Raw genomic sequence first — 71,398 nt, 5'->3', positions numbered from 1 at the left:
TTCCTCATGCATTTCTGCCTATACATATCAAGGAAGTGTCATTCGAAGTGTGATGACTGGATCGTGAGATCAACTTTGAAAGACTGAGTGATGCATGCCAGTCTCGCAAATCCAGTCTAGCTAAAAATTGTACTGTCAGTCAGAACTTTATACTTTAAAATTAAATAATCCCAATTTTTATTTTTAACTGAGTCTTCCATGGATTTATTTTTATTTATTTATTGTGGCAGTTTGAGGCTTCCATAGAGAATGCTTCATCTCTGTCCACGCTTTTCAAAATCTTAGCAGGGTTTAAGAGTATACAGCAGACAGAGTATTAGCCAGTGAATGTGTGCAACTTTAAATACAAGCCTCATAAGGGAAAACCTAACTGCAAAATTCCACTAATAGCCATTACCGGCAGCACCTAAGAGACAGAAGTTTACGCTAAGTAGGAGCTGGATGTCAAATACACTGCTGTTAATGTTAAGCTAAAAATAAAACACTCTACAGCAACATGAACGACATTTCCCCACAAGTGCAAATGCTCAGAATGTAAAAATACTGCAGTCCAGTCAATATTATATTTAAAACATCTTTAATTTTGCCATTATAAAATTCAAACTGGATAGAAAAAAATATCTTTTTTTTTTTAAATATCTAGCACATTAAGAAGAGAATGAGCGTCATACAAATCTGAAAAACAATCTTGTGGTTTTTTTTAAAGTGATATTTCTTTTTATTACTTCTGCTGCACATATTCTCATGTGTTCTGACCCAATACTGGCTGTTCCAGGTGCTGGTGTTCAAGTATTTTCTCCTCCCTTATCTTCCCACTGCAAACTCTCCCAACATACAAAACAAACTTAACTAGGGCAGTGGAGTGTTTCCAAGTTTCAGATTTGTGTTTACGCTTGTCGAGATGCAATTTTTGCTGCTTCAAAGTGCAAATGGACGCAGCAGACAGCGGAGTCAGAAAAGCTGGAACACCGACCGTGCTGGCTCACACCTCGGGGCCACCTGAAAGGTGGCAAGTTTGCCTCGAGAAAAATATCACTTTAAAAACAGATACACAGTGTAACCAGCAGAATGCATAAAAAAAAATAGTAGCCCTGTAGACCTTTAAATGTTCATGTTTCTAAACAGTAAATAAAGAGTTCTTTTATAAACATGCATCCAATTACAGATTTTTAAAATTAGTGTTTTCCTTTTCATGGAGTTTTACACTGCTTACATTAAAAGTCAACACAATCCTTACAAAAACCGACTGAGCAACAATTATGCTGTAGTGTGACACTTTCCCACTGTCACCACAGTGTATTTTCCCTTGTTTAACCTCCCCCGATCTCCACTTGCAAGCTGTGATGTAAAAAAGAGAAATGTTTCCGACTTTAAAAAGGTCAAATTTAAAGCACTCAGCTATAATAAAGCCACTTAAGACCTTTGCCTTTCTTATGAATACTCAGGTACATAACTACATGATGTTTACGCTAAAAACCTCAAGGTGCAAAAATAAATGATATTGTCATTTTAATGGCAGCGTGTATACAAATACACTATTCAGATACATTTAAAAGGCTATAATTACATTTGCTGTCAATTAAAAGCATCTCAGTTGGACACACGGAGTCCAAACTATCTAACACTGATTAACAGTATGATATAACGTCTACAGTAGGAGAGAGTTCAGCACCAAATGTGCTTTTTTGTTTTGAGTGAAGACAGAACCTGACATAGAGCTCAGGCAGGTTTTGCAATGAATTTGTCGAGTCAAATTACGGCTTCTGAGCAGGACTTCCTGTCACCACTCTGTTTAGTGTCCATCGCACTTTCAGAGATCCCCAGCTCCAGCGTTTCGCAATCGTCAGTTTTTGCTTGGTTGTCTACACGGCGCTCGCTTTAGACAAAAAGCACAGGAGAAGAGAGTTGTGATTGGTCAACCTCAATTGCTAAAGGAGATTTAAGAAATGACGTCATGAGCATCACCGTTAGGCCTCAGCCTATTCGCAAGTGGCGGGAGAGGCTTCTTGTAAAATTCTGTGGAGGGGAAGAGAAAAGGTTTCGCTGTGTTAGTGTGCTACATCCATGGAGACCTGAAACACAAATTTAAAAAGAAAAGAAAATGGAAGCAACCGTGAAAGATGCTGCACAGACTGGAGGAAAATGAATACAGATGAGTACACAGACAAGCCTTTGAGTTGATTTAGATGTCTGCACCCGTGAAGGATCCACACACACACACACACTCATGCAAACACATGCCTGGAGAGATGCAGGAGGGAGAGAAAAATAACGACAGTAACGTGGGGCTGTGATACTAATTAACAGTCAACACACGTCTCAAGGCAGAGTTCAGGGTTTCCACTGCAACTTAGTAATCTACCGCTGACACTCTGAAACAAACACCAGGCTTTCTCCTTAGAAAAAAAAAAAAAACACATGCAGGGCTACCATTTACAAGTAGCTTTAATCGCTACTGCATAGAGGAAACAGTGATCAGGTGCAACAGCAATTAGTGAATGAGTAAGACCAAGTTAGTGACAAAGTGCAGGGGGTGATTAATGATTAATGCATGAGCATAAACACCGGCTAACAGTGAAGGCACAAACAGCTTTACCAGAATGTCCTGTGTCCCCGAGTGGCTCTAGCTTTGGCAGCCTAGAGACTTTGGGCGTGGCCCATCCCACTGAATAAACAAAATAAAGAAACAGTGATGAGGAAAAAAGTAGAAGATCCTAGAAAAGAAAGCCATAACTGGTGGTTGAACTGGCTCCTTTAGAAGATCAAATGTTGCACAACACACAATAACACAATGACCATAATGTATTTGTGGGATCTACAGCTATAAAGCAGCCTCTAGCAGCTTTATACCTGCTAGTCAGTAAGATGGCATCATTTTATCAAAACTGTTCATAATCCTTCCTTCCCTTCTTCATTTAAGCTCTGTGCTGACACATTTACTATCCAATTATTCATTCTTTCCATCATCTTTATTAACCTCTATCTCCAAGTCTGGTTCATCCCTATAGTGCTACTCGTCGGCTAAGGAAGCTCGCCTGCATGCATATAAAGCAACAGGCTTTATATGCATGCAGCTGCTTTCTGCAGTTTTGTTTATTAATAATGACTTGAGCTGGGAGTTACTGGCAGTCCCGTTTTCAGTTTTGTTTTAGTTTATTCACATCACTTAAAGGCCGAAGCCTGAATCCTGTGGGCCTTTGCATGATTGGTTCAAGGCTTTCGTTATCTTTTTCGTTGTTTTCGACGGTGCTCCTATCTCCTTTTTTTATGTCTGTCTTTGTCAGTAACTATTTATGTATTATTAAAAATTTCTTGAACCACATTAACACTGTGACATCTTATATCCCAGGTTTAGGCACTGTTGCACACTTGGGGGCTCATCCGGGATGCCAAGATGAGTTCACGTCTACCATGTTCCCATCACTCTGTGCAAGTCTTTTCAACTGGACTGCAGAGTAAAATAAAATGTGTTGACAGAGGTGGGTTTTTTTATCGTTTGTTTTGTTTTTAATGGCATAGCAGAGCCTTTTCTAACAGCTTACTGGGATTATATCTACCTTTTCTTTTCTTCCCAAGCATATTTTCAAACAATCTGGTGACCAAGCAGTGTTATATGCGTCCATATTTTGTCCATATTTTGTTGTGCAGAATATATTGCCACAAATATATTGCAATAACAGGCACTGAGGAAGATGATACGAGACAAACACTTCTAACAAATATATTGTATTTCCTGTGGCTTCTTCACAATAAAAGCTTTGAACAGGAAGTGAAATGTGACAGGGTTTAAAAAAAAAGAAAAAACAAGAAACAGATCTGTCTCCTCACTGAGTCATCATTTAGCACAATGGGCCACATTTGCACAATGTAGCAGTGCAGGGCTGCAGTAATGGAAAATCTGTATGTAAGTGCAGCTCATGGTGATGAAGTACAGACTAACCTGGAGGTGGAGGAGGGGTGGGGCTCTCCACCGGTCTGTCCTCTGTCCTCAGCGGGTCTACCCTGTGCTTCCTCTTCAGGTGCAGCTTGCTCGTCTTCTTTTTGCTCTGCTCACCTGTCGTGGCTGAATGAACAGAGCCATGTTGCACTTAAAAGTGGAGGATCCAGATGTTCAATACGAGCTTAACTACAACAGCCTCCTCCCTTCAGCTTTCATCACTGGACTTAAGCAAGTTCAAATTAATACCCAAAAACATCTTTTCATCCTCTAATTTATCTCTTTAAATAGTAATCGCTTTTTATCTATCAGCGCTCTGAGCTTAGATCATAATAAGAGGATGCATATCAGAAAGCTGGCTTAATTTGCCTGCATCTCGCTTAAATTTTATAACATCTTGTTCAATCATTCACTTTCAAAGTGAAAACAAGCTTATATGTTGCAAAGCCAAGCAACACACTGCCAGCAAAGGCTCTTCAAAGATCCCCTCTGCCCCTCACATCAAGGCGGATCATTTTTGTCTACATAAAACTGTTTGGCACTCGGCTTTGCTTTTAGAAGACTTTCGTACTCTTTGCCAGAAGACTTAACTAAAGGCGTTTCATCTAATCAACTTTTCCCTCAGTTGCAACTTTTGGCTGAAATTGTTTAACAACTTTCACTTTCCAAACTTGAAGATCCAGATGTCCTGAAACTCACCTGAAGTGTTGTTTTCTGGCGTTTGTCTCGTATCATCCTGCTCCTCCTCCTCCTCTTCCTCAGCGCCTGCCTTGGGGCTGTTACTCCTGCCCTCCTGTGGCTCTCTTTGCCTCTTCCTTTCCTTTTGTTTATCCTCATTCTAAAAAGAACATGAAAGCCAGGGGCTCTTTGAAACACTGTAACTTTAGAGTCTCAACAATTTCAACCAGAGTAATAAACCATCACCCCTTAAGTGTACACAGTGGCAGCTCACTTCAGAAATCACATTTTCTATTGGCTGGAAGGGGCTCTGAATGTTCTCATCATCGGGCTCCTCTTCTTGGATCGGCCTTCCCTCTCGCTCTGCCTCCTCCCGCTCTCTGCAGACAGATAAGATGTTAACCTTTCTGCATAATGATACACCCCGCCTTGGTAGCAATGTCACATTTATAAAAAATTGATCTGAGGTCACATTTGATTAAAATGTGCATTTGTTCAAACTGGTATTTCAGCCACTGACAGGAAGGTTGCCCTTTCCTAACAGAGGCAATAATTTATTTAGGGATAAATATCTTTTTGCAGACACTTTGAAACCTCTGGCCTTTTAACATTTCCACTGCTCGCAGAGCTTTATTTAATATTTTCTGACCATCTTCTCCCTTCTTTATCTTTCCAAATATTTCCACTTTTAGACTTTCCCACTTTATAGTTTAACCTTTTCCATGTTTTGTTTGCTTTACTGATTTCTGTTATGTTCTCACCTCTCCTCTCGCATCCGTCGTACTCTTTCTGCCCTCTCCTTCTTGTCCTGCTCCTCCAGAGCGCGCTGCTCGGCCGTGTCCTTTTGCACTCGCTCGGTGATGGCTTCGTAGTCTTTGGCAATGTTGCTGAGGAGCCAGTTCAGGCCCTTCTTTATGGATTTGTCAACCTTTTTCCCATAGCCTAAAACAGCAGAGCATGGCTCCTGCAGAAGAAATGCACATTGAGGGTAAAACTTACAGCACCTCCAAAAAGCACAAACTTTAAAACTGATGTAGACTACAGGTCATCTTTATTGTTTTCAGAACCAAAGCCATGCTTTCTGTCTATCCATGGTGAGCTAAAACCAAATGTCCTTGAAGTCATTCAGCTGCTGTTCAGAGACAGGTGCACAAACACTTACGATCTGACAGAGACACTTGTTCTCATTAACAAGCTTCTCTAATGACAGGTTCTCAATGATGTCTGCTTCAGCCAGCGCTCCCTCCTGGTCTTGTTTGTTTGCAAGTCTGAAAGCAGAAAGGAAAAACAGTACCTGTTGGTTACTGCTATCACAAAAATCTCTTTTCATTCCACCGTCCATCTGTTTTCACCTAGCTCCTTAACTGTTCATCAGCTCTAGTATCCAGTATTGCTGGGGGCCTAAGAAGATTCGCAGTGCCAAGTTTGAGGTCTTTGATTTCTTTCTCATATTTTGCCTAAAAGTTGGTTTCTGTTATTAGTGTTACCCCAAGAGGTACTGCTGCCTGCTCCACTCCATGTGTAGGAAAAGTTTAACCAACAAGCCTTAGGGGCTCGACACACGGAGAGCGACAAACGACAGCGAGAAATGGCCCGTATCACCAATGAGGTGAAACTAAACACACGGGACGCGATAGGGACGGCAGCTTTGCAACTCGCACTCTCATATCACTTGTCTCCAAGGAATTTGATTGGTTATGAAATTGGAGGGATTTTGACATTTTCAGACACGGCAATAAAGATGAGGAGTCAGAAGATTTTACTGGAACTGACAGAAATCTTGCTTTTAAGTCTCCTCTACAAAAGAAAAAGACAACCTTGGGTTCATCCTATATTATCACAAAAGTCCTCTCTATCCTTCTGTTTAAGGTCATCCTGGCTCCAACAAGTTTCCATACGGCTGCCTTTTATATGTAACTCAATAATCACTGCGTGAAGTGTCATGTAATATAGGAAAGTCAAACACAGCTAAAATGTTGCTTTCCTTCATGCTGAAAGTGGTTGCAGACTGCAGCGTGTAGCATACCCTCCGCTCACTGGCCAGTCAATGAAACCCTCACTGACTGGTTTAGTGCCATGCGACAGCGACAAAAGTAGAACATTTTGCAACTTTGTTGTGTCACGTCGCCCGGTCGTGTGTGCACGTCTACGTGTACGAACTCAAAATTTCACATGCACGAATGTCGCCGGTCGCTTAGCTGGAGGAGGGCAAGCGATTGTTGCCTCATTGCACAAGCTCCATAGGAGCGACGTCTCTCCCCGTGTGTTGAGCCCCTTAGAAGGGGATTGAAGAAAACTTGTACAAAATGTATTCACTCTGATGGTTTAAAAAGCTAGGTGGATTAGCTGGATGAACAGTTCTCCCAAAATGTACACACACACACACACACACACACACACACACACACACACACACACACACACACACACACACACACACACACAGTGTATCCTTACAGTGGTCCTCTTTTAAACACATGCTGTAAATTGCAGCTATGGACAGACTCCCTCCAAATGGACTCTGGGCCAGTGAATAAACATCCTAATGTTTTCACTACATTTCCTGAGGCTATCCAACTCACCCATCATTAAAGAGAAAGGTAAAATAGTTCCAAGGACTCTTATCAGACTCAATTTTTGCAAGGTGTGTAATTACAATGTCTGGAAATCTGCCCTGATTGTGGCTTCCTGATTAAAACACTCTGCATACCTGAAAACATACTTTAAACTCTTGTCTCTGCAGCCTGCACGTTGTGTCCTGATTACTGATTAAACAGATGTCTCCAGGAATGAACCTGCAGTGCACCCCGCATTCAACAAATTGGAGCAAGGACTCAGACTTTAAATCTGGGCAATTTCTCCATTATCTCCATCTATTTCAGCTTACCCTCTGCACTTCACAGGTCATTCTGTTTTCCCCATGTGCAAAGGCAATCTCAAAGTAAACTCTACTCAACAAAAGCTAAAAAATGTTTTCTATTCAGAGAACTCACACTAGCACAGGCTTGCCAGCGATGCGTGGGTGCTGGAGGACCTCGGCCATGGTCTCCCGTGTCTCCTGGATCCGCTGGACATCACTAGAGTCGACCACAAACACCACGCCATGCGACTCCGAGTAGTAGTTTTTCCAGATGCCCCGGATTCTCTTCCCACCACCCAGGTCAAAGATGGTCACTTCAAACTTGCCCTGCTTCAGGTCAACCTTGGAAAAGCCCACTGTAGGAGCAACGTCCTGTGGATTGTCTGAAAACATTAGCAGACACAGATCATGCGTGTGCATCAAGGTCAATAAAACAGTTGAAGATGATAACTTCTGCTAACAGAAGTTCTGCTCACCTCCCTGGATTCCTCGCACTGTGGCTGTCTTCCCTGCATTATCCAGGCCCACCATCACCAGAGTCACTTTCCTGTAAGATAAGAAACAGGAAAACATGAATACATATGTACACAAACATGACTACCAAATGATACAGAGTCTACATGGAGTCTGTGAGCAAAAGAGGCTACCCGGCATTAGCTCTCATGACTCATTTGGGGCCCCAGATAAGCCAGTTTATAATCTGAACGCAATCAGACAGTGAGTCAGACAGTCACATTGTGAACTGACACAAATAACACATGACAATAATGCTGCAGATTGGCTCCAGGTAATACTGATAGTTATTTTATTAGCATTCAGCCGACTGTAGACCTTGTAAAGTCACATCAAATACGGAGCAGAATAAAATGATCACGATCTTGTTTTTTAATCCTTTTTAAGTGCCATAAGAGAGCTGTAGGCAGTAGCAGCAGCCAAAATGAATGTTTTAAAAAATGCCTGTCTGAAATGAACACTGGCAAACAAAGAAACAGATGCACACTCAGTCATCTGTGCAGCTGTCCGGCTACGCAGTGTGCGCACACCTGGGCAGCCAGCTGGGAGGCTAATCTGGAGATCTCGCAGTCTTGGTGGAAATTTTTAATTTGCAAGCATAGGAAACTTTTCTGAAAGCAACGCAAGATTTGCACCATAATTAGCTACACTTGCCTAAATCAGGTCATAATCACAGTTTGACGACAGCTTCTACCGAAGAAAGTAAAACAGCGAGAGATGCAGCACCTCCCTTTCATTGGACACTCAGGCTGTAATCGTAACCCAAATCTTGTGGCTTACATTAAAGCACCTGACATTAAATAACTGGGACGAAATAGACCAAAACATTAAACTGAGTAAACATACACTGAAAAGGAATGAGCTGAGATGATAATAAAACTCAACTATAGGCATAAACAGGACCTGTCTTTTGTCTCCTAGCTGCATACTTAACTTTGACACTTTCGCCGAAAATGCATCAACCGCACAATCCATCTAACCGTCTTCTGGAGCCAGCCAGCCTTCATTGGGGTAGGCTCTTTGTGTAAACCTCCAAAAAGTGACACTCTCTACCCACTGTCCCCTAACTCATAGCCATCTCTCCTGGCTGCTGCAAACCCCTCACGGCGTCAGGTCAAACTGAAGAGTCCCGCTGAACCACCTGGCTGTGGGATTAGGTGAGGATTTCTGATTAAGTCCAAAGGATCAGATGCCTCACACGTACCACGTGACTTAAGCACTGTCAGTTACATTTTGCTGGTCTTGCTGCTTTGCATTGTGAGTTTTAAGACATCCATAGGACACCACAAAAAGCCTCTTGGCTAAAAAAAAAAAAAAAATTAAAAAAATCTCTGACTAATGCAAACAGCATGGAACAAATTTCTTCCACTAGCCATCAGATCATTGTACAATGCATTTTTGCCTTTTCTTGATTATAGTGGCACTGTTTAGACTCAATCTCAATAAGGCCAAAGATTTAATAGGAATATCTAATTAGATGAAATGGAATAAAATTAAAAGATTGAAAGATGATGCTTCTACTAATCAGTGAAATGTCAATCACAGTTTCAAAAACCCTAAAAGGGGGTCTCAAACGGGCTTCTTTTGTTCAGCCAACTGTCCAAAACTCAGGGGCGATCGGTGCACAACAAAGTACAACAACAATGCAACAAATTTATAGATTTAAATATTAAATCATTGTGATCCATGGATACAAAGGGCAACTCAAGAAAGAGTGATCACGAAGAGTGGAGCACTGACTGACTTATGGGCATCACACTGTGACCTAACTTACCTTGCAGGCTCCTGCTCCATGTCACAACACAACACAACTGACATACATGAAAAGCAACAATAAAAACTTTAAAAATAAGACAGCAAAGAACATATGTGTATTTGAAATAATAAAAGGTAAGTCCCAAAAGACAAACTTATACAAGCAAAAATAACTTTTTAAAATATAAAAACACTTTAAATAACCATAATATCAGAAATATTACACGTTAATAAAAGAGTGTAATAATCTAATGATAAAGAGTAACATGTTGCTATAATCAAAACAAATAAAATAAGTAATATTAATTAAAAAATAAACAAAAATACTGAAAGTATAACACAATTAAAAAACTACCTGAAACCCAGTTCTCTGGTTCATTTTAAGTTTTAAAATAAGTGTTTTTTTGTTTTGTTGAAAAAGGACATCTTCTTATCACAAGATAAAAGGTCTGATGTCTTTAAAAATAACCCTATCTAGAAAAATAAACAAAGGGAATTTTTAATGCTACCTTAATGGATCATAAACTAATAACGCTGAAAATACAGCACTCGTGTCTGCTGCATTAAGAAGCTTATGGTGTGTGATCTGTGAGTGATTGCAGCCCTTTTTAATATTAAATTGAAAAATAACCTGAATGAATAATGACGAGCAGCTCCGAGTGCAGCTCGAGGTCCACTTTCAAACCACTTGCGTGATCACGAAGAGTGGAGCACTGACTGACTTTTGGGCATCACATTGTGACCTAACTTACCTTGCAGGCTCCTGCCAGCGTTTCAGCCAGTTGCAGCAATTCGCCATCAGGCTGAACATCGCAGTCCGGATGACTGCAGTGAAGTGGTGGTCCAGGTGGGCAGCGACGCTTCGCTATCCAGCCCTGTTCAGCCAGCTCATCGATTTTTAACCTAAATAAACTACATGGCGAGCTAACTCATCAAAGTCTAAACGTTTCGCAGCTTTAAAATCCCTCACCTAACCTAGGCAGGTGAATCAGGTAGTCGTTAACATGTGGTATCGATAAATATTAGCCTGGAGCATTATTTTCCAGATATTAAAATCCCGTTAACCGAGGCTAGCTAAGGCTAATGTAGCTAGCAATAACGGTGCGTGTAGTATCGTAGATTTGTAGCGTCGCTTACCATTTATATTAGAGCTCTGCTCGCCAATAAAATGTCTTCATTTATAGCCAAGCGCAGAAATATTAAATATTTTACTGACGAAATATTAGCTACTTTGTGTTAGCTGATGTCTAGCTGTCTGCTTTGTTTACGCCGTCTTTTCTGCTGCTAGGCTGCGGACGTGCTTACGTCATCTTCCACAATCAACAAATCAGCGTCAGCGCAGTAAGAAAGGGAGAGGAAGCGGACTGGTACTGATTTTCAAGAGCAAGGGACGTGCAGAAATGTTATAACTACGGAGAGATGAAGCTATGGGAAAGAGTTTTTGAAGTAGGTTAAGGAGAGAGGTGATGATCAGTGAGCAGCAGTGATAATGTGATATGTGATATTTGCTTTGAGAGTGCTGATGGAAAAGTACAGAGAAGGTTAGAAGGAGCTGCACTGTGTCTCTGTGGATCTAGAGAAACCATGTGATAGGGTGCCAGGAGAGTAACTGTGGTACTACATGAGGAAGTTAGGTGTGGCAGAGAAGAATGTGAAGGTGGTGCACGACACAGGCACAGCGAGACAGTGGTGAGGTGTGCGGTAGGAGCGACAGATGGATTCAAGGTGGGGGTGGGATTACATCAGGGGGTCAGCTCTGAGCCCCTTCTTGTTTGCAGTAGAGAAGTGGAGGTATGCGCTGGAGAGAAGAGGAATGAAAATCAGCAGAAGACAGAATATGATGTGAATGAGAGGAAGAGTGTAACAGTGAAGATACAAAGGAGTAGAGACAGTGAAGGTGGATGAGTTTAAATACCTGGAGTCATCCATCCTAAGCAAGAGACAGCACACAAAAGAGGTGAAGAAAAAGTGCAGGCAGGGTGGAGTGGGTGGAGATGAGTGTCAGGGGTGATTTGTGACAGAAGGAAAGCAGCGCGAGTGAAAGGGAAGATTTATAAAATAGTAATGAGACCTGCTCTGATGTATGGTTTGGAGATAGTGGCACTGACAGAAATATGGGAGGCCGAGCTGAAGATGTTTGGATTTTCATTGGGATTGTCCAAGATGGACAGGATTAGAAATGAGTACATCAGAGGGACAGCTTAGGTTGAGTGGTTTGGAGACAAAGTTAGAGAGGCGAGGCTGAGATGGTTTGGACATGTGCAGAGGAGGAATAGTGGATATATTGGACAAAGAACGTTGAAGATGGAGCTGCCAGGCAGGTTGAAAACAGGAAGACACATACAGGAGGATGCAAGAGAGAGGGTGAGATGGAGGTAGATGATCTACTGTGGCGACTACACCGGGTTCCAAATTATTATAGAAATGAAATCGTTAGGGTATAAATCAAATTTTATTGAACAAACTTCCCAATGATACCAGTAATTTTTTCAAAAAAATTTTTTAAAATGCACTGTTCCAAATTATTATTCACAGCAGAGTTTCACAGCATCTTATAGGTTGTAAAGAACTGAAAATGAGCATTTGTTGAATTTGCAGCATTAGGAGGTCACATTTACTGAAATCAAAAGCCTCTGTATTTCAATCAAAAACATCTCAACAGGCCAAATTACATGTTAACATAGGACCCCTTCTTTGAGATTACTTTCACAATTCTTGCATCCACTGATTTTTGCTATGGAAGGCATGGTTTGTTTTTTGTACCATGGAAGAATGTGGTCAGTCAGAAACTCTATAGGCTTTGCCGAGGTCATTTTCACACCTTCAAGGACACTAAAGGGACCTACTAGCTCTCCCCAAACATGGCTCCACCACCTCCTTGCTGACATCTGCTACTTGATCTACTACCATCTGGACCATCCAGGGTTGCACAGCACTCACCAACAAGAAGGTTTGAACATTAGTCTCCATGTAGGTATATACACCACTGCAGGCCTCTAGAGAATCCTATACCTTGAGGTTCACAGGACTCCAGAGGGACCAGCAGCTTTAAATACCTTTTTGCTGCTTTGTAATGGCATTTTAGCAGCTGCTCTCTTAATCCGACAAATTTGTCTGGCAGAAACGTTCCTCATTATGCCTTTACCTGCACAAATCCATCTGTGCTCTGAATCAGCCACAAATCTCTTCACAGTACGATGATCGCGCTTAAGTTTTTGTGAAATATCTAAAGTTTTCATACCCTGTCCAAGGCATTGCACTATTTGATGCTTTTCAGCAGCAAAGAGATCCTTTTTCTTTCCCAGACTGCTTGAAACTTGTGGCCTGCTTAATAACGTGGAATATCCTTCCAATAGTTCTCATTTAATTGGGCCCACCTGGCAAACTAATTATTGCAGGTGTCTGAGCTTGATTTCAGTGATCCAAAGAGCCCTGAGACACAATATCATCCATGAGTTTAATTGAAAACACAAAATTAAATCTTTATGACACTTACATCCAATTTGCATAATAATGTGGAGCACAGTGTAAAGGGAGCAGCTGAAAGAAGAAATAGTCATAGTCTTTGCTTTGTCCCCATACAGAGGTGATGTATCTTGATTTTAAATGTAAATTTGAGGTAGCGGCTTCAATTTTAAAGTGCACACTTATAGTTGCAGTGTGTAAAATTTTCACCACTAGATGTCAGTAGATTGCAGATTGCAGTCAACTGAGGGCTGTTTTCTTACCCCTCGCAATTCAAGCTAAGGTGGCCACTATAGGACAAACATTTTTTAGTCAGCCAAGAGAGATCAAAAATGTTAAATCTGGACTGTATCTCAAAACAACCGCGGCCAGCCAGTACCGTATTTTTCGGACTATAAGGCGCACTTAAAATCCTCAAATTTTCTCAAAAATCGGCAGTGCGCCTTATAATCCGGTGCGCCTTATGTATGAATTTTTGTGGTGCTTACTGACCTTGAACCAATTTTATGTAGTACACTGCACTCAAAAATCTTTCAAAATGTTTTAGTGCGACTTTGGTAAGGGACGCTTCACAAATATCGACATTTTCCAGAGCGTACAAAGCATACGACGGGGGAGGGGGTAACACCCAGCGTATGCTTTTCAAATAGTTCGAAAATTTCGGTCCGTTTGTGTAATTTGAGCACTGCCTTCTGACCGCCGATGCCCGAGGCATCCACACCACTGCACCATTGCGTGGTCTGCAGCGATATGGTCTCAGGTCTGGGAGATCAGTTCAAAGGCTGCATTGAATTCTCTAAAATAGTCCATCATTGATTCACAAAATGACTCTACTGACGATATTAGACAGGAACAAGCTGTGAGTGCAGCGCAGCAGGTGTGGAAAGCAGCCAAAGCCGCCGGAGATAAATTCAACAAGAAGTGGAAGCATTGTTCCAAAAATGTAAACCGTACGCAGTAAACTGCAGAAAACGATGATGGATTTGGCCTATTTTCGTCTATGCTGGCCCGTATATTTGTGCGTAATCTGGCGATCAGCGGCCGGCACTGTTGCCAACTTTTGTGCAACAAAACTCGCTGTTGGCTGTCTCAAAAATCGCTAGAAGTAGCTAAAGGATGAATCGAGGTCCGGGTGTGTGTGTGCTGTACAAAAGGACGCAGTACGAGCGCTGTATGTACACAAAGCACGGTGACAGCGCAGTTTTCAGGTTTCCAGTGTTGTGTCAAAAAGGGATTTCCTTTTTTTTTTTTTTTTTAATGTTTTTTCTTTGCTTATATCGGTAAATATACTGGTGCACAGGTTTTGTGAAGGGTTTATATATAAAATGAAGAAATGACTTGTTCTTACTCTCATTAATAAAGAATATATTGTAGCGTCCATTAAGACGTTGAAGAAGATGGCGAGAGATTGCCAGCAAAAGTTGCCCTTTTATTAACAATTAAATGGTTGTGTGCCGCAACCAAAATAGTAACAACGAGACTGACTCGGATAATGCCGAGAGGGAACCCAGCATGTTCGATGCCGAAATCACTCACCTGTTCAACTCAGACACTGAAGATGAGGAATTTGATGGATTTGTGGAAGATGAATGATTTAAAATGTGAGTGTATTTTTCTGTATTTTTTACAACTGAACAATATTCTGAGTTATTGTGAATGAGTTGAATAAAGTTCAGCTTACCTGATGCTTTTGTTTCGTTCTACATGTTTTATCATGCGCCTTATAACCCGGTGCGCCTTATGTATGAAAATAGACCCATTCATTGATAGTGCACCTTATAATGCAGTGCGCCTTATGGTCTTACAGTATGTTTCTATTACTGTTTGGGCCAGATCTGGATCCACGCTGGAGTTTTTCCCTGTGGAGGGCTGTCAGTCCACTGTTTACCTCAGAGAAGCATCCTAGGAGGCTGTTAAACTTTGTTAAAGGAGTCCAATATGATTTCATGAGTCAGAGAAGCTCACTTCTGACCGATGACAGCAATACTGAGTTGAGTTGTTGAGGATATCTTGAAGTTCTTGGTAAGTGATGCTGTTAGCTGCTGTTAGCCTCTGTTAGCTGCTCTGTTAGCTGCTGTTAGTGAAACTGTCTTTGAAGTGGATGTAACTTTGTTGGATTCAGATATTGGGAATAAATAAACATGTTTTTGCACATTTTTGTTAGAGCCCTGACTTCAGTCCAGGAGCTCTAACAAAGAAGGCTTGGATGGCATTTTATTAAGATGCTGGTGGTGTCTTTTCTTCACATTTTTGCTTCTGGTGAAGGTGACGCCTTTTCTGATGATAAAACACAGGTATGATCCTGCATATCTTGAGTCTGAAGGTGCAGGCACAAATTTAAGTGTCCCCCCAGAGCACGCAAACACCCACGACTCCTCTTCGCCTCTCCTGTTGGCGTACTACATATGTGGCCGGTATTTGGTCACATACGTAAAACGCGATTAGTTAGAATGAAGATGTCTTTCCCGGCCTCTGTATTCAAATATGGTGGAGAAACATGGTGGCCTGTGTTTTTTTTTTCATTTTTATAAGTTTATGAGAATGCATCAGTTTGATGGAAGATGTAATTACACACTAATCTATGTATATTTATGAGGACATTATCATTTTTTTCTGTTAAATAACCTCAAAAAATTACTGACAGCACATTTAACTTTAGCAGAAAACATACAATATAAAAAGGTTGTTGTAGCATTTATTGTATCTTCATTCACACTGTTAAGAGTGTAGCTTTAGACAGAAATTACCTGAAAAAAAAGTCTTTGCAAATCAGCACCAAACTGTAATTTACCATCTCCCCATGATCAATGCAAAAATGAGTCATGATCTGTCCTTAAAATACACATCTTAATTATTAAACATTCATTATTTCAAATAAAAATCACAAATGTGCTCATATAATGTGTCTTTGAACTTGGTCTGAAGGGTAATAACCATTATCAGTGTTGACCTGTCCTAATATCTACTAAATTAACTAAGTTATTTTATCACTATCCAATATTTTTTAAATAAAACAGTGATGATAACACTAGATGGAAAGACAGAGAACTGTGAAAGTCATCCTAAGGGGTATGTGAATCTCTGGACTGCGTTCATCACAGTGCCTCCAATAAATGAGATTCTACATTTCTACATCAGCATACTCACCGTTCAGATACGTAGTACAAATGATTTTTTTTTTTTTATCATAACTTCAAAAGATGAGGGTATGAAGATTAAAATGAATAAAACAGTGTGGAACAACAGAAAGTTAATTAATCAGTCGGTTACTGTCATAAAATCTCAGATGTTTTCCTAATACTTCTCATAATTTTGTCCTATCACCGTCTATTGGCTCCCTTTATTAGTTTTTTGATATCAGCCACTGTACCTGAGCTTTTCCCCACAATTTCCCTTTCATAACAGTAAAATGGCCTATCTTGAGCTGAGAGAGAAAAGGAGACAAAGACAAACTGAGACACAGCGAGACGTATTTTTAAAGACAAATTATTTCTTATTGCTCCATCAGTTACTGATTCCCTTCATTCTGCCAAAGCACAAAGTTTATTAGATTTTTCCAGCTTGCCCGGGCTGAGTCGGCGGGCTGTTTTGCTGTTAGACTGAATGTCAAGTGTCTGTTAAGGCAAAGATGGATTGCACTTTATTTATTCCAGGGCTGAGTTATTTGCCCCAGTTCATCTCGGCAAGTACTCGCTGGTGACTCTGCAGTCGGAGGAGTGAGATGCAAAGAAGAAAGTGTGTCTTTTAGAGAGTCTGTCTGAGGAAACATCACCTCCTCCCCCTCGAGACAACTTCAGCTTAATTTTTATGAGATGTGCCTGCTGTTCTCATAAAGCCACAGTAATCATTTTTATTTGTTTACTGGGATCCAGTGCAATTACACTGCAGAGAAAGAGCTTTGAAATGGAAAAACAAGTAGCAGTGCTTTCCTGACTGGTGAAAAATTCAGTTAAAGATGTGTCTAAGTGTATTTTCAGTATATATAGTGTATATCTTTCTAAAGAATTCTTGAAGCAATGCTTGGTCAGCGACAATAACTTAAAAAAAAAACAGACCATATACTTGGTATTTATTTAGTTTTTTTTTTTGGCTGGCTAAAAGTCCCATCCTCTAATAGTGTTTCAAGGAAGAATATTACATTGTTATTCTTGCAAGTGTACAAAAGATAATACAGACTTCTGTTTGGCCAGATTTTATACTCATTGTTACTGATTGTTAATGATACTGTGTGTGTGTGTGTGTGTGTGTGTGTGTGTGTGTGTGTGTGTGTGTGTGTGTGTGTGTGTGTGTGTGTGTGTGTGTGTGTGTGTGTGTGTGTGTTGGAGGGATTAAAAAGCTTTGCATAACATAAAATTAACTCATTCCTCAAGTGACAGCCGTGTGCAATAATCTATCTCATGTGAAATAACCTTGTCCATTATTGCGAAATACAGTTAGTTTATTATTATTATTATTATTTATTTTTGTACTTTCCCCTTGTATTTATATATCTTATCTTTATATTTATAGGTGTATGAGTGTATTAAAATTGTTTATAGCTGTATAGTTATTTATTTCTATATAGTGTACTTTTATACAGGTGTCTGTACTGCTTTATCCCAGAGTGCACCAAAATTTCATTGTGTATATGACATGTGACAATAAAGAAATCTTGAACCTTAAAATACTGACATTTTTTTTTTGTATAAATTCTTTGACTGCTTGTTTTTAAATGTGAAAATTGTTTAATATATAAGCTTTTTTGTTAAATGTAAAATAGAATTGTAGCTTTTCCATTCATTTCATTTTATGAATGCAAGATTTGGCTGGAAAAAAAAAAAACTGGTTTTAAACAATATGCTGTTTGTTGCTGTAGGGTGACCAGATGTCTGGGACTGCAAAGCATTTTTATCCACCCTTCCCTCGTCCCACACACTGAAGCAGTGTCCTGCAATTTGATTGGCTGCGGTTTACAATAGTGAACACCACCCAAGAAAAGTGTTGCTGGAAGAGATGTGCTGATCTGTGCATGCATCTTTTCTGAAACCCAAAGACAGGCCTACAGCAGTTGCTGTGACAGATACTAAAGCAGAAAAGATAATATGTATACAGAATATGCCGTAACACCAGCACCATAAAAATGGACTTTACCTTCCATTTATTCTTATAGTAGTTTGGGAAAAGTGCATTCAAACAAAACAGACAGGACTGATGCTAAACCTTTAACCTGCATTGTGTGTAACCTGCATTGTTTGTGTATCTTATGTTTTAAAATGCCCCTGACAATAGTATTCATGTTTTATATGGACATGTGGGATGGAGTGTACATATAGCCTAAAAACAAAAAAACAAGAACAAAAAGACAAAACTACCTTTGGCTCACTGCTCTTCAAATATCTGGTCAACTTTTCAAGATGGAGCCCGTTTGCAAAAATGCTCAAACGTTTTCAGAGATGTCAGCTCACCGGGCGGTCGGAGCTCATGATACCATACCTGTCAAGTTTTGTATTTAAAAATACGGGAAATTTTCCACTGCTGAAAATAGAGGTCACTATATGGCGTCATCACCTAATTTGCATAATTGTTCATTTGGATGTACTGTAGTTGCAATCGAGGCTGCAGGAGAGAGGAAAAACATCTTTGGAGAGACAAAAAGTGAAGAAAAAACATAAATATGTTTAGAACTACAAATAAACTTTATGAAATAACTTAATAACTTTAATGCTTTGCCTAGACCCACATTACATAGATCAGTTTTGTCCCGTATTGTTTAATGTTAGAATATCAAATTTAACAAAAACACTGTGGGGTGAGACTGCTAGCTGCATTCAACCCTCCTCCTTTATCTGGGCCACATTGCCAACTTGTGTAAGAAAGCTCGCTGTCACCTGTCTCAAAGGTTGATAAAGGCCGAAGCGAGGACCGGGGATGGGAGCGGAGGGAGCGGGTGGGCAGTTGTTTAAGTGAGGTTTGGAGGTTGGAGACAAAGTGAGGTCTGGATGATGCCAAAGCGTATGAAGGGGCACAGTAAGAAGGCTTTATGTAGACAAAACATGGTAACAGCGGAGGATTTCGCTGTCGCTAGTCGCTTTATGAGAAAACAAGAAAACGCTAAGTTGGCAACCCTGAGCCCAACTGAGGTCCAGGTGTTTTTACAGGGTTGTTCCGGCTGTCTGTACTAACCTAGTGATAACCTAGTGACAATTCAGTTTGGAGCTGCACAGGAATGCTTTTAAAAAATTTTGAAAATTGAAAACTGAAAATATGGGTAAAATACGGGAAAATAAAAATATGGGATGACAGTGGGACAGAGGGGTAAAATACAGGAATTTCCCGGCCAAAACAGGAGACTTGACAGGTATGTGATATCCACCAAGAACAGCTGTTTTCAAACCCCTGCTGACCCCCTCACCTTTCAGTGAAGGGGAAACAGGATATAATTCACTTAGGTGATATCTAACGGGTGATGTTTGGGCTAGTTCAGGTTTTCCTGAGCAAATCCGTTTGGCTGAGAATAATGTTCAGCTTCATAACTCCAGTGAGACATTAACTGAATCATTTGAATGTCTTTATTTCCTCATGTTCACGTGTTATATTTGTTTATAACAGCTTATTGTCAATTAAAACTAACAAATATTTTAATACAGGGAAGAAAGTGAGAGTGGATGACATCCATCCATCCACTTTCTTCTGTTTATCCAATTCAAGGTTGTGGAGGGGGTCTTGAGCAGGGACATAGGAATGAGTTTCCTATTGGGGGGGGACACATATTGGAAACCTGACAGATCAATAAATACTCTGAGAAAAGCATTAAAAAAAATGCTATTTGATCTTTTACTTTATTATTTTTCAAATGTTTCTTGGAAAAATAGTGTTGTGTACACTTATATGATTGCATGTATAATTTACATATGTATATAATCGTAGGACGTGGGCAAACTGGCTTGATCACAGATAAATGTTACCAGTGCACAGTGCACAGACAAATGTTACCAATGCACAGATAAATGTTACCAGTGCATACTTACCAATGCACAAATGTTACCGGTGCACAGATAAATGTTACCAGTGCACAGTGCACAGATAAATGTTAACAATGCACAGATAAATGTTACCAATACACAGATAAATCGTCCCCTTAGAATTATAAGGTTCTGACATTTTTGACGAAACTGAGTTATTGTCATATATTTTTTTCAAATATATATATTTTGGGGCATTTTATTCACAAAATAATAAGGTTCTATCTGCAAAATCAAGCTTTAACTTGGTACTATAAGGTTCTATCTGTGAGCCAACAGGCACTTGAAATGTTCACAAGAGAGCCAATCAGGCTGCTTCTTTTTTGTAATGTTGGTGCCCAATGTCAAGCAAAGGAGCAGAGGAGATGCTAGAGAAAATGTTTCATGGTAAGCTGGGGCTGTTTACAAGACATCTAAAGCTTGAGGATTTCAAAAATGAGTTGACAACAGACAGAAGTACTAATGGCAGGAAAATTCTTAACTTTTGATTTCTTTTTTTTTTAGATTGCACTGAGCTTTTTATTGCACTGTTAGCTATGAAGCTAGTGAGCTAACACTAGTTTCCTATTGTTTGTCTGTGGTCAGTGCTAACATAAAAAAACCAACAATGTAGTTGGTAATATTGAGAATAGTCAAAGGTCATAATATAAGTTACCTCACGTATAAAATATTATTGATTGAAGAATGACTTCAGATTTTAATATATTCTATGACCTAGCAGTGGTACCATGCTAATGAGCTCTGTCTATTTTTATTTCTGTCATCAAACTCCAGAAGAGCAAGTAAAAGAAAAAAACACCAGAAAAGGGACGGCAAAGAAATTGTTACATTTTTCCTGAATAAATACAACCGAAAGAAAACAGTTCATTGTCAGTGACATTTTTATAGCAGAATGATTTTAATTAAAGATCCAAGTTTTAAAAAATCTACCTTTTAAGTGGGATGAGTTTTTATTTGGATTTTTGTACTCAGTAGACATGGACTCAGAATCTAAATGTTTATTCAAAATTTTAAAGAATGCTTTTTCAGGTCGATTGCAGCTTGTAAAATTTAAAAAGATCTAGGCACACTTAATAGGATTTTGATATTACTGATTTAGAATACATATAGGGTGTGTTTCATAATCATGTGTGAACAAGACTTATTCCATGTGTAATTTTTGCTATACAGAGTGCAAAAACTTTAAAGCTCAATATCTCAAAACTGGTCAGAATGTAGATAGAACCTTATAATTCTAAGGGGACAAAATGTTACCAGTGCACAGATAAATGTTACCAATTCACAGATAAATGTTACCAGTGCACATATAAATGTTACCAGTGCACAAATAAATGTTACCAATGCACAGATAAATGTTACCAGTGCACAAATAAATGTTACCAGTGCACAGATAATAGTTACCAATGCACAGATAATTGTTACCAGTGCACTAGCATAAAGTTTCATTACAAATATATGTGAGCTTGGGGGCCCCCTGGTGGTGGTAGCCGCATATGTCGCCTATGCCTCAGTCCGGCTCTGTTCATGGCAACGATCCCGACAGACTGTTTTACCTCATTCAAGAGTTTCTGACTCCTGCCGCTGTCTCCCACCTCCCAAACACTCTGAGCAGTTCAGAGGAAGGGGGGAAGCGCATGTTGTGCCTTCAAAATAAAAGCACGTGAGTTAAAGATTTCAAAATCAAGTATTTTTCTCCTCTGGTGTGTAATTTTTGGTTGGGACAAATGCGCCTGTCTCCAATATTGGGGGGGACACATCCCCTCCATCCCCCCCGGTTCCTACGCCTATGGTCTTGAGCCTATCCCAGCTGCCATGGGACAAGAGGCAGGGTACGCCCTGGACAGGTCACCAATCCGTCAGAGGGCTATTTAATAATATATTTAAACAATTGTTGATAGATCCATTTCATTATTTATTCATTCATATCGTTCATTATATCATTTATTGTTCATTTATTTGTTTCATTTTGGCACTCTTGGCACTCCATATATAGACTTCAGCTCCCAGTTCCAGTTTAATAATCTAAGAGCACTTTGGCGCCATCTGCTGTTTCCCACCAACAGATGGCACGCATGCGCCATAGCCACCAGTGGCTACGGAAGACTATAATCCATGCGCATTCGGCTTGACCACTTCCTCATGCAGGTAAAGGCTGCTTTCTACTTATTCAAGGTAAGACTGCTGTTCTTTAAGGCGGTGTTCTGGTTGAGAAGGGGGTGTAATTTCACCGCGTGCCGTTTAAACTGTTCTTCCGGTACAGGTAGTGTGGCAACAGCTCGAGCAGGTTTGAGGAGCTCTGAGGTTGCAGCAAACGGCGATGTGTCGGGTTTCTGTAACTGACTGCTGACACATGTTTGACGTGTAGCAACAATAATTTGGTCCTAAATTGCTTCTAAATTCTAAATTTATGTACAGCACTTTGGTCGACTGTTGTTGTGTTAAATGTGCTATATAAATAAACTTCACTTTACTTGACTTATGCATAAACATGATATAATACAGCCCGTGCTGTTAGTGAATGACCTCTCCCGAGAACCTGTCAGGTTATTATCTCTCAATCAGTGAGCGCCTGTACCGTACTTAATTAACCATGACAACCAGTCCAAAGAGCTTCCGTTATGGCCGCTGGCTCAGAGCTGCTGATTGGTCAAGCGCACTGCAACTTCAGAAAACGCTGCAAAAACACAACGGAATTTTTTATTTTTTTTATGCCGCAAAAGCTATCTCTCTCACACTCACTCACTCAGACACACACACAAACCTTCATAAAACACAACGGAAGTGTTTTGGGGAAACAATAAAGTGACTAAACGGCTATTACCAAACATGTACCTACATTAAACGTGTGATTAAGACACACATTGCTTTGCATCTTTTTCTGCCTCACAACACTGATGAATCCTCCGGTTTTTATTAGTGCCTCAGTGCAGTCCTTCAAATGTTTCGGTTTCTGACACTTCCGTTGTGTTTTCCATTGTCTTCTTCCGTTATGTTTTAGTCGACTTCGGTTGTCTTTTTTTTTTTACTATTTTCATTGTGTTTTGTGTGTTTTTGCAGCCCTTTTCTATTTGCAGGCGATTTCCTAAATGTATTCACATAACTAAAGGCTGATTAATTTTTAACAAATGACGTTGGTACCAGTCGTACACAATTAAAATCTGCCATTTGTTATGAAAAAACATAGTGTTGTTATGGAATACATTTATTTGTTTTCTGGTACATCTGGCATTTTTGTCTAATTTATTGCTCACGGTAACACTGTGTGTATCGAATTGTATACATCAGGTTTTTCAGGAAAATCACACTGATGACGTAGAGGTCTCAAAACCTCATGTATCACATCTGCTGTTGTGAGTTTTAGACATCCATGATCTGTCTGTCTGATTAATCATTTAATGTTAATATGGTGAATATTTTATTAATTAATGCCTGTTATAATTTAACAGGAGTTCAAATTCTAAACGTGGAACAGCATCTGAGTCACAAACCTGAAGTTTGGAGGAGTTTCATTTTCATTTTGTTTTGAAGTTGTGATTATTTTGTTGATTCTGATGGATTAGATAAAAATGTGCCCCTCTGCACAAGTTTTGACTGAAAAATATGTGATAATTAAACTGGTTAAAGATATTTTGCCAGTAAAACATGGTGGAAATGTGCTCTTAGAGATGTCTCTCCCTTCTTTCTGCTGCAGGTGCATCTTCATTCTTCTGTCCTCATGAGTTGTGTCTTCGTTTATGGCACCCTGAAGAAGGGGCAGCCCAACTACCACCGTATGTTTGACAGCAACAATGGAAAGGCAGAGTACCTCGGCTCAGCATTCACCACCGAGAAATACCCGCTAGTGATCGCCACCGAGTACAACATCCCTTTCCTCCTCCACATCCCTGGCCAGGGTCTCCGAGTATACGGGGAGATCTACAAAGTGGATGAACAAATGCTGAAATTCCTGGATGACTTTGAAAGCATTCCCGAAATGTACCAGCGTACGGTGGTCCAACTGGAGGTGAAGGAGTGGGCAGGGAAGTCAGAAGGAGAGGAGATATTGTCACCGGGGAGCATCACGGAGGCGTTTGTGTACAGCACGACGACGTACCGGCCAGACTGGCCCTCGCTGCCGTGCCACGAGAGCTACGACACAAAGGGAGATCATGGGCTCAAGTATACATGCAGAGAAGCACGAGAGTGATCTCACCGTAATGATATAACTGACAAATCGACCTCTGTATACTGTTAGCAGAACAGGTGGAGAAGATCTCAGGAAAATAACACCTGGACACACGCCTGGTTCAGTGTATTGTTTCCTGTTGTGTTGAATTGAAAGAAATCACAAGAAAAATCTATTGTTGCTTGATAGACATACAGTGAAAGTAGAGATTAAAAGTGGAAAAGGCCACAGATCACCACTGAATGTTCCACATTAATGATGTTGTTTACAAAATTGCCTTTATTTTTATGATTTAAATTTATAATCATTATGATCAAACTGGAAAGCTTTTATTTCGGCATAATGCTGCAACATGAACTTTATCTTAAATGCTGAATATTTTATTATATTCTGCTATTACACTACCTGTGAAACTGCTAAATACATGTACTTAGTAAGGGTGATAAATTCTGCATGTACTGTAATGTCGATAAGCAAATCCTTGCAGCCGTCACGTTGTGAAATTGCTGCACTGTAAACAAGGGAAAGCACGGCAAACTTTTCTCATGTACTGTCAGATTTTTTTTTAGAACATGACAACAGTGCCCATTTACTCTTTATTACTTTAGCTGTTGTTAACATTCCCTGCATAGCTGTCAGAAATGGCAATCTGTGCACGTTTTCCATTGGGTATTTTGTGGCATTTTCCTTTCCATTTTGTGTGTTTTCAGACACACCTCTTTTAAAGAAAAATATGTAAACACTGCATGTGTAGTCAGTGCAGACTGCTTGCAGGATCAGGTCCTGAGCTAATAGGATTTGACTGTGTATAAAAAATAAGCATGTAGGTTCCAAGTGAAGCCAGTGCACTAGTGCCTTAAATCTGCATTCTTTTGAATGGCCAGCAGGAGCGATCCCTGTTATTGCCAAAACAAGTCTGGTTGTGTAGAAGCTGCTCACTTGATTTATGACCTCACTAAGCACTTTCCTGATGAGTGTATGACCTCAGTTGCTGGTTTAAAGTCTTATTTAATGGTATATAGAATAAAATAAGAGGATGAAGCAGGGTATGCTTTTGAGCACTATACCACAGATATGCACTATGACTTTACACTAATCTGCACAGTGTTTAATCACTTATATTCTGCTTCTTTTTTTTTTTTGATTACCTGGAAAGTAAAACTTGCTCATTTCTGATTTATTTTGTATGATCTTCCATACATGCTGTGTCTATCCCCTCCAGGGTTCTCCAACTATGACAATTCAATAAAAATGAAAGAAAAATTCACATTCATCTCTTTTTGTTCCCATAAGAACACAATCTATTCTCATCTTTATTTTTAAAATAGTAAGATCCAGAAAACTTGAGGAATACTGAAGAGAAGGTAATTGGCAATCAACCAGTGAAATCTCTGTTGGCTTTGGAAGAAGGTTCCAGGTGATTTGAAACAAGACAAAAAAAAAAAAGGAATGAACGAACAGAATATTTCACAGTGTATCAAAGTACTGTACAAAAGTTGTCCTAAAAAAAAGAAATAATACGGGATTCTAATTGTGTCCAAACTGGAATCAAGTTTAACTCATCAAAGTACATACAGACAGATTGTCGTACAATTAAAAACACAATTGTGTTCACATGCACACAGCTTTCTACATAAAGTTTATTTCAGATCCTAGAGAGACACACTTTATCCATTTTCAGAAATATAAAATACTATGACGCACCGGTGAAATCTAAGTGAGCCAGAGCAGCACTCAGAGAGCGAGGCCAACGCAATATTTAGCAATTCTGAAGAAAGTGATTCAGATCAGCCACCAAATTGTGGTGGTTTCTTCTTTTGCTTGTGCTCGAGTTGCAAGAAATTTGGCTTTGCTTTTCCCTCTCGCTTCAGAGGAAGAAAAAATAATACAATATGGTGCTGCCAGGCAAGACAAAAAGGAAAATTACACTAAGAATTCCATCATGGATGACTGCAGACAGTTTATGCTAATCAGACACTAAATGGTGTGGAAAGTGAGTAATGATAAGGTGAAGAGGGAAGACCTCTGAGTGGAATCTGTGTAAGGAACCAGAGGTAATAATTAGTGTCTGCTTGAGCAGCTGCTGTGCGGTGCCGGCAGTAAGAGTCTTTTCTGGTGTTTGTGCAGTCTAGATCTTCACCCAGGAGAGTGTGTGGAGGAGGAGGAGCGGGAGGAGGGAGTCATCAGTAAAGGTCTTTCCTGGTGCTCGGCAGTGAACGGCTGGCAGAGCAGGTGGCGCTCCGGATCACCTCCATCCACCTGGGAAAAAAGAATGTATAATCAGTATATTCAAAGATCTTTACAGCCAGCCAACCACATTTGATTTGAGTGAATGTCATCAAACATTATAAAAGTTCAGTTTGAAAAGTCCATCAATCTATTTTATTCTGCTTATCCAGTTCAGGGTCGTGGGAGGGGCTGGAGCCTATCCCACAGAGGGAGAGGCAGGGCACACCCTGGACAGGTCGCAGGGCTGACGGGGCCACTTGAATAGTGTTAGTGTTAATATTCACTTTTAGACCACTTTTCTTAAAAGATTCAACATTTTCCTTCCTCCAGGTCCCACCAGCTCAGCCTTCTCTCATTTATCTTAACACCCATACTGTTTCAATGGAGAAACGTGTAAAACACTCGAGTACACTCGTTTTCGAACGGCTAATCTGATCTGCTCTTAGTTCATTTTAACAATTATCTACAGACTGCATCTTTGTATATAAATTAGCGCACTATTAGCAGATCATCGAAAGAACTTTCTACTCTCCTGGGTACACTCCTGTGAGTGAATCACTCTCTTCTCTTTCCCCTCACCACACCAACCAGTGGCAGCTCATGGCTGCTCCTCCCCTCAGTCTGGTTCTGTCGGAGGTTTCTTCCTGTTAAAACTGAGATTTTCCGTCCTACTGTCACCAAGTGCTTGCTCATATGGGATCGTGTGATTGTTGAGGTTTTTCTAATATCGCAGGGGGTCACCTGACAATGTAAAGCATCTTGAGGTGACTGTTGTTGTGAATTGGTGCTATATAAGTAGAATTGAACTGGCTACGCAGGTAAACTTCAGCAGTAGCTTTATGACAAAAAAAGAGGGTTTTACACAATAGATATCATGATCACAGCGATGACCAGTTATTTTGTCTTTACTGACTTTCTTACATGAAATAAACTTGAAGTGCCAAATTAATTTCAAACAATTAAGCTAACTGAATATTTTCTTTGGGCATCTGCCAAGCACGGGAGCCGCCACAGATCTTCAGTGAGGCCTTCCCCAAAACTAACTTTTTGCTTCATTATCAACAAATGTTTGTCATTTGCAGTTGAGGTTCTTGCTAGGGAATGAGCAAACATTTTACGCAAGCTACACTATATTGCCAAAAGTATTCACTCACCCATCCAGATCATTGAATTAATGTGTTCCAATCACTTTCATGGCCATAGGTGTATAAAACCAAGCACCTAGGCACGCAGACTGCTTCTACAAACATTTGTGAATGAACGGGTCGCTCTTCCAGTGTGACTGCACACCAGTGCACAAAGCAGGTCCATAAAGACATGGATGAGTGAGTTTAGTGTGGACAAGATTGACTGGCCTACACAGAGGCCTGACCTCAACCTGATAGAACACCTTTGGGATAAAGTACAGCAGAGACTGGGAGCTCACAAATGCGCTTCTGGAAGAATGGTCTAAAATTCCCACAAACACTCCTAAACCTTGTGGAAAACCTTCCCAGAAGAGTTGAAGCTGTTATCGGTGCAAGAGAATGAGTTGTCAATCACAGCTTAGCCATACCCTAAACCATATTCTGTTTTATTCTTTACTCTAAATTTTCTCAAAGACCTGTGTACAATCTGACCCCTCTTTGAAACCAGTAGAGTCACTCTCTGCTGGGCATTAAAAACAATGCAGATTTAAGCCCCTTTTCAGACTTGGAAGCCTCAGCCATCTTTTAAAAGAATGGGAGAAGCTATTAAAAAGATAAAAAGCATGGATGACTAATAAATGGTGTGCACCCACCTTTCAAAGGTGTACTCGCTCTCTGATCTGAAGTAGTAGACGTGGGACTTAAAGTGGAGTTTGAAGACGTAATCCTTGTGGATGTTTTCTGACTCTGACGGGATGGTGACAGAGTAGCCCAGCAGAGGGAGGCTTGCCAGAGGGTAGTCATCCTGCATCCAGATGAGTCATAAGAGGGAAACATCAGTAATCATCATTCATTTTGATGCACTTCGTTCTACTTAATGCCTATTTAAACTATAACTGCCAGTTTTTTCCTACATATCTTACCTGGTGTGACTTGTAGAAAAAGAGGCTGAAGTTGGTGAAAACCACCCAGAGTTTCTGCCAGCCATTGCTATTCTTAAACTTCCTAAGCAGGTTACCTGAGAGCTGGTTCTGCAAAGGAAACAGAAGAAAGGAGAGAGCAAAGAAACTGGATAAAATATGCAAGGAAAGCTCAATGGCATAATCCAGAATCAGTGTAATTGGATGTTAAAATGGGGGAGATTATGTTCATGTTGAAACTTAGCATTTGTCATGAGTATAATATTGCAGACTATTATATATCTTCTGACATATGCATTTAGCTTATTTATTAGAAGATGCATCATTTATTTCTTGTGATTTGTAAGGATCAACACAATTTCAGTTGTTGCAGTACCTCTCTAATCCAGCAGGTGTGGCTAAAAGACAGTCTGTTTTTTCTGTAACAGCAAAGCAAAAGATGGGGGCCCCTGAAGTCTGCTGAGGGGCCTCATCAACTCACTGGCCGCACTACTGGCCTCTACAAACGTCAGTGTACACAGATGAAGAAATCGAGACACACATGGAGACAGGAGAGAAGACAGGTGGAGAAAAGAGAACAAGACACAAACAGAGATATGAGCAGAAAAAAAAGACACAAAGGACACTGGGGCAATGGTCCTTTGTGCGTGGAGAAGAAGACGACGACGACAACAACACAGAGCTGAACAAGTCGGACGAAAACAGGCAACTGGACTCCTCAGTCAGAGGTGGAAAGGAAAAACAGGATGTGTGGTAGGAAGAAACACAAGCGCAAACATGGCAGCGGTACCTCCACAGCTATGCTAAAGTCCACCATGGACACGCTGGTGTTGCGATGCCAGCAGACGTGCACGGTGGTGTTACCACGGTGACCCTGACGCTCCAGGGACGAGCGCGAACCACCGAGCTCGTCCTCCGACTCCTGCTCGGCTCCACCGTCCTCTGAGAGCCCTGGGGAGCAACGGGGAGGTCAAACGTGGTGGTTAGTGGAAAGAAGAGCGCTATGGGTTCTTCATTCATGCTCCATAACACAGGCTAACGCAGAGCCAGACAATCATTCACACTCACATTCACACCTATGGATAATTTAGAATAACCATTTAACCTAACGTGCATGTCTTTGGGCTGTGGTGGGGGCAGTCCAGGCTGGGCCTTCTTGCTGTGAGGCCACAGTGCTAACCACCTGTGCAGCCCCACTTTGAGCACATTTAAAACAGGCTCAAAAATGAAAACAAAAGTTTTTCATCGTGAGAATCTTTAGAGATCAAAGTAATTTCAATAACATTTTGGTAAAAAAAAAAAAAAAAGAAAAAAGAACAAAATGCCCTCTTGTTGTCACTTGTAAGGTGATACTCTTTAATTGTTTGAGTTAAAAATGCTCATAGCAGGTGACTGTGCTGAGAGACAATGCAGGACGTCAAAGCAAAAGGTCAACAGGAGGAGGCCTTATTGAACACTCTGACAGATGTGACAGGGTGAGAAAAGCTGGCTAGCTCGGCACTACACCTACATGTATCAGGTGACATAAAAATATGATGAAAAGACCACCTGGAACTGAAATGATTCATGTGGTGCTGACAGCTGGAGAGAGGGACTCGGAAACATCTCCCTGTCTGCGCAGCTGGGTCTACAGGTAAGGGTCGATCTATTTCCATTAGAAAAAGGCCTCGTAAAGAAAGGTCTCATCCAAAGTGTAGACACATGGTTTATGACTAATCTTATCGATTTTCCGGTTCCCAGAGTCCCGAGAGATGTGAGGATGATGATGTGATGTTTGGGTAGGGAGAAGAATCAATCTAACAGTCAGGGTTAAACCAACAGTAGATGACTTACTGTTGTCAGCGAGGCTGGTGGAGAGCAGGTCAGTGTTTAAGCTGCTACTCTGCTCTGCCAGGTCGATGGCCATCCTGATGTCCTCCACCCAGCGCTCCATCTCTGACGCACAGCTGGACATAGACAGGAAGGAGATTCGTTAAAATAAACAAGTGAGAGATTCTTTAACTTCAGCAGCTGAGCCGATTGAAGAGCAGAAACTGAGCAGCAGCCTTAGTAAAGAGAAATGCATATCACTGTGCCTCAGACCATAAAGTCTACATTACATAATAAAATCACCATTTTACAGCCAGATAAAACTTTTTAATCTGTGACTGAGTAAGTGAATGGAAACTAGGTCACACAGTCCAACTTAATTAGAGGATAACCAAACTGTGGTAGAGGTCCTTTTAATGAGGCCGCCCTCTGTTAATTTAATACAGGCCAGCTGTTTTTCCCTTCCATTCATAATGCATGGTTTGTATTTGTATTCCTGTTCTATTCCTGTCTGCATTTTTGATTTGGTTTAATTTTTAGATACTGTATCTACACGCGTGTTTGCAGGTGTGATAATGAATACCTGGCTGCCACCACCACAGACTGCCGCTGCCCAAACAAGGTGAATGAATGAGGGACTCCCCACTCCTCCTCGCTTTCTCTGATCTGCAGGAAACACACACGTCATCGGCAAACTTCAACACACAATTTGCTCCTTTTTTGGGTAAAACTTCAAAAATCCTGCTTGAAAATAACCCAGGACAATATGAAAGTACTACAGCGAGAAGCACCAGCCAATCATGGGGACAATTTAGGAGTAGATGGGTCATTCTACAGAACTGTCCAGTTTTGGGATGGCAAGATGGCACTCTATTTAGACATACCTGACAAAAGGAAGATTATTAATGATTAAGAAAAGTTACAATTTGCATAAAATGTTTTTGCGCAAAAGAACTTGATGAATGGCTTTTGATTAGTTTTTCTACACAAAAGAATCACTGGTGTTACCAAGAGCCACTGATTAAGTAACAACTCAGTTATTACACATAAAGAAGGAAACACAATTTTTATTAAAAAAATTTTTTTTTTACAAAATGTCAAACCGCAGTCATATTGTACTCATATAATTAAACCCATTTTGTATTTTTTAATACAAAATTAATAATTAAAAAAAAAGCCAAGTGAGGTGATCACTGTAGTGTTTTGCTTCTTACACATTACTTTCTTCATGTATATCATAATATTCATTTTACATAATGTTTTGCTATGTCATGTTTCTGGTATATTTGATAGTTATATACACATTACTGCATTTTAAATAGGTGGAAGCCCACCGTGCGGAGCACTTCTATGGTGCTTGGACATCTATACAGTTCATTAAAAAAAAAAAAAACCAAATTGTCAAATGATGGCTCAAGAAGGTATAACTGCTCAAATAACATGTTTTAACGTGTGAATTAACTGTAAACCTAAAGTGCTTTTCACATGTAATGTTCCCATAAAACGACCCAGATGCATTTCAAAAGAAAAAAAAAAGAAAAAACTTTTGTAAAGAAATAAAAAGAAAGAAAGAAGAAGGACCGAAGTTTGACTATTTCTGTTGGATTTGTTTGAGGGAATGTGATTATGTACCGTCATGCTATAGAGAGGCAGCTGGCCATGAACCTTAAACTGGTTGGATGGGGTCATGCCTCGACTGGTGTAGACCAAGCAATCACTAAACTGGAGGGGAAAGAAAAATAAAACAGTGAAGAGCATTGTTTGACTTTATTATAAATATACTTCTTTCTACTAGGAAAACAAAGTCTCACCAGGAAGAACATTCTCTGCTGAAGGCCTTTTCCAGAGAGCTTGCTGAGGCAACCGAGCCTGATGAACTCCTGTGAGTGAAACAGAAACACACTCCAAATGATGACAGGACAGCAGATCGAGGAAGCAAAATTCTATAAATGTCCAGGATGAGTCTGGACTAGCTGAATAAATAAAGAGCCGAACCCTCCCGGGGCCGATGAGGTCTTCGATGCCAGTCAGATCTTTCTTCAGCTCTAGAAGCTTCTGGATATTCTCCATCTTCATCATGATTCCCTGAAGCTGCAGCACCATCTCTGAGATGTCTGCCAGGGCCGCTGGAGGAGAAAAGTTTATTTTCATATTTAGGGGAAGGGGAAAAAATGAACATAAGGGTGGAAAGGGGGAGAAAAGCTATTAAAAAAAAAAAAAGGCTAAATGTGTACCTCTGCAGTCCCTGAAGTCTTCATGGGTGGGTGGATAGTGCTTGCAGAGCCTCTCCAGGATGAGTTTATAGTGCAGCAAGCGGTGGAGAGGTCTGAGGAGGAAGATGTTGAGGGGCAGGTAGCAAACCCTCTGCTGCTCGAAGTCTCGACACAGAGTCTCCACCTTCCGACTGGACCTGAGGACAAGAAGTTTCTCTTTAGGATGTTCTGCTATGATTTGGACAACTTGTCTGCACGCTAACCATTTGCCACCCACCTACAGGCCCGTTCCAGTTCCACGAGGCACTCTGAATGCTTCTGGAGATGAATCGTCAACTGCTGCAGATGCAGAAAGAGTTGAAACCAAGATAAGAGAAAGAGCTTAAAAGATAAATATTAAAGCGCACATTTTATTTTCAGTTTAAGAATTTCATAAAGAGCTTTGATGCAAATATGGAGATTTACCCTGAGACCCTGGATATTCTTCAGTAAAACATCACCAATTCGCTGATAGTCTCCTTTAATGTGGGCGTTAGAACGGCCCTCCCTAAAGAGAGAGGACATGTATTTATGTGCGGTAACACAGATTCGCCAGTAGGTGTCAGGTCAAACCCTCTTACACATGACTCTTCATTCAACTTTCACAGATCCATTCATCTAACCAGTGTGTGTGTGTCCTCCTGCCTGTCATTATAGAAATAACACAAAGCAGATTCCAACTGGAGGGAAAGTGAGGAATTTCAGGTATTTTCACATGCACATTAGATTTGGAAAATTTTTCATGTCACATTATGTTAGGCGAAGGTGGTCCACGTTTGAGTCCGATTTGTCCCCCCAAAAAAGTGAGAAAAAAAAATGATCAACAAAATTTATCTCATTTAGCTCAGATTAAATAAACCTGAATGAGTACAAAATGTAACCAGGTCATCAATCCTTGGGTTACCCCCAAATCTAATGTGAAACATGATGCTTCTGATTAGAAGTGCTTGGAAATAAAGCAGCACACAGAAGAACTACAGCCGAAGGGATTCTTTTTTTTTGATCCTGCAATAGCAGCAAGAATAATCTGGTGTTAAAATGCCTCCCATTTTTGTTTATATTCAGTAATTCTACTTAATTGCACTGTAGAAAATGTTCCACACATTTGGATTAACCATAAATAGAAAGGCTGTCATTTGTGTAGTTTATAGTATTTTTCTATTTTCTTCCCTCTGTTAAAAATTTGGTTATTCTTTTACTTATTTTCTGTCATATACATACTGTTACAATGGTGGATACACATATTAAACACTGAAAAGTTTCACATAATGAAGTCAGGGTATGTACAAGTAACCCCTACAAGCTCAATCCTTAAAAGCTCAGACTTCAGACTGCTCCAAATGCTCTGTTTTAGGCTCTTGGATCTGAATGATGTGTACAGAGCCAAGAGTAAAGCTGCATCCACACTGGAAGCGGTTCACTCGTCGCACATCACTTGTGGACATTCCAGGCTCTGGTTGCATAGGTAATCTTCTAATGTATTCATTACCAGGTCATATGTTAATCAGCAGGATTCTTCACTCTCATTGGTGGTCAGTTCAGTCGCTCGCCTGGATTTGAGAAAAATTTATCTCCGGTCCCAGGCAGCAGGTATTTCACCCGTAGTCATTAAGTAACAGAATGTCATTCTCTTTCTAAGGTCTCTGGTAGCCACATCGTTGTGAATCACTTCCAGTGTGGACGTAGCTTAAATATAACCTGTCTGTGAGCAGAGGCCCCACCCACCTTCTCTGTTCTGTTTATGGGGGGCAGCCAATATTATGAAAGTAGGAAAGTTGCCCTTAAAACAGGGGAGGAGCTAAAATGGATTGTTTCAGTCAGAGGATGAACTGAGGGGTTGAACCCAGGTCAAGTTTAAGATAAATATGGATTATTTTGAACTGTGGATCATGCAAAGCTACCCTGCTGGAGGGCAAGAATGAAAATATGAATCTGGAAATGGACACAACAATCCCCCCTTTAATTCAAGCCTCTTGTTTTAAAACCATGATAAACATACAGCAGAAATAAATGATTTATGCCCACATCTGTGACGATTTTCCATGAAAATATATATTTTTTTAAATTTCTGAATGGAAACAGATGGATACTGACCACTGCGCCAGCCGCTGCTCTGTCTCTTTGAGGAATCCCTGATGAAACTTGTAGACCGGATCGTAGTTGGCAGAGATCAGGTTCCTGACTGAGTCTGGGAACGCCTCATCTTTCCCTACGGCACTCTGGAAGGACTATTAAATTGACAAACAGTGTGGACGTGCGGAAAAAGAAGAAAACATGCATCACATTTTATCTTTTAGTATCATTTTTTTTAACTGTATTTCCATATCAGTTACTTCAACACGCAACTAATTCCTTTTCTGTTCCTCACACAGAGCGATCAAAACATTCAGAAGGAATAAAATCATCAGAATGTGACTTCTACACATCCAGAAATCCCCAGATTACTGACAGTGATTGGAAGGGACACATCCAATATGAGGTCCCACATACAGGCACACACATTAGTGGTATGATCCAGAATGAGGAATTGGGAATGAAAGCACATGACAACAGAAATCCATCAGACACACACAAACGCGCTCTGAGCCTCGTGGCCCCATGCTAGCACACTTCGACCCCTGACACAGAGGTGTTAGACTCCCCGCCGTAGTAAATCTCACAGGATCAGAGCTCGAGCAGACAGGAGGCCGTCCAGCTGTTTCACAGACGGACTCGCCTGGAGAGAGCACGAGTGACAGCGAGAAAAAAACAAAAATACTAAAAAGATGGGTGGGTGTGGGATCTCAGGCGTTAGCTGTGCCAGCCAAGGAAAATGTTTAAGAGGGTTTTAAAAAAAGCACCCACGCACGCCTTCTTTCCACATCAAAGAGGGCGGAAACTACTAATGTGAAGAAAAACAGCTGAGAAAGGAAAAAGTAAGAAGGCAGGCATTTTCAACTCCACAGTGAGGTCAGAGGTCGCTGTCAGTATTACGGTGATGGGTCTTTAGGAAGCAGGTGCCTGAACCTGTGTGGTGGTCTTGACTCATTACACTCCTGCCTTTAATTTTTTTTTTTTTTTTTTTTTAAAGCAACAGACCGACAGTAAAACAGACAGACAGTAAAGTTGAGTCATATAAAAGCAAAGTCTGACCCACATTAAGCTGCACTTTCATCCCAGACATTGTTTTGTTAAATCCAGAGTGGGTTTTTCCTCCATGTTGACTTCAGCGGTTTTACTTGTAAACTGAAAGAGCCCGAACCTAATTAGTCTGTGCATGCTGTGAAAAAGCAAAAAGATACAAGTTTGCTCCCTTAAAAGGAGGCGGGTCGTAGCACACGCACTGCACTGAATGTATTTTCAGCTCTCATCTGTCCAGCATGAGAAAAGTGCTCATAAACCACAGACACTGAACCTCAGCCTTCTGTCGGAGGCCAAAATAAAGGCACATAAAAAGCCCTCTTTTGGAATGGGAATTAAAAAAAAGTAGTAATACTGGGACCCTGTGCTGGAACTAATGTAATATTAATGTTGCATTACTGAAAACAAACACTGTGAGATTGGGAGTTTGGGTCAGACTTGAGCCTTCACTCTTCATTTTGGCTCGCTCTTCCTAATATTTAGCTGTAAAAACACCAAAATTTACATCTCCATTCCAGCACGTTATGCGGTGCACACCAACTCTGACTCACTGTTCCAGCACATAAGCTTTGAAAAACATTAACTTTAGTGCACTGTCCCAAAATAAGGCTTTTAAACAACCAGCTTTGACTCACTATTCCAGTACGAAGGCTTTAAAGAAACCAACCTTGGCTCGCGGTATGCTTCAGAGAGCGTGATTAGACTTGGCCAGATTGGCTCTTGGTCCTACCACTTTTCTCTCTGATCCAGATGGTAATGGCCTCACAGTGTGAAGGGAAGATGTAACAGATAAAGAATGGACAGTACACAGAGAGAAAGGCAGCGCTTATCTTTACCTCTGTGATAACCTGCAGGTCTTTGAGGTAGGTCCGCTCTGTGGTCAATAGTTCCTTAGCTATGAAGTAAGCCTTGTCTGTGGGATACTTCTAGACAGAAACAAGAAGAAGAGATCGATCAATCTACAAACTGATACATCTTGACTTCTTCAGAAAATAGCCAACACATTTAGCTTTGTGAAGGAGCAGCAAATCTGGATTAATTCACAAAACAAATATTTTCTTAACATGAAAAGTATAGAGGCACCCCCCATTTCTTTATATTTTGCTAGTAAAATGAGAAACAGGTGCAGTGATTTATTGAAACATGTGCAAACATAAATGCAAATACAGTATATGAGGCAAAAACAGAGCTTTAAAGTCAATGTTTGGTGTGACCACCTTTATTCTTCAGCACAGTCTGAAGTCTCTGAGGCAGCTTTCTTGTCATTTCTTTAAGTAGTCTTCAGGAATAGTTCTCCAGGCTTCTTGAAGGACATTCAAAGCTGTTCTTTGGATGTTTCTGCCTTTTGTTCTGTTCTCTGTCAGGATGACCCCACACTGCTTCAATAACGTTGAGGTCCAGGTTCTGGGGAGGCCCATCCATGACAAAAATTTTCTAATTTTCTAATGTGGCATACCTCAGCCTTTCCTCCCTGTTTCCCTTCCTTAAGAATGACTTCTTGACAGCCACCCTTCCACTGAGACCACTTCTGCTGAGGCTTCAATGAAAAGTAGATGGATCAGCTGAAGGTCCAGATGCATCTCCCAGGTCCTGTGTCAGGTCTTTGCTCAATTTTTTTCCTGTTTCTGTTCATCTATTGTAGATCAATTTTTTAGGCCTGCCACTTGTCCAGTTTCTACAAATTTTCAATGATACACTGCACACCATGCTGAGATATGCCAAATATTTGCTATTTGGGAATCATCTTGTTGATTCAAAAATACAATTTTATGCCTGTTAAACTGTTATCTTTGGCATTTTTCACTGATTCAACTAAAGAAATTGGTTCTTGGTTCTTCTTCATTTTTGGTTCTATTGTTTTTTTGCTAAGTTGTCTGTTATATGCAGACACAAGACTGGTTTATCCCTTGAGTTAGGTGCCTTTGTTTTTACTTGAATGATTCATAGATCAGTGTTAACTGGCTTAACAAACAACCAAATAAAAACATTCCTGTGAAAATGGTCAGGTACAAGGACTGGACTGAAAATGAATGAAAAAGTAGCCAATGCCCAAAGAAAAAATTTTGTAAGACCTTCAGAAAGCCTGGAGAACTGTTATTCAAGACTGCTTTAAACATATTACAAGGAAGTCTGGCTCCTTGGAAGCAAAATATAAATTAAAAAAAAAAAAATGAGGGCTGGCTAAAGACTTTTGCACAGGAAGGAAAGGGAAACTTTGTAAGAGCTTAACTTTTCAGTCCAGCCTCCTATGGAGGCTTGCTGTAGGCCAGTTCAGTGATTCCAAGTACATAACTATAGTGAGTTTCAAGTTTAAAATCCCAATCTCTGCATGCCCACCTTCCTCCTTGCCTCCTCTTCATCATCATTGCGTACATATCCCGCTTCAGTGAGCAGAGGGCTGGTAAGTGGGGATAGCGGCTGGACTTCAGGACTCTGCTCGGCACCCAGGACCCCGGTGCTTCCCATCCCCTGCCCATTTACTGTGCCGTTCCCATTAAGTGCCACACGGGGACCTCCCAGCGGGGAGTTCTCTAAACCAGGGCTTCCTGAGGGCGAGAAGAAAAGAAGAAAATGGAAAGGGGGAGGAGCAGGGGTAAGAATAGAACAAAGAGTGAGAGAAGATGGCAGGAGATGATAAGCGACAGTGTTAAATTTGCTATAAAGAGAAATTCAGCTTCTCCAATGAAATTCACTGCTAACTTGTGTCTGTATTTCTTATCATTTAATGCTGACAGAAATATTAATTCTGTCAGACACAATGAAACAAAAGGTTTCCAGACTCAGGGCACTGTGCTCCTAAACACATATTTAACAGTTCCAGTATAAAGAGGCTTAATAACTGAACGTCATCCCCAAATAACTCAGTTAAACATAAATAAGATGATTAGCAATGAATTTCAAGATTGGATAATTCCACACAATCAGTCCTAAAGTATGACCTAAATGACTACCTGCCATTTTAGGTCATACTGTAAGACCAAATGCTACAGTCCACTGACTCTATTCTATTTGGATTCACTTCTAAAATAATGGTCAAAACATAGTTAGAAAGGACAGAGAGAAGAAAAATAGACTGTTAGTATGGGGATAACCTTTTAATAAAGACCATATATGGGCATTACATAGGTAAATAAAAGAGGAAAATGCTGTTGTGCATAGCAGAGATAAGGGTTTGAGCACTTTTGCATATTGAATAGTTAATCTGCAGGGTATCTTTTGCAAATTTGCTTAAATAAATGTCAGAACGACAGTCCAAGACCGATCAATGCCATTCATGATTAAAAAAGATCACTTCAAATTGGAGATACTGGAAGCAGCAAAAGTTGGCTGCTTTTACCAACTTATATTTAATGTTACAGAATGTATGAAATGTGCAGTTGCGTCGACACCTTATATGAGCTGTTTTGTAACAGCCATCTGATCCGATTGTAGTTTAACTCTGCTTCTGGCAACTCTTTGTGAAAACAATGGAAAGAGCAAAAAAGATAAATCTACTTCTCACTAAAGCGAGAAACACTACAGATGTTAACTACGTAGTACTAAATCGTGGCTGTATACTTGCCCAGGTGCAAAGTTTCCACAGAGTCCACTTCTATACACCAAACTGGATCATGGGTAAAACCATGGCAATCAATGCGTGCAAGTCTGTGATGGGGGTGCTATAAAAACACTTAACACCATACAGGAAACCACTGAAAATCTACTACAAAAAAAAAAAAACAAAAAAAAACTACAAGCTATGAAACAATAAAAAAGACAAGTAGAATCAAATGCAAACACTGAACAAAACAAACAGGCTACACTACAGACTACCACAACACAAAACACGGTAGGGTTCACGCTCCAGCAGGTGGAGGGTATGTTGATGGGTGTGTAAGGGGCATGGCGGTTCAGCACCTGTTTGCTCTAAAGAAATTCTCGAGTCCCTTTTCTTCTGACAAACGTCGTCATTTTTTTTATTGACACTAGTGCACACAATCAGTTACAGTGTTAAAAAGAAAGATTAAGGGGAAAGGGGAAAACAAAACCTTAGAGAAGTCACCAAAAAAATAAAAAGAGATCCAGTAGGTGTTTAGTGATGAAAATAAAATAGGACAGGTGTGCAGGAATCCAAAGTGTTACAGCAGAGACAGAAAAACAGTGAATCAGTGCAGCTTTAGGCCATATATATATATATATATATATATAAATCAGCATGTTAAGGGAAAATTTGTAAAGACATTTTGGCAGCTCTTTGACTAGAATGGATGCATGTTCAGTATTTATATTTTCAAAGCATACTACAGCCTTTAAAAAGAACAAATAAATAGAGAACATACAAGCCCAAACTGCCACAAAGGTCTAGATTTTATAACCTTAAAAGAACAGCCAGAAAAGTGGTTTATTCCTTTTAAAGAAGTTAGTCTGTAAATGATAAGTAATGTAAACAGAAAGAGATTAAAAGTTTATAAAGTGATACTGTAATACCCTCTTATACCATTTTAATCATCTAAATTTAAGAAACACTTTGAAAATATGGTTGTTTTCTTGCTCAGAGTTCGATAAGACTGAAACCACTCATGTCTATAAATACAAACTCAGGAGTTAGCTGAGGTTAGCTTAGCTTAGTAAAAACAGTTAAAGCAGCTAACAAAATTAATAAACAAAGGTTAACAAAATCTCTACAAAATTGCAACCTGTTGACTTAAAAATTCAGTTTTTATACCTATTAAAAAAGAAAAAAAGAAAGCGAGAGAGAGATAAAGAGTTATTTTATGAACCTCTGGACAGAGCTATGCTGGCCGTGTTTTTTGCTAAGCTAAGCTAACTCGCCACTGGCCGCAGCTTCATATTTATGACATAAATCAGCCTTTAGTTCTCAGAAAGACATCAAATAATTTCTAAAAATGTCAAACTATTTCATGAAACAACCTGATTACAACATTAGCAACATGACCACATTATAACAGTGTGTATACATATTGCCGAAAAGCTACAAAGTATTTTACTTTTCATTTTAAATTAATCTAGCAAATTTGGCTGTGGTGAACTCCATAAATATACAAAATCACAATCTATCAATCAATCAGTCTTTTACTGCACCTACTTTATATTATATTATATTAAAATTACACAAAAGCCTCAGTCAGTGGAACTGGCTGTAAGTGCTATTTGATGACAGGCAGTGACAGAAAGGCAAGGTGGACTCAACCCCAGTATTCATGTATGCATGTGAATAACTTCTGACAATACTCTGACTTTCATACCTTAAAAAATAAAATGCCAATATCTCTCAAAGATATCTTTTTTTTTTAACACTTACATTATGCATTAAGCTTAACTTTACTTGTGTCTGTCTACCTTCGCCCTCTCACTCTCTGTTAAAAGAGCACTGGAGTTGAGTCAGCTTGTTTTGTCCTCGTGTTTGGTGAGGAAACCACAGTGGGTACAAATGTTTTCTAAATATTTGAAAAAGACATAGGGCAGTTGAGAAATCATGAGGGAGCAGCAACAAAACAAAACAATAAAAAAATTAAAAAAAATTAAAAAAAAGAGGCTGTAATATGCATTAACGAAGAACCTGCATCTAAAAACCTGTTAAGTTATACGTTGTTAGGTTTGCGTTAAACTGCACCCTCACACATCTGGAAACGTTTTGAGCCCCATGACAGAAACAGTGACAGAGTGAGCAAAAACAGTTGAGTGACAGAAAGCAGCAACATCTTTCACTTGGTTAACATGCATTTACAATACAGAAAGTGAAATGGTGAGAAAACAGTGCTGAAAAACTTTCTCCCCGACAAAAAAAAAAAAAAAAAAGAACATGCTTAAAAGATTTACAAAGCATGAATCATGAACATTCAATTCAGGAAGAGGCAGCAGGAAAAAGAAGGTCATTTGACCTCGGAAGCTGATAAAATCTTGACGTTAAGCCACCTCCGAACTCGAACCCCTGATATCAGTACTTAGTTCATGAGCGAGCAGAAAGGTTCAGCTTCCTGAAATTGGAGCTACTGTTCAGTACAATTTGTCAACTTCAATATCCAGAAATGCGTTTAAGTCCCAAAAACCAAACCACAAAGGCAATGTGCCACCTAAGATGCTGATTTGTAGGCATAATGCCATTCAATCCCATACTCGCACCAATCTGGATGCAAGTGGTGACACATGGCATGGCCAAAAACATAAAAAAAAAAAAAAAAAAAAAAGAGTTCCTTGTGATTGAGTAATTTTCATTAATAATCAACAAATTGATTCAGTTTATGGGACATTTAAACATTTCCTGCATGCTTTAAGTTTAGCACGAGAGAAACACACACTGGTTCTCTTTTTAACTTCATGTTTCACTTCAGTTTGATCCAATTCAGCATTGCTGTGCAAGCAAAGAGATGTATTGTAGTGGAGCAGCCAGTGACAGATGGAGATGGGAAGCCTTCACCAAGCAACTGTGTAAAAGGTGAGAAAACAGCACCCAGAGTAGTGAAAGATAACAGGGTTACCTCTGTTTGTGGTTGCAGCGCATGCCTGGGGCCAAGCCGAGCAAAGCAGGACGAGGATGGCGGTGTTGGTGTGTTTGATTATTGCTGATTGTGTGCGTATAAACCGTGGCAGAAAGAGAAAGCATAACCGTAGAAAGAAATAAAGACTGGAAAAAAAAAAACATCACCAGCCAGCTGAAGTAGCATAAGCGTGTAGAAATGCAGAGACAAACGGAGCTTCATCTATCGAAAATACAGATATATAAAGGTTAGGGTCTCGCTAACATTGTTGCAAACTTACTTCAATTCTTGGTCTAAATAGAAAAAGACACAACTACAAACATCCAAATTACAGTGCAAAAATCACCCACGACAGAGACAAATGGACCGAATGCATGAAAAAGTGCTCAGAAGAGAAGGACATCAGCTCGACTGTAAGCAAATGAAAAAGGCAGACTGTCAGCTACATTCCTCCTCTGGCAGATCGCAGTAGCTTACACAGAAAACACACTTTTCCAGTAGTGTATTGCTCTAAGTACAATCCAGACTATTAAAAACATCAAATACACTGTACAGTTAAAGGGGACCATCTCTGCGTTCAAGACAAACTGTATACAACGTCCGACAAAGTAGTCTCTCCTTCTAACCTTCAATCAAATCTAATAATGAACTCCAGTTATTCCCTCAAAGCCCAGCTATTGCACCAGACAGTCAGATTTAGAGAAAATGCTACACTATAACTACAAAAGAGATTCCATCAGGATACAAAGCCACAGAAAGGCAGCAAATCTGGTGAACGACAGCTTTAAGAAAGAGCCATCAAGTGTCACATTTTACCACCTATAACAAAAAACAAAATTTCTTACCCACTTCTACACCTTAATAGTCCAACAATAAGAAAATGTATCTAAATTCTCAATAATATTGTGAACGCTAACAAGTAAAGTATGAAGAAAACAACTGCTGAACACGTGAAGGTTTTCCTCTAAATTTCTATGACAATTTTATCATCTGCACATTCATCTACAGCAAATATACAAGTTTCTGAGTTATGGCACATTGTGAGGAAGCTATCTATGCTCATTGTTTTACTTTGAACCAAGAGCTGGCTGGCTTACAAAAGTCTCAGTCAGTTTACTAAAAAGTTTGCATACATAATTTAAAAAAAAAAAAAAAAAAAACTGTTTAGAAACAACAGATGCTATTAAAGATTCATCCAAGAGAAGAGTTCACCATTAAAAAACACATTTTTTTCTATTTTCACAGCTTTAAAAATATGTTAGACCCTGTGCATAAAGCATGTTTGATTATGTAAGGTGTGAAGCATTGCAATCAACTGTAGTGTTCTCTTATTCCAGTACTCATCAGTGTAGCAGGAAGCCAAAGTTATGTTTCTAAGACAAAGCTGGCTTTAAAACAGCTGTTTATCTGGAACACACTAAGTTGATTAAAGGACTTCAGTCCTTTAATTAAAGTCCTCATCTTGCCCTCTCACGTTCAACAGCTAAAAACCCGACCGCCTATGTCTTCCTCATTAAAGCGGTAACACCCTCCTTCCTCTTCCTCCTCCCCCTCACCGTCGGCCCCCTCCTCTAGCTGCAGACTCCCGAAAGAGAACTTGCTGTGAGGCAGCGGGGACGTACCGTTTGAGTTTACTGAATTCATAGAGTTGACAGCGGCCGGGTTACCATACATTAAGGGCTGGCTGTACGCGCTGCTGCCTGTATCCGACTCTGTGTCACTAGTGTCGGTGCCGCTGCTGGTAGACCCATCTATCACTTGGACTGGCTGGTTTAGATTGTTGTATTTGTTGTTAGACGGGCTGTTGCCTGGCTTTCCCTGACGCCCGAACAACCGCTGCACTGTATTGGACCGTGGCTGACCTGGAACCAGGAGGTTCCCGTTATTGCCATTGGTCATTATCATTCTGCGCTCCATTGGGGCAGAACCAGGAGTTTTGGTGTGCAACCCAGAGCGATCACGGTGGTTGATGGGGGTGGATGTCAGCTGGCTGAGAATGAATGGATCAGTATCAGAGCGGTTCCTCATGTTGTTGTTGTTGTACGGTTTGGCCAAATTTGGTGGCATGCGATTAGAGGTGATTGGGGAGTAGCTGCCATAGTGGTTTTGTGGATGGGATGATGGCGGTATAGTGGGAGTCTCCACAGGGACTGCTCCTGGACGTTTACTGAAATAATGCCCGCCATCATCCCATCGTGAGGCTGAACGTGGCTGACTGTGACCATTTGTCATCTCAGAGTGACTGAGTGAGTTTGTGCGGTGATGGAAGCTGCTGATCACCGGGCTGGAGCACTGACTGCGCGTCCCAGTTCCTAACGGACGACCTAACACTGCGCCTCGCTTGTCTCTCCCCTGAAAGATTTCATCTAACAGTGTGCTGTGGAGCGGCAGGCGCCCATTTGTCAACATCTCCTCATCTGTTAGCTCGTGACTCACATTAAACTTGTTAGACACAGGAGACTGATTTACAGTGTTCCTGTTACCCTGCATGCTTTGCTGCTGCTGCTTCCCCACCATACCCTGCTGCATCAGCCCCTGGTGATTGGTATGGTAGAACCCATTAACAGCCCCAAACAGCCTCCCAGCTTGCCCCCCATTTCTACCAGGACTACCCCCATGCCTATTATAAGCACAAGGCTCATCCTCATTGCTGTCATTTGCATTGCTGTGGCCCCTGGTAGCCCTGTTGTTCTTTGTCACATCACATTCACTGTCTATGTCACTGCAGTCTATGTAAGGAATAGAAGAGTTGCTGCCTTTGTTTGCCCTGCAGGATGGACCTGGGTTGAGAAGCTGCTGGTCTGGTGCTGATCCCGCGACGTGGTGGTTCTGTCGGGGCTGAGTCGGGTCTGAGCTGGGTGCTGCCATTAGGCTATGGAGACCGTTGGTGGGGGGTGTGACCACCAGTGGCTCCTCTGAACCATTGGGTACAGCCAGATGGCTCAATTTGTCTGTGTCAGGCTGGTCTGCTAATGGGATCGACATGGCACTCTGCAAATAAGAGGGGAGAAAAAGACAGAATATGGGGAGAAAATGGAATGAAAGGTTAAAGTTGGGAAAAAACAAAACAATAAAACTCTTATTTAACTGGGCTCTAAGCACAGGAACAGCCTTAGAGAAAGCACTCCATCGCACATGTTCACTCCCTGGAGCAGCATAGGACAATATAAGCTTTGTAATCACAGCTCTAGATTTAAACAGAAAGGTATTGAGAAGAGATTAAAAAAAAAAAACAGAAACAAAGAGCCTCTAAATGTGTCCAAGTAAAGTAACAAGAAAAATAAGACAGCTTGAAAAAGACGAGGGATAAATAAAGCTTAAAGCCTGTTTGTGTTTGAACAGGAAGTATGTAGTATTTTTCATGTGTGCACTTCATTTTTATTGCCAATGTGAGAATGGATTGTAACATAACTTGAAAAAAATGAGACCCTCTCCGACTCTCGTCTCCTGCTGCCAGTAGACTGATTTCTACATGAGAGATTCGAGACAGATTTTCTACAGAAATCCCAAGGAGGTGATTCTTACAAGTATCTTGCGAGCCTTCCTCTCTTCCACTCCCTTAAAATGCTAAACCTTGACTATAGGGTTGTGCCATATCATATATCATCTGCAATAATATACTGTATAAGTTTTTACGTGATATACAAATGTCATATTGCAATATCTCAAGAACTTGAAAACAAGGCGACTGGACTTTAAGTTTTTGAAGATGTTTCACCTCTCATCCAAGAGGATTCTGCAGTTCTAAAACCAAAAAGGTGAAGAGTCCCAGATATTTAAACCCTAGTGAGGGTTGTCCCCTTTGTAGGTGATTGCTGACCCCACTATTAATCATGTGCATCGTCACATGAGCTGAGGTGTGAAAAAGGTGTGGGTCTTTACCACCAGGGGTTTCAAGTGAAACCACTGTGAGCCCTTGCCCCACCCTTTTCATGTGACCTCTTGAGGTCACCTGAAGTAAGATGTGAGTGGGGGTTGAGGCGCCTGGGAAGGGATCTCAAGACTGTATCGTAGGTGGCTGACAGCTGGTGTCGTAAGCCTCCACCTCTGCTCAGTGATGGTGATGGTTGTTCACAGTGGACGTAGATGGTCTCTTTCAATCCAATTCTATCTTCTTGGTCCAAAATGTGAACATTGGCATCCTCGAAAGAGTGTCCTTTATCCTTTAGGTGCAGACGTATAGCTGAGTCTTGTTCTATCGAGGTGGCTCTTCAGTGTTGTGCCATGCTTTTGTGGAGTGGAGTTGGGTTTCTCCAATGTAGAGGTCGAAGCGTTTGCATTGGCACAGTGTGCAACAAGATAAGCCCAGGCATGTCTGAGAGCTGCAAGAATCCACCCACATGTCCTCCTCCAAGGACAATTTAGTACCTAAAATGGGAGCTACTTTAACAACATCCAGGAAAACATAGTACTTAAAATATGCAAGAAAACTGTTCCTGCTGGAAGTGGAAACAAGTTTGTTTTGCCACTTGAAGTAAAAAACACAGCGTCCAACCAGGCTACGAAGGAGGACATGCTAGCAGCTGGTAAGTATGCGACCAAAACGTCAACAGATGACTTCACTGCACTACTGGAGCACTCGTTACTTGCACTCTATGTGGCAGGAAGAGCAAACAGTGGATGGAAATTACTGATGCAGTAACATGGTGGCAAAGCAGGACTTCAAGCAGCTGCATAAAAAAAGATCAATCCAAGATAAAACATCCCACTTTCATCCCACTTTGACTATACTTTCTGCATCAGCAAGTCAGCTAGGATCCACTTTGATCTGAGTAATGCCGATTTAGTCATCAGATACTAAGCGCAAGGGTTCATATAGATGTCTACATGTTGCTAACTAGGACCACGTGTTTGCAGAGAGTTTACAACAAACCAGCTGTACATGTGAATAGACAGAGGACTTGAAATAAGTCTAACAGAAACAGACTTCTCAGTCATTGTGCCTCCAGCTGTCCACGTCCACAGCAGAGTATAATGAAGCCTTAAGAGAGAGCAAGAGTTGCTAACATTAAGTTAGAAATAAAGTTTCTTCATCAGTAATGACCACCTCCTGGCACAATCATGGCTCCAAGACCAAAGAAGCAAGCTAAGGTTAGCCTGCCAGCTGCTATACTACGAAGTTAGCAATTCATCTTTGTTAGCAGTTAAAACAATGTTAGCTAACAAGCAGCATGTGATGCATCTATCATTGGTGGCTTTGTTATATCCAGTTGCCCAAAGAGGTTTTGGCCTTCCACTAAAGTAAAAACAAGTGGATTGTCAGGAAAAAAATGTAAGAATTGTTCTTTAGTCAAGCATGAAATACATTTATTTGTCAACAAATGGCCAAAAATGGCAGTAAAATGCACACATCTTTTTCAAGTAACAGCCTAATTTGCAGGACACTCTTGTATGTACCAAATGACTGTTTGAGTTCATGCTTAGGTGCATAAACACCAACAACATAATGCTGACCTGCTGTTCACCTACAGTAATGGTAGTGGCTGTCATTAATAATGGGTTTCTAGAGCTTAGGCAGGGAAGCTTTAAGTTTGTATTACCTCTTTTGGCACGTGCGATCTTATTGAGGCAGACTGAGGGGACATGCTGCTGTTAGACAGGATCTTACTGTGCTTCCTGAAAAAAGGAGGGGAAACAGATCATTTTAAATCATGTGCAACTATAATCAGCAAACCTATAAATCTGATTATGGTTTTTTTAACTACAGTAGCTTGCGTCAGTCTTGTAAAATGAGGAATCCAAACATGGACGGACACTTCACCTTTCAAACGGAACTTTCTTGGGCTCGGAGTCTTTAACATAATCAATGATTTGCTTCTGGGTTCGACCACTGCAGGTAGAGGACGCAGAGAGATGAGTACTTGATATCAAACCAACAGAATTGGAATGGAGAGGTTTACGCTCCTTTGCTTTCTTTCCTCTTCTTACCTGAACCGGAATGAGGATCCCCGGGTGAAGAGGATGGGCTTGGGTTTGGGTTTGGGCTCCTCAAAGAGCCTAAAGAAGGCGTGATACTCGACGCAGATCTTCCAGAAAACCTTACAGCAATCCCTGCTGCCCATGGCAAACTCCAGTGTGTCATGGTGGGCATTCTGCTGGAGGACACAGCCGCAAATATAAGTATGGAAAGCAGAATGAAAAAAGGCAAGGGAAGAAAAAAAAAAATGAAGCATCACATGGACTTACAGTGGGGTCGGCTCTCAGCTTGATTAGGAACCTTTTACGTTTGAAGCTGAGCTTACGGATCTTAGACCAGTTGAATGAGTTAATTTTTGTGTGCCCCTGAATACAGAAAAATCAGAGTCAGATAAGACAGCACATTTGGACAGGGGGAAAAAAAACCCCAAAAAAAACCACCTAGCACAAGCAAAAAATACCATCCAGTGATTTCTTCCCTGGAAGAATTGGGTGGAGGGTTACAACAAAACCTCAGGAACCAATTAACCGATTTGTCATATCAGCTAAATTTTAAAGATCCCAGCACTCTTTGAAGATGTGGCAGAAAAATCAGGGCAGAGAAACAGTGCAGACTGGACTTAATTGGGGTCAGCTCAGTCAAAAGAGAGTGCATCTTCTGTTCTGTGGCATGTTTTGTGTGTTTCAGAGCGTCAGATCAGAGTGCCAGGAAGAAGGCACGGCCTTCATCAAACCATCAAGTGCTGGCTGAACTGAAGCTGAACAGCAGTAACCATCAGTCAAATACCTCTAAGTTATCTTGGTGTATTCACTGGAGAAAACCTTCCATCTTGATTTGGGGATACTAAGATAGTCGAAGACTCCCTTCCCCCTTTTTTCTAAAAAATATCTAAAGAAATTTACACCTCATACGTAACCTGTTTCTCAGCCTTGTTAATGCCTGTGGAAAAACCCACATTTCAGAAAAACAGTTGACAACAGATGAACACATGGTTTGTGTTCACCTAGAAAATACCCATTTTTAGCCAGAAAAAAAAACAAAAACAAAACAAAAACTTGGTCCCAGTTATTGAAGGTTTTACCTGGAAAACAAGCACCCCACTGTGTGCCACAGCCAGGCTGAGTTTAGTACCCTCTCGGTCCTTCGCTGGGTGTAAGCGAACACCGTACATCTCCAACCGGCGTGCGATTTCAAGGAGCTGATAGTCTGACTCTGCTGGAGTCTGCCCGCTGTGGTGGGGAGACATACATCATGCTATCAGCAATCCATCAGCAGCTCATTTATGTCATTCATCTTAGTTAGCGTTCTCACACCAGATGTAGGCATGCTGTCAGTGTGCGAGAAAATCAATACCTCTAACCAAGAGGTTGTGAGTCATTGCTTTAACTGTGCATATCAGGAGTTAGACAAGTTTTTATTTCAGGTATACTGAGAATTTCAAAACACGAGTCAGTCTTAAAATAGACTGCGGTGCCCACAGTGGGGAGGAAGAAATCAGCCACAAAAGCCACAAGAAGTTTGTTTCCTCACAAAATCTGAAAATAACTTCCTGTTTCCTGTATAAGCCGCTGAATTGGCCACCTCCTTCCTGCGTCGGCTAAGGAGAGGTTGAGAGATTGAAGGAGAGGGGAGGGAAGAAGAGAACGGGTGTGTGGTTCATGGTGTGACCGTGACAGATAATAAACAAGTTTGTTTTTCAGCTCTTATCTGTGGTTAAGGGAGGGTTTTTGCATGTCCAGAAAATGAAGAAAAGCACTTCTAATTTATTTGCTACCAGCAGCAAGGAAAGCACAGCTGTACTGCAAATGACAAAAGAGACGCGCGTGCGTGTGTGTCTGCGTGTGTGTCGTCCCAGGGGCACATTAGGAGTGCCAAGTGGTATGTTTGCAGATAGCCAGCTCTGCAGGGGAGAGATTTAGAAGTGTGCGAATGCGAGTGTGTGCTGGCCGTTGTGGTTAAAAGATAAACCTCTCCGCAGGGGGGGGGTCTTATGGGTTGGGCATAATTGTGTAATGGGTGTGCGTTTGGGGGTGCACATTTGACTAAACAGATAAATATCTTTGCGTTTCAGACTGGAATTACATGTGTGCTCTGTGTGCGTGTTTATGTGACAAACAATGTCCTCTGACACCTCTGAGCTTGTCACCTAGAAACTGATCTCTAGTCAGACTAAAGCTCAGCTCAGTATTGTTTTCTAAGCAAGGATAATCTTGCTGTTTGCAGGTAAACAGTGTTGCTTCAGTATTTCTAGAATGACCTCAATTGTTAATACCCTCTTGACATTAATGCTAACATGCTGTGAAATCAGTGGAGTTTATATTTGTGATTACTAAAGACAACCTCCCCCCATGAATCATGTACGAGCTGTTTTCACTTAACCCAGCAAAGCTGTAGAGCAAAATTTAAAGCCTGTATATTCATTACAGAAATTGCTACTAGTTTGGGAGCTGATTGTGATCTGATATAAAACTTACAGAAGTGTCAAAGGGAAATATTAAAGCACCATGGCAGCATGTTGTAACTCAAATAGTCTGATGTTCTAGACTCTGCTTTCAGGATCCAGTAAAATTAACGATTCATATGAAACCTGAACCTTAACCGGCTCCGGAGGAGGTTATGTTCCAGATAAGAGCTCATCAGGTATGAAATCACCACCTACTGACTAATCAGCTCACTCGAAAACAGCGTCACCATTCTTGGAAGATCCCTAAGACCTCTGGCATGGACAGGAGGAGGGTCTTAAGTTTTTCAGTAGTATCTAATGGCTTTGTGTTTCCCTGATGAGGAACAGCAGTAATAAATACAGATTCTTAGATGCAATTTTATTCCTAAAATGGGGCATCTATTTGTAGTTGTGGACCCAAATCTGCATGTAGGCTATGGTTGAATTCTGCTCGCAGATGCATGTTTGGGATTGGTCAGATTCTTATCCAGCTGATAACCACTTTTGTGTGTTTGCTTAGCCTGATTGCTGATAAGTGAAGCCACGTAACAGGAAGATATTTTGCATATGCTGAACTTCCTTCGTAGCACAGAGCCATACTATGATTTTGCCTGTGTGCGCTGCATGCCATGTGTTGGGCTCTCTCCTGACTCCAATCAACAATTAGGCAAGAGTACTTCAGACCAGGGAGAGCAGACCTCCAGTGCCAGACTTGCCTTCGTAGTGTGGTGGCTGCTTATTCCTGCTCTGACGAGAGAAGCGTGTTTGGAGTTCACCTTTTGAGATACTCTTTCATTGTTTTGACCCACTTCCAGGTTTTGTTGCATTTCTTTGTTTTTGTTGGTGACAGAAGCTTCTCTGCCAGTTTTAGTTTAATTGATACTTTTTTTGGTTCCTAAGTTTAACTCCTTGTCTCCTTTTCAATTTGGGCACTTTTATAGTTACTTTCCTACATCTCCTGGACTTGTTGGGGAATATAACATGTATAGAGTGTGATTTAAGTAACACATGGGAGAGGGGTTTGAATTCTGTGTTAAGCTTAAAGTTAATGCAGATTTATTTTAAGTTAGTGAGAGGGGCTTAGAACAAGTAGATATGAAGATTTAATGGTTTTCCTTTATTTTATGATTTATGTGTATTAATATCATGAGCTTTTTGGCATGTTGGTCAAACAAAATTTGTAGTGCTCTGAAAAACTTTTTCTGACTCTTTGTAGACTAAAGCCTTGCTGCTTACCACAAAATAGAAAAATGAATTCATCTGAACCCACAACCACCATATGCATGTGTAGACACGCATAGGAGATAACTCACACATGCTCGCGGTGGCAGTCCATGATCTCGTCTCTAATGGCGTCCTGGTCGGGCAAGTACTTATTGTGAAGGAGGTGCTGCCAGCTCTGGGTCTCATCGAAGTCTCCGATCTCAGCTGGTGGAGGGAAAAAAAATGAATATTTGGAGTGAAGATACGGAAGGTTATGAGCTGATTAAATAAATACGCAGACTTTTGAGGCAAAAAGAGTTTAAAAAAATAAAATAGAAAAAGAGCAAGACACAAATGATGGGAATGCAGATAAAGGTAATTTCCTTGTTCACACACCATCCTTGTCCACTGTATTGTAGATTGAGTGTGCTGATGCATGTGTTTCCATCTGTTCTATACCAGCAACAATAACCACCACATACTGCACCACCCGCAGGTGCACATACAGGCTCAGTACTGGCAGTTGCTATGACAACTGAGTGATATCCTTCAGTATACAGCGCCGTATCTCTTGTGGCGGCTGAAAGACTGAGTCCAGATTCTATATCCTCCATATATGGTGCTGAATTACAATAGTCGCTGATGAAGCCGACAGTAAAGTCTGCGTGCTGTACAAGAGACACTCCCACACACTGCTCATTTCATTCAAATATAATGGATACAATGATAAATGACAGGTGATACAAATGTTTAGAGGGCAACTGGGATTATGATGCTATGCTGGCGAGTCCGTCTTCCCATTGGTATCACTGTAACTGTTGCAAGAGGCAGCTTCATATTGAATCGTTATTTTTGTCATTTGTTAGATACAAAACCACAATAAGTGATGTTGAAATACTGCCATAGGGAATATGTGTTTGTTGATTTATGGTCAGTCATCTACATAAGCAAAGCATTTACATTATAATAGTGCCCATGCAGAGACTAAAGACCTTTTCAGGCAAAGAAACTGTAATAACTATTAAAAGCTATCTGCATATGAATATGGAGAATCTGCAGGCATGTTTGTAGTCTGAGTTCAAATGACACATTAGATTTGAGTAAGCTTAGGCTGCATGCAGGTAAAGAGTCCATGAGAAGTGGAACAGAGGGGACATAATCTGCTGAAATGCAATCAGCTATTGTCTGATAAAGAGTTTGTTTTCCAGTGGGCAGAGCAGCAAGTCTTGAATTGAGCATCTGCTGACAAATGACAATGAAAGCCCCAAAATATCAGTCGCCCCAGAGGCTCAGTCAAAGGATGTCTGACTTCAGACATGGTGAAAAATCCAACATCCCTCAGACATGAAAGACATTTTACAGGGAGCCACAATGCCCTTTAGCCTGGCATTTGTCATGTGAAGCACAAAAGGAAGCTGTGAGCAAAAAAAGAAAGTTTTCTCCTCCCTTGAAAGGCTCCATCACTTATACCCACTTTGCTGCTGAAGCTTGAATGAATAACCAGAGAAACCAGTGTGTGGGAATCCAATAATTCAGGATCATTTTTCTCTTATATTAGAGATGTCTGCCTTCTTATGTCCGATAGCAATCAGACATAAAATTATGTTCAGACTCAAGTTGAATTTATTCTCATTTAATTTGCGCACACGTTTTATGCAGAGCAATTTTGTGGTTTATAATTTATTCATTCCTTTAGTGCTCCATACTGTTACAAATTAAAAGATACAAAGCGAGACAATTGGTGTGATTAATAACTATTTCCCTGTGAAGACAAAAAGGAACCTGCTCAACAATCTCTGCATATTTTCATGTATTTATACATTTATTTTTATCCACTGACTGCTGCTATAATCTGACGACATTCACGGCGTGTTAAAAACATCCAAAAAAAAAGGACTCATTTTGTGATTCACACCTCCTGCCACACAGCACCTTCCGAGCGTTGGATTCTTAAATACCTTACGTTAAAACTCACACTGAATAATGTGGGAAACCATGAGAGCAGCGCTGGTGTCGTTGCAGGTGAGTCGACCGCAGGCCAGGTCGCGTTTAATCTGCAGAGCAAACAGATACCTGGAGAAAGAAGAGCACAGAGAGAGGAAGGGGGAAAGGAAGTTGAAAAATGGAAGTCGGAAAGGGAGAGGTTACAGGGTTAATGCCCGCTCCATAAATGCAGCAGCCTTTAATGTTAGAGGCAATCCCATTACCATTAAAGTGTTGGCATTTATAGACACTGAACCCTGTGTATGGCTGCTGCTTTCCATCTGCCGCCTTCAAACTGACCCCTTATTGAGGGGTCTGTTAATCATTATATAGGCAGCTACCTCGAGCATGATAAGGACTTAATGAGAGTCACAGGCACAAACATGTGCACCTGTGCATGCACATGTTGCTGGGCCATGATGTTGCATTTTATTTAAGAAAGAGTAGAAACAACCCCGTAAAGCTGTCCCTGCTGCACTCACATACACGAATTTTAGGCATCAGTGCTTCTTTTTCAGTTTGACTGAGTGATTTGGGGTGGACAGCGTCAAAGAAGGCCTGCAGCTCTTCCAAATGGGTCCATCCAAGACAAGAAAAAAATAAAATAAAAAAGGACAGGAGGCAACATCAGCCCTGTAAGAGCACACTAGGACCCAGGTGAACGCCATCACCAGAAGAGTTATTCAAGACTCCCTTTTTGATTTGTGAAGTGGATTTCAAGAATCCAGAATAGTTTATAAGTAAAATGAACAAACATTCACTTTTTCCCCCACGAGTGCTTTTAAGCTTAAGTCCTGGCCAATTCACCGGCTTTCTATTTACTGTATGTGGACAAACAGCTGACAGCATTCAGAGTGCATCCATGTGAGTGTGCGATCAATGATCCGCAGCGCCGTTTAATGTGAAATCCAATTTAACGGTTTTGCTGCATGATTACCTCGCTAATAAAATTAATCACGCTTTCGGTGCAGAAATTTATTATATGAGAACACTGCACTAATTTAGACTGAAATACATCATGTTAATTCATACATTTTAAAAGGCACCCTAACCCCTCTTTGACCATACTGCAGTAACACTGTGATAACGGGGTTGGGTACCATTTGTAATCAAAGGCTAATAACAACTTCATATACCCACGAAGAAGAAATCTATTCTTCAATCTGTCTACATATTTGGTCCATCTGTGCTTACATGGCCCATCAAAGGAAACACTGACAGCAGCAACACTGTGAGAGCTAAACAAAGGGGGGGACGGCTATGTGCCCACTTCCTGTTAGTCTGCTGGCACAATCTGAGATGATGAGATCAGTGGAATAAATTCTCCATCAGTCTGAGAGAACACATCTACAGTGAGCTGGTGATTTAGAAGCTGTAGGATTTCGCTAAGGCGAGCATTGCAAATTGAGATCTAGAGATACTCTTAGTGCTTCCTGTTCGACTGTCATCTCAAAGTTAAGCCCATCTGGGTGGCTGTGAGAGCGTCAGCACCATGGGAAAAATGTGAAAGGTCAGCTAATTCTGCTATTTATGTTTTGGTCAAGTGACGGAGAATTTCGGCTGTAGGGTGCGTCCTGAATCAGCTCAGACAAACACAAACAGTGCAGCAGGGTCCTGCTAGACTCTGTCAGACTAAACTCAACAAGAAGGCAGACAAGATGGTCAGCAGATAATTTTACGCTGTCTAAACAAGTAAGGTGAAAAGAAAAGAGGGAATAGGTGGGAACATTTGTCTACCTAATCTAATCTAATCTAATCAGAATGCTAGTGCGGGAGAAAAAAAAAAAGGACCAGTCTGAAGATAAAAAGTGTCTTCCAGGGTTAAACTATGAATAAAAGGCCTGAAGTTGTCAGACAGGTCTCCTTTCATTTCCCTTCAGCTGGCTTGGAATAACAAGTGGTTTCATGAGCCCTGTTTTCCAGATGACAAAAATGTGTTTGGGTCCAGAAAAGACAAAACAGCTTGTCTGATGTTAGGCATATAAATGTGTTATAAATGCTAAGGGTCTGACCAAAAACAAGTTCAAAACAAGAAGAAAGCGAGGCTTCTGCTTCACGTTTGGATACAGCTGTAAATCCTAAATGATTATCCTTAAAAATCCTTCTGAAGGACTGAAATCACTCCGGCCAGACAGAAAACCAAATGCAAAACAGCATGTCTTTTAATTTAGGAGGTTCTTCTTCAGATAGGCGTCATTTCTGTGCGGGAAAGACCTACCGAGTCAGTTCCTCCAAGAGCTGCGTGTGGTCAGGAGGGAAGAACTTCACCACAAAACGAAGGATGGTGTTTTTAGGCCCTGGAGGAGGTGAAATAATGGGATGTGGTTAGGAAGAACGAGGCGGAGAGGAGAGATGCAGAAATGCTGCAGAGGAAATATCCTTTTACCACTATAAGTGGGAGTGTCTAATGTTTGATTTAGGAAATTTGATCCTTTTGTGTGTAAGTCTGAAGCACAGAGGGGTTTGAAGGATGAAAGAAGTGGTGGCATCTGTGAGCGACTTACGTCTGATCTGCTTCAGTGTCGGCTTCAAAAGATCCAGCCACACCTGCGGGGATCAGAGCACAGCTTTACTTTCATTACAGTGTCTTAAAGACAGATACTAAAGGATTATCTCCACCTACAAAAAGTGAATCATTTTCAACTAATGTGCACATTTGTTCCAGCTGTGAGGAAGAGAGATCATGTTACTTCTGAAAATATTAAAGACTCTTTTTGTGTAACCTGAGGGTATCTTTACAGCAGATCATTTTCAGTCTTTAACATTCCTGGTTTTGTTTATTTATCTTATGTATAATCCTTCCAATGGTTCAGTTTCATGGGTTCACAGTTCATAATAATTTCCAAACCTGCTGGATGCTTTCTAAAAAAAAAAAGAGCTAATTTTAGCTGTAATTTGGTAGTACTCAGAAGGAAAAGAGGAATTTCTTTCAAAGAAAACAAGTTTAAAATACTATTATGTCAATTATCTATTAAAATAACATAAATTGAGTGATTAACAATAAAAAAAAATACTAAACTCCACATTTGCCTGTAGACAGTTTATTTATGTGTACTTACTAAATGGCAGTAATGAATTTAAACTATTGGCGTATGTCCATACTGTAGTATTAAGCATGGGCATACAGTGGCTGCCAGGCAACATGATGATGTCGTAATGAACCATCCATAATTCAGATTTTGTGAATATAAGTTCAATTTCAATTCAATTAAATTTCATTTATATAGCACCAAATCACAACAAACAGTTGTTTCAAGGCGCTTCATATTATAGAAGACCCTAAACTAATTACAGAGAAAACCAAACAAAACGACCTTCTATGGGCAGCACTTGACAACAGCGCAAAGGAAAAACTTCCTTTTAGCAGGAAGAAACCTCGAGCAGAACCAGGCTCAGGGAGGGGCAGTCATCTGCCGTGAACAGCTGAGGCTGAGGGGAAAGATACAGGACAAAGGACATGTTGTGGAACAGAGCCAGAGATTATTAATAACTAATGATTAAATGCAGAGTGGGGTATAAACAGTGTAAAAAAGAGGTGAATGAAAAGAAATACTCAGTGCATCATGGGAACCCCTCATCAGCCTACGTCTATAGCAGCATAACTATGAGATATAAGAGAGATGTTAATGTCATGAAACTGAAATTACATGAATCTTTTCCAAGGCAAATACTCAGAATGATAACAAGATCCCAGAGATGCATTAAATGGTACAAATGGCTGCTATGTAACAAGATGACATCAAAATGTCTGATACAGATAAGAACCTTCAGGTGCCCAAGATGTACCTGTGTGCCAGTTTTGGCTGCACAGCTCCTGATTATGTAGGAGAGATTTTGTGTTATGGTGAGATACTGGGTAAAACCTGTCTAAATTTGCATAACAAATGCCAAAAGAAAACAAAGTGAAAGACTCAGGAAATGCTTTATCCAGGGTTTAGCAGCAAATGAAGCTCACAGCTCTATTAGCACAAAAATACCACTGAACATAATGGCAGTGTTGTAATGACTACACTGTGAGCAGATTCAGTATAAATGCAGCGATGTTTCAACTCGGGTGATCTGCTTGATGAACAGTATCATATGCGCATGAGCGTCTGCTTTCTGAGTATCTGTCTTGACAATGTTGTAATTATTTCTTCAGCACTGCATCATTTGTTCCATTGATCCACTTCAAAACAACTGCTCTCACACCTGAGGCACTAGTAAGCACAGCGACTGTCTATGTTCAAATACATTAAAGCATTTGAGTTTGTATGTATTGACTGAATGGGTCTGTCCATCTGAGGTACAGACTGAGTGTGGTCTTCCAGCCAGATTCTCCTTTATTACAAGTTTTTTTTTTTTTATGCACTAATGGACAGCGAAGAAAATAAAAGTCAAACTACAGACAGACCCAGGAACATAAAGCGAGTCTGCAAAATATTACAGCCAACTGCTCTTTCTTGCATAGAAAAGCTAAAATCCAGCTTTAGTTAAATCTGAAACACTACCTGTACAAAAATTGATTTAAAAAAAAAATAAATAAATAAATAGTTGTTTTTCTTTCATTTATAGTCACGCTAGTTTCTCTCCCTTGCTCTCTGTTTTACTGTGTCCTCAGCCTCCCTACACACACACACACACACACACACACACACACACACACACACACACACACACACACACACACACACACACACACACAGCAAGTGTTTGTTAGTGTAAAACTGAAGAGCATGACTGTCTTTCACATTTGTCTTTAGCAAACCAAAGAGAGCAAAGGGAAAACAGAATGAGAAATTTGTTGTAAAGTTTCCCTAAGGCACCTCAAGCACCTCCATTATATGTGACTAAATACAACCTCTGAGCACACACTGTGTACTCGTGCAATTAAAGCTAAAGTTAACTTGTGGGAAAGTGAGAAGGAAATTTCACTATGAGGACTTACAGTACCAGTCAAATGTTTGGACACACTCAACCATTCATATGAAAAAAATTGGAAGGCTTTCCTAGCTAGCACAGAGAAAAAAATGTTTCAAACCTAACAAATATGAGTTAAAATTATTTAAATCTATCCTCCATGCTTCAGGAAAATTTTTTTATAAGATATGCATCTTACTGTCATCTTCCGCTGGTCCTGGTACTCCAGTCCAAAATAGTCTCCCTCCACCAGGTTGAGATGGGCACAAACAAGGTCAAACAGCACTTTGCCTGGTGAACGTTGCTAGAAGAGAGAAAAAAGAAGCAAACAAATTAGATGAGAATGAAAGGAAACTGAAGAAAACGGCAGGCAAGAAGAGGAAAGCGGAGCAATGCAGGGGCTTAGACATGAGGAGAGTGCTGATAATGGAACTGAATTTTCAACTTTAAAAGTGCTTTAATATCAGAAGTCTCCACATTTGTCATTGATCTTTCAATGTGTGTGTGTGTGTGTGTGTGTGTGTGTGTGTGTGTGTGTGTGTGTGTGTGTGTGTGTGTGTGTGTGTGTGTGTGTTGCAACACAACAGTATCAGATGTGTTCTGTTTAATGATGTAGCTGCACCTGATCTGACAGTGCAGAGGAAGCACCGTTTTAGACATATTCAATTTGTTTGTTTCTCCAATTGCATACGCCTCAAGAATTTGAGATTCACTGGATTCCACCATAAAACACAAGAGCCAAAAAGTGGGGCTAAAATAGACAGACATGGAAACCCAAAATTAGCCCAGAATAATTTTTCTGAGCAGTTCAAGCTAAATGGCACCACCCTGCCAGTCTGCATAGCTGTTGAAAAGTTACAGCATACTATTATACATTCTTAGGTTGCTCTAGTTAAGTTAATATGTACTTAGAAAGGCACAAATTCCTTACTTTGACAGGCACACACAAGCAACAACACAGATTCATCTGAATCCTGAGAGCTGCATTGGAAGCCAACACTTCATGCTTCACTGGAAAACAAAATATGCATTTTAGACACACTTAAGATCAGGAGAACCTAGTGCACGTGTGTCTCTAATTTCCATTTGTCTCTGCTATGATGGAGAGATTATCTTCCTATCACAAGAAACAAATATTCCCAAGCAAAAAAAGGGAAGGGGAAGAAACAAAATCCAAAGCAAACACCAAAATTCAGACATTTATTTTCAGACAAAGAACCAAAAAATATAAATTCAAAGCTTATAATTTGTACCCAACACAGGTATATAATTTATTAATTATTGACTGCTGTATATCTAATTGCTCAGTCACGCTAGAATAAAAATAGGATGGAAACTCCCTTGCAACTTGGGGAAAAACAAAAACAGTAAATGCCCAGTGACTGCACTTTTCAGATTCAGCAGCCAATTGCAAGTAGTTGCCTTGACCAACTGGTTACTCGGAGACTGCACATGCAACTCACACGACTACTTGCTCACCTGGTGGGAGGCAACCCGTCTCCACATAATCGTGACCAACTCTAATCACTCAGACAGATTAGTGAAGGTTTGCAAATAACTGCCATCTAATTTATGAATGCAGATCGATTGATTGAATGTAAATAGTTATTGTGAATTTGTTTATTGTGAATTAGGCTGTTGCCATCTGTTGCAACAGATTTGCGATTTTCACCAATGTATCACCGTTAATTGCTGTATTATCACAAACGATCGCAGGTAGAAGGAAAATTTACCCCATTCAATTGCATACTGATAGACTGACTCCACTTTATTGCTGTTTGATCACCATCTTCAGGCACCAAAGTATGGCAACTGACCTGATTTCCATCTTCAAAGCAGCCATTGCATAGTTAATTGCACACGGTCGCAATAATTTTGGTCATGTTGCAGTTTCCAACCACTGTTTTCCCTTGTGTTATTGCAGCATGAGTCACAGACTTATTTAAATATGGTCAATGCACTATTTACCTATAAAATAAACTCTTTGTGCACACATTTGACTGAAATTTGCCTTTGACCTAGTATCACATTTATGCTGGTCTCTATAGTACTCTCAAAACATATCTTATGCAAGGACATTAAATAATGTATACAGGACGTCCTGCTAAATACTGAATTTGGGTAGCAACTGGGGCTGAGCCATTAATCCAATCTAATTTGTTATGATTTTTGCTTCCAACAATAATGAAAACAACATAATACGGCTAAAAGGATGACTGTGCTAGATTCATTTACCAATTATGCAATGTTTTGCCATGTGTTTAAATCGGATCCATTTCTTTACAGCAGTGCACTTTTGTCCCTCTCTGAAAGCTGAAACCCAATCAGTGTTTAGTTCAGCCTGACCCCGGACATTTAGAGAAGAGCCTTTAGAGAAGAGAGCCTTTGACCAACAGATTTATTTCAGGGCCTTAAAGCACTAAATCGTTGTAGGTGAACCAGTGGAAACCCTAGTCGCTCTCCCTGTGGCTTCTGTGGAGGTCATCTGAGGAAAGTGAGCTCGCTGCCACCTGGGCCTCCATCTGCGCCCTGCAGATCTCCCATGGTGGAAGCAATGCCCAGCAGTGGCCGGCAGGTGCACTTGCAAGATGAGCTTCAAGGTCAGAAACACTCAGACTGAACAAATGGCTCATTTGAAGCCATCCCACCTCCAACACTTTTTCCCCACATCTATATATTTGGTTTGTGACTGAATTCTGTCTAAAGTTAAAATATACCGACTGTTGAAGAGAGTTCAGTAATGCATCGATGTTCTAAAGTCGAATAATGACTAATCATGTTAAATAAGTATGACCTCAATAGTGAACAAAATAATCAGGATTAACATTTTTTGGCACAATGAGGTGGTCCCTGTGGCATTTTTAACCATTTATAAAAACAGATTTATTTCAAGCATTTTCTTCATAGTATTTTTTCTTATTCTTAGTATTTGGGGCTCTGGACAATGAATGCGTACTGCTAAAAGGACTGCCTGATATAAATAATAGCAATGCACAATAAAACTGCACAGCAGAGGCTTGGTACTCTGTTTAAAAAGCATGTGCAAAGCATATATATATATATATATATATATATATATATATAAAAACACATTTATTATGCTGTAGGTGGAAAGGAAAATAGAGGAGGAGTCAGAGCTGTGAAGGTCAATATGTGAGCCAAGTCTGTCACCATCTGGCTACAGCATGTGTCCAACCTGGCTGCGGGGACACACCCACATACTGTAGTTACCACCAAACATGTCAGTTCTGCACATGGACACTGTCTGCCGTTGGATAATGAGGATTCAAAGTGAAAGGCATCCTGCATCAATGTTTTCACAGAGAGTGACAGATGTCATAGTCATGTATAGAGCTCATGGATTTCTGAGGTTTGGAGAGGATCCAGGCATGTTCAGCGGTAATCTTGGTTTAAGATGGGGTGGGGGTAAGAGGGGAGTGAGGAGGAGGAAGCAGGAGAACAAGTTTGGAGAGAAAAATCCACCCTTTCTTTCTCCTTCTTCTCAAATGTAGCCAGAAATATGTTTCTCTTCTTCACTCTGTTGATTGATCTTAACAACTTAGCATGGCCTGTTTGGTTTGTCTGCAGCTGGATTTGTGAAACAGCCATTTTACTTTAATTTGACTGATTTCTTCTTGTTCTCATTGTTATTTTCTCCAGTGTGCTCCATTAACTAAAAATTTGCATGGAATCTCCTGCACAAAATTTCAGTGCAAGGCAATGTTAGGTTTGGAGACAACACAGGAGTTTTATCATGTGATCCAAAAAACACTCAGCACAGTGAGCCAGATACTGGTTATATGGAGTTGGAGATTTAGACTTCACCGAGGATTTTGAGCCTTTGGAAACAGGGTGCAGCTGGTCCTCTTAGTGCAAAGATCTAAATTAAATCAAGACTGAATTCCAAGTATGTTTTGGGAAAAAGCAATTTCCTCCAATATCAGCAAACCCCTCTCCAATAACTATTGTAAACCAGTGTGCATGCACTGGGGAGATACCCCATATTTTATTCGTGTAATGTAACACGCCGGAATGCAGATGGGAATGTCGCTGGGGGGGAACAGAGGTGAAATCTTTATATATCACTACCAGTTATAACAACAGGGTTCACATCTGTAATCTGTATTTTTACAGATTTTAAGTTTCATTAACCAGTTTGAGTTCAGTTTGATGCCAAAACAGTAAGCCAGAACTCACAAAAACCTAAATGTAACAAACTGTGAAAAAAGAAAAGCTGGAATGTAAAGGTGATAGCTGAAGTGCTGGGAAGCGAGGAAAGCAGGATGCCAAACCCGATAGGCGCGGTCAGACTGAGCTCTTTTTGGGCACTGAGGCAAACCTCTAAAAACAACATGCAGTAGCTGGCAAACTTTACTGAACCTGGTTCACAGAGTGCTGAAAGAAGCTGGTTTCAGACTTCAAAGTTGTGTGTAGAGAATGACCGTGCAGAGGGGGAAACGTTGAGAGCTTTGGGAACTGTTCACAACATCCAATTTGAATCTAAGCTCATCAAGCCTTTTTTTTTTTCTTTTTACTGTATATTTTCATGGTGTTTTACTTTCACTCATTCGTTTCCAACGTGGGAAGTGAAAGAAGGAAGTGGGATACTTCAAAACAAAACTTTGAGGGAAATAATTGTCAGTGTGAAGGGTGACAAAAGGTTTAAAATGACAATTGATTGCTGCATTTTTTATGAGATAAGACTGTACATAAAAGATGAACACAGCCACTGATTTGATGACTGCAGCCATCTGGGCTTTTCTGAAACTGGACGTGACCACCATATTTGGGCGCAAGGGGAGTTTCACCATCTTTGCAAAGTTAGCCAAATTGCATCTGTACTTCACTGTATTGAAGTTTCTCATGTGACGCCACGCTCACATTGCTCAGGAGCTGTCTGCCATATCGAACACGATACAACCACCCGTTGCTAGGGAAAAATGTGTGTTTCCTGGCTCGTTGGCAGTGATTCCTGGAGGTTTCTGGTGAAATTGATTGTAAAGAATGTGCTGCACAAGTAACCTAATGATTCTTTGGCCATGTTTAGCTGTAGTTTTTCATGTTTGCCTTCAAACACTTGCTAACTGCCAGCCAAGTGGTAGTAAAACCTTGAAAAAGTGCAAAGGTGGAGAAGGTTGACTTTTGAGGTAAAAACCTCACTGCTGCAGCAGACATGTTTCAAAAGGCACAACTTTTATTATGAAGGCGAACCTTCTCAGTTTCTGGTTTCATCACACTTTTCACAGTCTCACTACAGCTTGGAGAGTAGTTGGACAGTGTTTGTAGACAAGTTTGTCACTTCCATTCAAACTACAACCACAGCAAAATACTAGCCATCAAAGCAATCACAAAGAGGTTTTTGCCAACCGGTTAGGGAATTATATAGCACATTTTTCTCGAGCAAAGGTGGCTCCCAGGGGGTCACAGACTGGTCTGTAGGGCTGTGTGACTGAGGCTTTAGCAATCATTTTCCCTGTGACTGCTATCAACCTCCAGGAACTACTCCCAGCCAGTTGGGTAATAGTAATTTTTTTTCCCTAATGATCGGTGGTTACCAGTGACTGGGGCCTTATTCACTTCATGGTCACACATTAAAAATGGCGTACAAATTATAGTCATGTGGTTAGTGGTCATGTGTTTGCAAACCTCAATCTTAAATTGGCTGCTAATTTTGGCCAGCAAAAAAACAGACTTAAAACAAAATAAATGCACCTACATTGCGTCCACAGAGAACCGAACAGCTAGCTTGAAGTGGCTTTATTACAACTAAACACTGAACAAGACAAAAACTAACCTATCAATGTGGCCACTGCCCAAAAGATGCATATTTCTAACCTTTGATATAATTTAAACAGGTAAGTTAAAAAATTTAAAATAAAAAAACTCAATCCCTGTACAGTCATGAGAGGGAAAATCAACAGAGTTCAGGTTTATGTACAGGTTTACAAACAGATCTGCTCTAAATCTGAGAATCTTTTTGTTTGTTTTAAGGGAAATTTTGTGTTTCAAAATAATACTCCTACATATAAGAAAAGGAGAAACTCTGAAAGCACTATGAAAGCCTCACGCAGTGTTAAATGATAAATTCTAGTACTACTTCCCATTTCAGTATTAAAATTTTACACTTAGTTCTTGCAATTAATAGATGCACAAGTGCAAGTTCTTTAGGAGGTTTCAACTCTAGAAAGTGGTAGTTAAAAATTTAATAGTGCAGCCAGTTCTCATGACCTTATCTGATCTTGGCAACAGTCTCACCAACGGAAATGATCATCCAGCTGAGGTCAAACATGATATATATATAGGTTAAAGCAAGAGAACAAAAATGGGCATTGTGTCACACTTACTGGGTATTGAACAGAGATAGTGAGGATGATAATGACAGAACACCTCCAGGCAAATCTCTTGAGACATTTCACCAAGTTCATTTGGAGGGGGAAGGGGGGGGGGGGGGGGGGGGGGGTGTCTAAAAATAAGTAGTGGTGCATGTGTGTTGAAATCCTCCAACTGAAGAGAGTGGATCGGCCCCTGCAGAGCTCAGACTGAGGTCTTTTCACTTCAAATCACAATCGCTCCATTCAGCGACTCCATCAATGGGGCATTCTTAGTGAGCCAAAACACTTGTACATACAAAGAAACACATTTTTATCATACTTCATCTTGGGCTGTAATTCTGTTCTGATCTATCAGATACAGAATGATGTAAACCCAGAAATATTTTAATCCATTAACGAGTATAAATATCCTCCAACTCCAGACTGAACCTGTGAAGGCCAGCATCATGTTGCTTAAACTCGGAGTCTAGTTTCACTCAGCTGTCCTTTGGGGGCTTACATCAACATGACTCTTCTCATTTAAGCAAATTAGAGGTCTAGCAGTGAGCCTCAACAACTTAACTGTCCATCAGTGAGCTGTGCTGGAATCTGGCTTCAAGTCCGACAGCTATCATCCAACCATCCAAGCAAAAAAAGAAAGACAGACAGAAAGACGCATAGAAGCCTTGAGAAGTCATCACAAGATGCATTGCAAACATTATGGAGCTATTTTGTGTGTCAAAATGCATATAATGAGTAAAAATATGTTTTTTTTTTTTATTAATGAGAAGCAGAAAAAAAAATTCCATCAAGTGTGTGTCATAAGCAAAGGTCAGAGGCCCATCTGCAGCCATCTGCCAACTGCTTCCTTTTTCTGTTCACCTTTCTTAAGATGACTCAGGCCCTTGTTTTGCAACACACTACACACAAATTATAGAGGCGGCCCCTCAAAAAAAAGAAAAAAAGATGTGTGTTAGGGGTTTGGTGTGTCACAGCCTAGTATAAAAATATCCATTATGCTCAGTTTGCAGGTTGATTGTGGTGAATCCCATTCAGTGAGGGAGTATAAACAAGGCTGGAATAGCCAGAGTCAGCAAAAAGTACCTTGAATCCAAAGCCAGACACTTAAAACTTACTAGTTTAAACTGAAAACAATTTGCTTGGAAAGTGGGCTTACTCCTGTGTCTTTTGGATTTCCTTTGGAGTCACTCCATCACTTGTCTAGTGTCCAGACTTCAGTTAGGTTCTCTGCCTATCAGGGACACTTGCCAGTAAGCTGTCAGCATGCCTGTCTGAGAACTTCCAGCTAAAAGACACCCTCACTGTTACCCAGCAAAGTCGACCGCCAGCTAAAATGAACTTTCCTCCATGACTCCCTCGCTCCATTTAAACCAAGACTCCTCATGCCACAAGGTCAGAGCCTGGCTAAACTAGGATGTGGTATATCAAAATAATTGCTCTCTCTTTTATACTATCCGTCATCCTTTAGTTCCTCAAGGCCAATAGCTGAGAAAACCTCCATATATTTCACCAGATTGTTTTCTGTGCAGTCTTTATTCCCTTTTTATTTTTTACTGCCCTTCTTGGCCAAAGCACTCTTTGTTACAGATAAAGAGCTAATGTGAAGTCAAAGAACAAAAAAAGAGGCAGACCACTAAATTAGCCAAGTGGAATGGCAAATCACAAAAAAAGTACTCTAAACAACTCTGTAACATAACTCAGCCAGTAACCAATTGCTGAAAACATGACTTTAGCTAACTGTCCAGTGAGTATCTCACTCTCGGCTTCTCTGAAATATGAAGTCAGCCTTCCATTCATCATGCAGAATTCTACAGAGACATTTAACCAGCTGATCATTTCATTTATTTTCCCATTTTCCTTCACTCTTTTTTTCAGCCTTTTTCAAATACCCTGCACCTCACAGCCAAGACAAATATTCTCACCATCTGCCATGGCGTGCTCAGGGTTTACAGAGAATCCCACAGCACCACAGATGCAAATGACCTATGAAATCCAGAAAAAAATAAAAGGGAAAAAAAAAAAGTATGGTCACAGGTTTTGTTGTGTTCATACCTTTGGCTGAGATACATTGTAATTTCTGCAGAACAATTGCTTTACTTAGAAGGTTTAAACTGAAACTTGCCAAGGGAGTTTATAACATTTTAAAACTTATCAGGCTTTCCGGGAATTAAAAATGAAGATACCTCATTATACTGAAATACTCCAACTCATAATTGCACATATGCACAAACCTAATGAAAAAGTCTCGGAGCAAATTGGCATAAATTAAGGGAATGTTTGAAAGTTCCTCTTCTATGTAGTCCTACTCTGGTCTGCAGCAGTCTGACTAATGTCAACAGGGATGGAAACCAGATGGGTGAGAGCGACGATAAGAGCTCTGCAGGGGGAAAGATGGAGGGGGAGGGGGGGGGGGTTCCAGTTCAAAAGTCGTTCAGTTTCTTCCTTTAGTCCCCTGCTATGAATTCCAGCAGCGATCTTTCAAGCCATGTGCTTTGAAAGGTAAGAGAAAAACTCTGTTCATATTGGTTTGAAATTTTCTGTAAAAGTGTCTTTTTTCTGTAAAAGTGCCAGAGAATTACCTGAACCTCAACTAACACTGCTTTCTAGCTCTGAGTGTACATACTGTACAGATATTTGAGCAAGAATCTGTGTTTTTCTTTTTTTTCTTCATGGTCAGCGTTACCATGAAACTTTGGAGGCTTCATACCAGAAAGCATGCTATGTCCTGCTGCTACACTGCATGTCACTGGACCAAAAAAAAAAAAAAAAAAAAAAAATCAACAGAAGACAGAGCTTGAGTTACAGTAATGTGTTGTACAGCACAGTGTTGGAGTAATGACAGAAATTACTCCAACACTCAAAGGAAGTTTGAATCTAAAAGTGTTTATTTGCACACCATTTTTCTCTGCCAGTATGCATGCCAGCATTTTGTCCTACCCTCAGACAAGCTATTAGGACCATTATAAATTAGACTGGATTTGTTCCCCTAAAGCTCCAAATAATGTAATGCTTAATAGCCTGCACACAATTTGTGAAAGGACAAAGCACAGAGCTCCATAAACTCTGCCTCTCAAATGAGAAGACAACCACAAGATCCCCTGCAGGTGTTCTTCATCCCACTGTGCACTGTACGCTGTTAACCCAGCGGCCTCTGAGCGTATGTCAGAGCACGGAAAATGTCAGAGTCTTCCCTGTAGGCTGGTGGGATTGGCTAATTACAGATATTTAAAGTGTCACAGCCTTTCAGAAGAACATGTTATTTTGGATGCATTTGAGATGTCCTTTTGATGGGGTTTTCTTGAGCTGTCAATCATTTTAAGAAGTTTATCAGGTTTAGCGGTTACACATTTTGTCGTACAGCCCTTGAGCCTCTTGGTGCCCATTTACTTTGCACAATACACCAACATATAGGGTATTCTGTGAGATAAAGTTACATTTTCATAAGTAAAGAACCTGGAAATATATTGGGGCTTCACAAGCAAGCTTGGATCAACTCATTACACCCACATATGAACTGAAAATAGACTATAAATAGACTATAAAAGCTTTTATAGTCTTACTGACCGCTCAAAGCACTTATTCTACACACTTTAGATGCCAGTCACACAGACCTAGAGACCGGTTGGCAACCACAAGAGAGGCTTTTCCCCATCCCCAACCAGTTGGGCAAACAGTTGCTGGCAGATTTTCAGAAAACTTGACCTCTGACCTTCATCTTGAGGTCAAGGTCACCAAGATTAAATCTTTTCTGAGATTTTTAGTAGATGCATATATGGTGTGAATTTGAACAACACATACCACATCGTTCTTGAGTTATGGTCAGTGTTATGTTTTTATGGAACAGACGCCAACACTGAATTGTCTGCTTTGGCTATGGCAATACCTGACTTTTTCTTTGAAACAGCAGAGTTAAATTGTTGTTCTCTGCACCTTCATATGATGTACGTATAACTACACTTTCTTGGACAGCAGCTTACTTGCTACACTGCTATGCATAAAGTAAACTTCCCCTTCAGCTACACCTGGAAGATACTCAGTCTTATTTATCTGCCCCATGGCAGTTAAAGTATCAGCATTATGTTTCCACAGATATCACATTTCACATCCCATTATACAGTTTCTGCACACACACACTCACACACACACACACACCTTTTTGTTCTGGCAAGAGCAGATCACAAAGAAGAAGCTGGAGCATGCTTATGTTAACAGGTCTTTTAGTATTTGTGTTACATCCAATATCAGCCCACTACAAGGCTGAAAAATGTATACTCCAAGCCAGTGTCAATTTCCCCTCGAGACAAAAAAATGAAAGAAAACAATGAACAGTAGGACAGCTGGGAGAGCTTCCTCCCTCCTCGACTGTCCACCATCACATTCTCTCACTCAGATTAGGTTAAACAGCTTAACCTACTGGAAAGATGTCACAGCCAGTTCTTCAGCATGGCCAGAAGGAAAGGACTCTAGTTCCATGCAGAAATAGACAGACACACATGCAGACACATGTTCAAGCTTAACTGGACGGTTGAATAAACAGCATGTTGCCAAATACCTGCCTGCACTGTTAGCAGTAACAGCAAGGCACTGCGGGAAATGAAACTGGCAACAACCCTGATGGGGGGTTGATGAAAATGCCTACAGGGCACGAAGACAGGTCTGTGTCTCTTTGTGCACTAAATGTGTTTCTGTGTGAGTTGTGTTTTACGGCTCACAACACACTTCAAGCAGACAATTAAATTGAACAGCAGAGGGGAATACACGCACAATGCTGTACCATTAAAAAAGCAATTAGTTTCTTGTGTGTATGGCAGTTGGTTCATTTGTACTACGCCTTGTACAATAATGAGGTCTTTAAATCTGCAACAGGGCTGCTTCGGTCCCTAAAATCCTCTGGAGCTCCATACAAAATCATAAACTTAACATGGAAACAAGCAGACCAGCGTTACTGTCTTTCATTCAAAGTGTCATAACACAATTGAATTGGAAAGAACATTTATGATACAAATACTGAGCTGAAAATTATTCCGCTGCAAAGTACCTCATATGGCAGCTTGATGCTGGCTCCAAAAGTGAGTCAGTCTCAATAGACTCCCATTTTAAAATGCCCAACTTCACAGCAGAAATAAGGATGTTTACAAGCCTGGGTCCCTGTGGCCCATTGCATTGGGGGGGGGTTTAAGCTTGGGTTTAAGGCTTAAAGCTATGCATGACAATAGTGTGGCCCCTTAGAGTGACAGATGGCTAGGTGTCACCTCAGCTAAATTGATCAAAATGACCTCTGACCATGTTTGTGATGCGTAAAAGCAAGTTGTCAATCTATGGTCCCTACCCTCTGCGATGGCCAAAACTCAGGTTAATGACTGAAAGATGAGACAGAGGATGCAAATGGTGGAATGACTTCCTCTAAAGGGTGCCTGGGCTCAGAGTAAAGCTGCAATTCCTCTACATCGAAAGGGAGTCAGTTGAGGTGGTTCAGATATGTTCCACTGGAGGAGTCCCTTGGGCAGACCCAGGAAAAGCTGGAAGAGACTCTGCTGGCTTGGGAACACCTCGGTGTCCCTGGAAGTGCTGGAGGAGGTGGATGGGGAGAGGTAGGTCTAGGCATCTCTTCTTAGATTGCTACTCCTATGACCCGGACTTGGATAAGTAGCAGAAAATAGTTGGATGGAATTTTAGTTGTATTTTATTTATAGTTTTGGTCTATAAATGTACTTTGCTAACCAAACTAGCTTATATTACCTGATAACTTAACACTCCACCTTCCAGTTCAAATATGGTCACTTCTAGCTCCACATAGAAATTGACACAATATCAAACACAAGACTTCAAAACAGTAGCCCAGTGCGTAATGTCATGGTGGATAGTCTATGAGTATGCATGCATTTGTTGGAGATATTTTGATCTAGCATGTTCATCCAAAAAGAAAGAAAAAGACCATAAATCTGCATAGAGCTCACAGGATTAAAACATTTCTTATTACTGAAGAATCTGCCCGACTTTCATGAGTGTCAGAGTAAACAAGCAGTCTCCATAGATTTACTGCTAACAGAAATGGCTAACAAAGGCATTTTTGCATACCGTATTTTCCGGAGTATAAGTCGCACTTTTTTTCATAGTTTGGCTGGGGGTGCGACCTATACTCCGGAGCGACGTATATGTGACATTTATAACACATGAACCAAAATACTCCAGCCACTTGACATCTCCGTGAACTGCAGCTTTAAGGCAGTCTTGCGTAACCTGTGGGCGCAGTGGATGATGGATGGAGAGCACAGCTTAACGGCAACTGGGAGAATGCGCCACCCAACTTT

General features: G+C 40.6%; 3 protein-coding genes across 8 annotated transcripts; 1 reads left to right on the top strand and 2 right to left on the bottom strand.

The window, feature by feature from the left end:
• Positions 1-560: 560 nt before the first annotated feature.
• arl13b (ADP-ribosylation factor-like 13b) lies at positions 561-11,043 on the bottom strand. 5 transcript variants are annotated; one of them, XM_030747349.1, is made up of 11 exons: positions 8,922-9,109; positions 7,952-8,022; positions 7,609-7,858; positions 5,778-5,883; positions 5,377-5,579; positions 4,890-4,995; positions 4,637-4,775; positions 3,941-4,063; positions 2,597-2,665; positions 1,966-2,016; positions 561-1,876 (listed from the first exon to the last, which is right to left on the bottom strand). In XM_030747349.1, exons 1-11 carry the CDS (start codon positions 8,993-8,995, stop codon positions 1,863-1,865), a joined length of 1,206 nt encoding a protein of 401 aa, XP_030603209.1. In that variant the 5' UTR covers positions 8,996-9,109; the 3' UTR covers positions 561-1,862. The 5 variants fall into 5 exon arrangements, with proteins under 5 accessions (XP_030603209.1, XP_030603210.1, XP_030603208.1 ...); XM_030747350.1 differs by lacking the exon at positions 8,922-9,109 and adding an exon at positions 10,496-11,043 and having other exon boundaries at positions 561-2,016; XM_030747348.1 differs by having other exon boundaries at positions 561-2,016.
• An 11,247-nt stretch (positions 11,044-22,290) lies between these two features.
• Positions 22,291-25,625, top strand: LOC115791796 (gamma-glutamylaminecyclotransferase C). Of its 2 annotated transcripts, none has more exons than XM_030746059.1 (2): positions 22,291-22,354; positions 23,901-25,625. In XM_030746059.1, exons 1-2 carry the CDS (start codon positions 22,322-22,324, stop codon positions 24,393-24,395), a joined length of 528 nt encoding a protein of 175 aa, XP_030601919.1. In that variant the 5' UTR covers positions 22,291-22,321; the 3' UTR covers positions 24,396-25,625. The 2 variants fall into 2 exon arrangements, with proteins under 2 accessions (XP_030601919.1, XP_030601910.1); XM_030746050.1 differs by having other exon boundaries at positions 22,296-22,381.
• A 921-nt stretch (positions 25,626-26,546) lies between these two features.
• LOC115798740 (FERM, ARHGEF and pleckstrin domain-containing protein 1-like) lies at positions 26,547-60,261 on the bottom strand. Its single transcript, XM_030755697.1, has 27 exons — positions 60,235-60,261; positions 58,955-59,059; positions 56,361-56,403; positions 56,075-56,153; positions 53,849-53,946; positions 51,984-52,098; positions 49,309-49,456; positions 48,497-48,592; positions 48,239-48,405; positions 48,072-48,140; positions 47,851-47,926; positions 45,091-45,301; positions 38,169-38,377; positions 36,668-36,757; positions 34,806-34,939; positions 33,138-33,219; positions 32,950-33,011; positions 32,694-32,869; positions 32,455-32,585; positions 32,271-32,339; positions 32,092-32,181; positions 31,043-31,125; positions 30,484-30,596; positions 29,441-29,601; positions 28,654-28,761; positions 28,384-28,535; positions 26,547-26,633 (listed from the first exon to the last, which is right to left on the bottom strand). Exons 1-27 carry the CDS (start codon positions 60,259-60,261, stop codon positions 26,558-26,560), a joined length of 2,970 nt encoding a protein of 989 aa, XP_030611557.1. The 3' UTR covers positions 26,547-26,557.
• Between the last annotated feature and the right edge of the window lie 11,137 nt (positions 60,262-71,398).

This window comes from Archocentrus centrarchus, chromosome 2 (assembly GCF_007364275.1).
Source record: "Archocentrus centrarchus isolate MPI-CPG fArcCen1 chromosome 2, fArcCen1, whole genome shotgun sequence".
Taxonomy (NCBI): Eukaryota; Metazoa; Chordata; class Actinopteri; order Cichliformes; family Cichlidae; genus Archocentrus; species Archocentrus centrarchus.
Note: the sequence above shows the minus strand (reverse complement) of the source record. Positions and strands in the feature narration are given on the sequence as shown.

Excerpts from the sequence above, each read along its gene's own strand:
- arl13b (XM_030747348.1), bottom strand. The coding sequence starts at position 8,995 with ATGAAGGCTGGCTGGCTCCAGAAGACGGTTAGATGGATTGTGCGGTTG. Across the intron at positions 8,023-8,921 it reads TTTCGGCGAAAGTGTCAAAG|GAAAGTGACTCTGGTGATGG; the intron begins TTAAGTATGCAG and ends CTTATCTTACAG. Across the intron at positions 5,580-5,777 it reads ACAAGTGTCTCTGTCAGATC|GAGCCATGCTCTGCTGTTTT; the intron begins GTAAGTGTTTGT and ends TTTCTTCTGCAG.
- LOC115791796 (XM_030746050.1), top strand. The coding sequence starts at position 22,322 with ATGCGCATTCGGCTTGACCACTTCCTCATGCAGGTAAAGGCTGCTTTC. Across the intron at positions 22,382-23,900 it reads CTGCTTTCTACTTATTCAAG|GTGCATCTTCATTCTTCTGT; the intron begins GTAAGACTGCTG and ends TTTCTGCTGCAG.
- LOC115798740 (XM_030755697.1), bottom strand. The coding sequence starts at position 60,261 with ATGTGGAGACGGGTTGCCTCCCACCAG. Across the intron at positions 56,154-56,360 it reads GACACTGAAGCAGATCAGAC|GGCCTAAAAACACCATCCTT; the intron begins GTAAGTCGCTCA and ends CACCTCCTCCAG. Across the intron at positions 49,457-51,983 it reads GACTGCCACCGCGAGCATGT|CGGGCAGACTCCAGCAGAGT; the intron begins GTGAGTTATCTC and ends TCCCCACCACAG.